General features: G+C 40.8%; 2 protein-coding genes across 2 annotated transcripts; both read left to right on the forward strand.

The window, feature by feature from the left end:
* Positions 1 to 1,201: 1,201 nt before the first annotated feature.
* PCF11 (PCF11 cleavage and polyadenylation factor subunit) lies at positions 1,202 to 30,956 on the forward strand. Its single transcript, XM_060771196.2, has 16 exons — positions 1,202 to 1,676; positions 7,959 to 8,084; positions 9,287 to 9,475; positions 9,807 to 10,016; positions 11,192 to 12,249; positions 12,407 to 12,596; positions 12,882 to 13,329; positions 13,502 to 15,168; positions 16,232 to 16,340; positions 19,183 to 19,302; positions 20,659 to 20,773; positions 22,186 to 22,369; positions 24,934 to 25,089; positions 27,356 to 27,448; positions 27,981 to 28,016; positions 29,923 to 30,956. The coding sequence occupies exons 1-16, from the start codon at positions 1,461 to 1,463 to the stop codon at positions 30,142 to 30,144; spliced, it is 5,139 nt and encodes a 1,712-aa protein (XP_060627179.2). The 5' UTR covers positions 1,202 to 1,460; the 3' UTR covers positions 30,145 to 30,956.
* Positions 30,957 to 34,614: 3,658 nt separating this feature from the next.
* On the forward strand, positions 34,615 to 53,916 carry ANKRD42 (ankyrin repeat domain 42). Its single transcript, XM_060766973.2, has 12 exons — positions 34,615 to 34,666; positions 36,674 to 36,837; positions 38,416 to 38,523; positions 38,722 to 38,841; positions 41,332 to 41,467; positions 41,686 to 41,886; positions 42,856 to 42,981; positions 43,855 to 43,960; positions 44,372 to 44,541; positions 47,069 to 47,195; positions 48,299 to 48,446; positions 53,673 to 53,916. Exons 1-12 carry the CDS (start codon positions 34,642 to 34,644, stop codon positions 53,805 to 53,807), a joined length of 1,566 nt encoding a protein of 521 aa, XP_060622956.2. The 5' UTR covers positions 34,615 to 34,641; the 3' UTR covers positions 53,808 to 53,916.
* Positions 53,917 to 55,505: the final 1,589 nt, after the last annotated feature.

The raw sequence follows: 55,505 nt of genomic DNA on the forward strand, positions 1-55,505 counted from the left end.
TATCGCAGTGTGAACTCAGGGCCCTTCCAATAGCCATATAATGCATATAATATTGGACTCCTGTCTGTTGGGGCTAGGTGTGAATGTTTCAACTGACCACCTTGATTAGTGTTTGATGGCCTGGCAGTGCCTGGGGCAATCTTTTCTTGAGAGGTGATTAGATGTCCTTGATTGTTTCCCCTCTATTGTTTTGCTGTTGTAATACTGGTAGCCAGATTTTGTTCATTTTCATGGTTTCCTCCTTTTCTTTTGAAATTGTCCACATGCTTGTGGATTTCAATGGCTTCTCTGTGTAATCTATGGGGAACTTTGAGGTAGGCTTCAACTAGCCTTCACCCTCTGCTTCATTTGGAAAAATGCTGCACTCGCAGAGCTCAGGCGGCTTAGGCAGAAAATCCATTATTATCTGAATACGCACTCAGATAACCCAGTTCAAAGCAGGTATTGTGGGATTTTCTGCCTCCATGTTTTGGGATATAGGGCTGTGTGGAAGGGCCCTGGGTTTTTTGAGGTATCTCCCATACAGCTGAATAAAACCCCACATTATCTGCTTTGAACTGGGTTATATGGCAGTCTATGAAGAACTTTGAGGTAGGCCTCAACTAGCCTTCACTCTCTGCTTCATTTGGAAAAATGCTGCACTTGCAGAGCTCAGGCGGCTTAGGCAGAAAATCCATTATTATCTGAATGCGCACTCAGATAACCCAGTCCAAAGCAGATATTGTGGGATTTTCTGCCTCCATGTTTTGGGATATAGGGCTGTGTGAAATGGCCCTGGGTGTTTTGAGGTGAATAAAATTCCACATTATGTGCTTTGAACTGGGTTATATGGCAGTGTGGAGTGGCTTCTTCCCTGTAGTGGAAATCTATGAAGAACTTTGAGGTAGGCCTCAACTAGCCTTCATTCCCATAGCAACAGGTGACCAAATAAACCGACCAATAGGAAACGAGGGATTAACAGAAGCTTGCCATCCAACGTCGGGAAGGAGAGAGGGCCTAAGCAAACGTCCAAGGGAAATAAAGAAAGGCGGGATTTAGCGAGGCGTAACGAATCCAAACGGGCCTGAGAGGGGTGTCAACCAATGAACGTGGCGGCGTGGTGTGGACGGACCAATGGGGACGCGGGGAAGCGAGGGCGGTCCAGCCAATGGCGTCGCGCGCAGCGAACAAAAGGCGCTCCGCCCCTCCCCCAGAACAATTTCATATGACGCAGCGGTTGGAGCCGGTGGGAGAGGAAGGCGGTCTTCGCCGCCGCCATTTTGTGAGGGAGTTTCGTGAGAAGACGGCGGTAGCAGCGACGGAGAGAGGCGGCGAGACGGAGCCCAGGATGAGCCTGGGGAAGAAGGCCGGCGGGGTCTGAGCGCTCGGGGTGGGAGGAGGAGGAGGAGGAAGGGGTTTTTCCCGGCCTGGCCTGTGCCTTCTTTCTCTCCTCGGCCTGTCAGCCTTGGGGGAGGAGGAGGATGTCTTCGAGCAGCAGCAGCAGCTCCTCCTCGTCGGCGTCGGAAGGGCCCAGCTCGGGCGGAGGCGGCGAGGACGCCTGCCGCGACTACCAGTCGTCGCTCGAGGACCTGACCTTCAACAGCAAGCCGCACATCAACATGCTGACCATCCTGGCCGAGGAGAACGTGCCCTTCGCCAAGGACATCGTCTCACTCATCGAGGCGCAAACCGCCAAGGTTTTTATACACTCTACGCCGAATATACGCTCTCTCTCTCTCTTTCTCTCTCTAACACCCCCCCTTCCTTCCTTCCCCCTCTTCCCTCAGTCTCCCAATCCACAGGGAAAGAAAGAAAGGGGAGCTTTCTGTGTATCTGTAGATAATAGGGCAGGCCAAGAGCCAACTTGGGCCTTCCCTTAATGTGTTTTGGCCCCCACAACTCCCACCATTCCTAACAACCCATAGGAATGGTGGGAGTTGGAGTCCAAAACACCTGGGAGGGGGAAGTTGGCCCAGGCCTAACATATTATCTACAGGATGGGCCAGAAGCCACGTTTCACGGAAAGAAAAAGGGATGATCTACAGGGATAGGCCAGAAGCCACAAGAGGAGTTTCACAATAGAGTCAATGTTCAGGGAAAGAAAGGCACCTGGAAGAGTGGGTCCAAGTTGGCCCAGGCCTACAGCAGTGGTTCTCAACCTGTGGGTCTCCAGATGTTTTTGGCCTTCAACTCCCAGTTGGAGTCCATAACACCTGGAACACCCAGTTTGAGTCCATAACACGTGGAAGGAAGGGTCCAAGTTGGCCGAGGCCTGACACTTTATCTACAGCAGTGGTTTTCATCCTTTTGGCCTTCAACTCTGAGAAATCCTAACATTTGTTAGGAATTGTGGGAGTTGGAGTCCAAAACACCTGGAGGGAGGGCCCAAGTTGGCCCAGGCCTAACATATTGTCGTTCTCAACATGGGGTCCTCTGATATTTTTGGCCTTCAACTCCCAGAAATCCTAACAGCTGATAAACTGGCTGGGATTTCTGGGAGCTGTAGGCCAAAAACATCTGGGGACCCCAGGTTGAGATCCCACTTGAATGAGCCAGAAGCCACATTTCAGGGAAAGGAAAAGGGATGATCTACAGGGGTAGGCCAGAGGCCAGAAGCCACAAGAGGAGTTTCACAATAGAGTCAATGTTCAGGGCAAGAAAGACACCTGGAAGGGAGGGTCCAAGTTGGCCCAGGCCTGACACCTTATCTACAGCATTTGTTAGGAATTGTGGGAGTTGGAGTCCAAAACACCTGGAGGGAGGGACCAGGTTGGCCCAGGCCTAACATATTATCTGCAGGGTGGGCCAAAAGTCACATTTCAGAGAAAGAAAAAGGGATGATCTACAGGGGTAGGCCAGAAGCCACAAGAGAAGTTTCACAATAGAGTCAATGTTCAGGGAAAGAAAGGCACCTGGAAGGGAGGGTCCAAGTTGCCCCAGGTCTACAGCAGTGGTTCTCAACCTGTGGGTCTCCAGATGTTTTTGGCCTTCAACTCCCAGTTGGAATCGATAACACCTGGAAGGAAGGGTCCAAGTTGGCCCAGGCCTGACACATTATCTACAGCAGTGGTTCTCAACCTGTTTTTGGTCTTCAACTCCCAGAAATCCTAACATTTGTTACGAATTGCCTCTAGAACATGGCCATATAGCCCGAAAAAACCCTACAGGGGTAGGCCAGAAGCTGCAGGAGAAGTTTCAAAATGGAGCCAACTTTCAGGGGGGAAAGAGGCTATATACACACACACACACACATAAATATATGGAGCCAAATTTCAGGGAGAGAAGAGGCAAGGTGATTGTATTGTTTGTGGGTAGTATTTAAAGGCCACAGCCATGTTAGTCTGGAGTATCAGCAATTGCAAGGGATCATAGAAGGGTATGAATTTAAAGCCCTTTAAGTGCCAGGGTTGTAGGTATCATGCAAGTTGTACAGAAGTGTGTAGGATTCAAAATGAGTGGAGCACCAGTTAGCTTGGCCTATCAGACATTCAGATCATGTAGAACAATGATCCCCAATATAAAAAATAGAAGCATCAGTTCACAAAGAGATCTTGTAGTGCTTTTGAGACTGAGAGCAAAACATGAGTGGCATAAAATAGTCTTGTCTGTTTCTGTAGTCTACAAAAGCTTATACCACCAAGTTCATAACTCTTATTCTCAAAAGTTCCACAAGTGTCCATTGCATACTGTTTTGTATGCATGCACGAAAGAGATCAAGGTCTTTTGGAGGAGGAGTTCACATTTATGGATTGGGACAACAACAGGCCGGTCAGGGAATAAGGGGGGAAATGTTGGAGAAAGTAAGTTGAAGAAGGAAGTGTGGAGGTCCAATATTTGTGGAAGCTGATAGAGTCCTATAAAGAAGAATGAGGGAAAGTAGGCCTGAGCAGTTGAGGGTGAGATATATGTTGGATGGAATGAGACAGGCCCAAAATACATGGAAGGTGATTCTTTGAGAAAGAGGAAATGTGTAGTTCAAAAACTTATTTGCTCATTCATACTTGCTGAATGTACAATTTTTTTGGCCATTGTAAGAAGTATGGACACCAAAATCCCTGGCTGACCCGTAAACATATGCCAGTATAGCAGGCTCTCCAGTATCAGGGCAGATTAAAAAGATTTATGGGTGGTTTCATCTATTGGATGTGAATGTAGAAGCATAGTTTGTGGCAATGGCTGCAGTGAGGGAAAAGGTAGAAAAAGGGGCCAATGATGTGTAGGGATGAGTGCCAGGGACACATTATGGCAATTTATAGGTAGGAGGGCAGTCCCTATAGTATCTTAAGGCCTGCCTTGGGATATCAACAAGAAATGGGTTGAGAAGGTGGCCTAGAAAATACTTAGTTATAGGTAGAAGTGGATTGAAAGATAATAGAATGCACTTTAACCTTGGAGGGGGGAGGGAAATAAAGGGTGGGGGAAGATGATTAGAGATGGAGGGATGTTTGTAATGCAGAATAAGGGGGTGGGAAACCATTCAAAGGCTAGATAAAAAAAGAGCTCAGACAGTATTTGTCTGTGGACAGGGCAGAGTTAGGACGCAGTGGAGGCTGGGGGTGGGGAGAATGGGTTTCATAGCAGTATAGTTATAGGATAAAGGGGAATGTGGAAGAATGTAACATATGTGAAGGGCAGGGCACTCCTCACTAGTAACTGGGAAGATACCCTGACAGTCTCTTCAAGCTTGTGTAAAAGAGGGAGAGACAACATGGCGGTCTGGCAGTGACTGTGCAGCAACAGCCATGCTGTGCCATGCTGTCAGGTATAGCTTGCTTTGGTCTTAGTTCTGTGGCTCTTCAAAATATCCAGTAATTAATATTTTAAATAAACATGTTTTCAATTTATATCAAAATAAAAAGATCGACAAGGTTTTATAGACAAGGATTACTTAATTCTTTCTGCCACCGTGGTCATTTAAATAGATGAGACCTAAAAAGATTGTTTTGTGTGAGTGAAGGAGGGAATTTGCCCCTATGTTGTTTTCTGGGGAAGGATGAGGCACGGGCGGATTGTTACATTCCTAGAACGCTTGAGTAATAAGAATTATGGTAGATGAGAAGGGAGTGTGCGTGCGTGCCTGTGTGTGCCTGATTCTCTTCATAGAGCAGCCCATTCATTAGAGCAGGGAAAGAAATGTTCCGCCCTGTCTGTAGGAATTGCTGCAGCCTTACAATCCCAACATGGCGCCAGAGAATACACACGATGCAAAAAGAGACTGCAAATCCAGTCCAGGCATTTTGTCAGAAAATCCAGGCATTGTGTTAGCGCAACCTAAACGGCATACAGTCAGCTATTGCATCTTTTTATCATTGAAATAGTGAAAGGCTAAAACATTTACTGTAGTGAAACATTCTTGACTCTCTTTCCCTCCCCCCCCCCCCTTCTCTGCTTCCTTCAGGGTGTTGGGCTTTTTTATTTTGCAAATTTAAGCTGGGATTTTAAAATATAATATCTAAACCAGGGATACAGAAAAGCCTACTTGTAGTGTAGATTGAGTTGCTACAATATATTATCCAGACACTTCCCACATTTATTTTTATATGTTTTCGGCCTCTCTGTTAGTGACTGGAAATACATTGCAGTACTGTTGTTTGGGTTGGGGTGGTTACCTAGTTATCCCCTTAAGTGTATTTAAAGACGTTTAAAATCTGTACCTCTAATTAGATGTGCTTAGTTGTCATTAATGACTAGGATGCAACAAGAGATCTGAGTTCTCTGAAAACCACTTTTGAAAGTGTGTCTGGAGACAAGTTTCTATTTAGTGTAAAATGGAGTGGTTTGAATACATTTTTAATAAATGATTTTGAAATGTGTGACTGGTATTCTAAACTGTAAATAAAATGTATGAAATATGTATTTGTCTTTTTATTTACCGGGTGTAGTGCAGAATCTGTTTGTAACGTGTTAAATTATTCTGTGTCCTGGGTTTGCAACGAACAATGTGTGAGGAAGTCTGAAAACTTTGGGAAAACTCAACAGAAAAACACAGGCCCTCACGTTTTCAACACTCATTCCTGTGACGTTTGGAGGAGTACTGCAGACATTCTGTTGAGCTCTGAAAATGGTTTTCCTGCAAATAAGCTTAAAATTAATTCACCTTCAGCTTACTAGGGGTTTGTGTTGCCTACTGCGCTTCCACAACATCGTGATAATCTAAACTTGGGTTTGACTTGACATTTAGGGGAACCCCTCATATGTTTCCTTTCAAACTATTGAAATAGTTTGGTAACTTAAATACTGTGGTCCTACATTCTCATTCATAGATGTGGTGTTCTTCTCATTTCAACTTGGGGCTTGCTACTTTATTCCTGAAAGGAGATCCTGTGATAGTCTACTTCTCTATATCATACCTCCACACAGTTCCATTAGTGTATTAGGGGTTTAAAATCTATGAAATAGCAGCTTTGCTGCCACAGATGGGTAAAATTGTATGCTTTGGGAGTAAGATCTTGGAAGAACACCTATATCTTGGTCTGCCCATTCTCCATCATAAAAAGGAATAGAACCATTGCACAAAATTGTCTAAAGCACCTTTAATTCTTCCCAAGTTCTTTTGTTATGAGTAAAATTGAATCCTTACAATTCCAGTCTGTTTAGGGTGTGCCTAATTAAATTATTTTAAAATACCACATTTTGGAAATTAATATCCTTCTCTACCTTCCATATATGTCACGCCTGTTTTTTGTTTCATATGAAGAACTATTTCCCTTTGCAATACTTTTTTGTACATGAAATTTGATAAAAGCCCAATCTGGTTGAAAACTGATATAATTGTCAGAAGCATATTTCAGATAGTGATAGGCTAATTAAATGGTTTGAAGGCCTTGTGCTCAAAAAAATTCCAGACCACATAGAGGGTGAAGCTAAATCAAAGATGGTTCAGGTTTATCGACACTGAACAAGAAGCAAAGGATTTGCCTTCTACCAATTACTTCACAACTTGAGGCAGCTCACTATGTCTGGGTATTTGAATTTTGATTACCAGCCCATTAGTTGCCATGTAACTTCATGTAAATCCTAGGGTTCTAGAATCATTTGGATAGTAAATGGGAATTGCATTGCTTCTGTGCCAAAGGAGGGTAATTAGTAACCAACATGTGCTAGAGCCATTTAATTGCCCATCCGAAGAAGTCCTTATACATTCTGATGCTTTGTGGAAGCTTCCTATCCTTTCCTGGTATGGATGAGTTACTAATGCCCATTTTGAACAGAACCAAGAAGGCTTCCATTTCCCTTGGAAGCTAAGTTTCAAGAACACCGTATGCACTGCATGAACTGGAGCACATCTTATGTGTGGAGAAAACTGTCCAGCTTGCTCCTTGGACATTGAGGAGTGTTCATACATGAAAGACTGTCCTCTGTGCCAGTCTTTGGTTTCAATTTATGAGCCTTTCTGTTCACCACCATAACTCCATTTTGGATTTATACCTTTTTTTTATACTTTCAGTTGTATGGTTGTGACAGAATCTAGAGTGGGAGTGACAACTGGCCAGCTTTGGTGACACTTTCATAGCATTTGTTTGGATTGCAGCAAAGTAACTTTATTCCAAATGTGGCTTACTAAGTGGGAGTGATGGTCACCATCTTTCCATCCACTGAGAATTTCCCCTTCATTTATAGGGCTTGCATATCTTTAAGTTGGCTCATGTCCCATCTTACAGAGATTGCAACAGAAGTTGGCATGTGTGCCCTAAATATCTATTCTACTTCCACACTATATAAATAAAGTGGCTATGTTGGATACTCCCAAGAGTAATTTTTTGTCTTGGATTTGTTTGGAGTCTCCCTTCACGATCTAATAGATAACAGAGAACCTGATATTTTTGTTGGTTTTGAGCTATTTAGCTTTCAAATCCTTGGAGCATCCTTTAAAATAATTGTTGCAAAATAGAGGTATGGTAATTTGGGAAATGGCAACTCAAAAAATAAATGAAAATGTTTTATAACTGAATGTCTTAGTTTTCTTCTTATTACTACAGGCTCCTTCTAGTGAGAAACTTCCTGTCATGTACCTTATGGATTCCATTGTCAAGAATGTTGGAAGAGAATACCTTGCTGCATTTACTAAAAACTTAGTTGCAACATTTGTTAATGTGTTTGAAAAGGTATATATATGTGCTTTCATAAATATTTTCAGATTTGCTGTTGCATAAATAAACACTTGGCACAAAGTCTTGGTTTTGTGGGTGTATAAATATATAAAGAGTACAGTGGAACTGTTTATATCTAACTTTTAAAAATTCATTCTCGCTGACTTTCAGATAACAATTTAGTTAAGCAAACATCAAGAGAGTAGACTCAATGTACATCCATATTTTGTTTAATCTTAAATAATTTGTCACTTGGTTCTTTACTTCATTATGCTTAGACTCACTGAAACCAATGGAACTCATTTTAGTTGCATTTAACTTAAGCTCCACTTCGCTGTGTTTGCTCTAGGGTTGACCAGTTCTCAATCCATTTCAGTAATTTGTGAGAACACATTTTGACGAAGCTTGGATTTAAAATCCAAACAATTTTAGCCTCCTGGATCTATAGATACATATTTTGAATTGCTGTGTAAAACTGAAGATGGTTAAATTAAAACATTTGAATAACGACAACTATGGAACGGCATAATTTCGCTAGCATACTTATCTCAAGCTTTCAGATGAGTAGCTAGGTTATTTATTTTTTTCAGGCATAAAAGGGGGGGGGGTACAGGAATGTAACAATACCTTTAAGATTAATCTTTATTTTTGCATGAGCTGTCATGCGTATAAAGACACTTTTTTGGGCGTACTCTACTACGCCTGAACATTCAAAAAATATAAATATTAGTCTTAAAAGCATTTCTACATACCTTTCCTTCTCCCGTCTCACTTTTTATTACACAAATTAGCCCTTGACTTGGCTATGATAAAGAAGTATTAATGCTATATTTTTAGATTGCAAAATATTTCAAGAGAAATGCCATGTATATAATTTAAAAATCTGGATTTTGAAAATGATCAGTCTTGTTTCTATAGTTGCATATGGGAACATGGCAGAATATAAGTGTTTGGAATAAATTAAATAGAGTATTTGAGACTAACCTGGATGGGAAGGTTATCGATATTGTGTTAAAATATATATTGTATGTTTGGATAATCTGTACAAGTACCAAGACTGAGCTTGATTTCTTTTGACATCAGCGGAACTTCAGTACACGTATATGAACATGGTGTAGCCCGAGAAATTAGTTTCTGTGATTTCTGTGTGTAAAAAGAAGCATGACGCATGTGTTTTATTAATGTAACAAGCCATAGAATTATTCTGTTGTTCTTAGGTGGATGAAAATACTAGGAAAAGTTTATTTAAATTGCGTTCCACGTGGGATGAAATTTTCCCTTTGAAGAAACTATATGCACTTGATGTCCGGGTGAATTCAGTAGACCCTGCTTGGCCAATTAAGCCACTACCCCCTAATGTGAATACTTCTAGCATCCATGTGAACCCTAAGTTTTTAAACAAATCGGTAAGTTTTTACAGCTACTGTGTGCTGATTTAGAGTGGAGTTACCTCATTTTATGTCAGACACTGAGACTTGATGCTCTTTAAAGTACAATTTAAAGTCCTTGGCAGTTATATAATTGTATATGAGGTTTAAAAAAAATCTTCGCTGTACTGTTAATTTGCTGAGGTAAAATACAATGATTTTTCTGTTTATCCATTGCATTAAATGTCAAATGACACTCATTGCAGTTTTTTAGATATGAAAACATTAAAAAAGTAATCACAAGATTGTAGCTTTGGATTAATAGTTGCTTCTACTTTAAGAATCGTGTTCTTTGCTATTTTCTTGGTAGCCCGAGGAACCTCCTGTACCTAGCTCTACAGTCACTTCTTCTCCAGTATCCAGTTCTGCTGTTTCCTCTACTCCAATTGTTCCAGAAGTACAAAAGAATTTGACTCAAGAACAATTAATAAGACAGCAGCTTCTGGCAAAACAAAAGCAGTTGTTAGAACTTCAACAGAAAAAATTAGAACTGGAACTAGAGCAGACTAAAGCACAACTGGTGAGTAGGATAGAAATAGTTGCTCTAGCCTGTCTGGAAGGGTTGTTTGCCTTTCTGACAGAATTTAATACAGTGTGTGTATTAGTCTCAGAAAAAAAACATTTTAGTAGGCTTGTTAGTAGATTAGCAAAGTCTCTCTAACCCTGTAAATTTCTCTCACTAGATTAATCAATGTGGGACCAACTGCACTTTTTGACACACATTGCACTCCTATCCTCAACATGTTAATGAGGAAGGATAGGTGTTCTTCTGCAATGCTTTGACTGGTTCTAAATTGCACTCAGGTTATTAGTAGTGGAACTGGCTTTTGAGGCTCTTTTGTTACATCTGGATTTTAAATTACATTTGATTTAATGATGAGTTCCGTGCTCATAGGTAGGATTTACCATTACTCAGGGCTTGAATTGAAACCACTGAACTGGAAGATTTCTTGCTGTGGCATTGAAAGTAGCTAATAAATTAAAGGTAGGCATGTGTGGTCACACAGTACGCAGATCTTCAGGAAAACTATCAAAACATCATACAGCTGATGTAACATTAAGCCATCTTAATAACCACAGATTAAATTTCTCAAAGCATTCTCTTCTTGAATCTTAATCATTTATATAATGTCAATCATTATTCAATTTAGATTTTTATTTTTGTGTGTGTCAGGAGTGATTTAAGAAACTGCAAGTCGCTTCTGGTGTGAGAGAATTGGCTATCTGCAAGGATGTTGCCCAGGGAATGCCCAGATGTTTGATGTTTTTACCATAATGGAAACGGTCTTTAAATCTGGAATTTCAGTTTTGGTCATTATTATAAATCAGACTGAATCGTCCAGCCTGTTCGAATGTTTTCAGTATACCATTTTTGGATGCAGACATTTTATTTATGCCTTTCATACATAGTTTGTCAAATAAGTAGATCTTTAGAAACACGGATACTAACAACTAGATAGTGTAAATGCTTTTGACGTTTTGATAAACATGGAAAAAAATGCAAAGAAATTCCAAATTGGAGGCTGATTTTAAAAAATGCCGTCTTACATACATTTTATAGTAACAACTCATTTTTGGTTACACATGCTTATGTTTGGAACTACAAAACAAATGAAATAAATATTACGTTGATTTTGAAATTTTGCAGTTGTTTGCATATGAAATATTAACCTTTTCTCCCTCTCCATATTTTAGGCTGTTTCTCTTAGTGGGTCCAGCCTGGGCCCAGCTTCCTTGAGACAACATGCTCCACAGCCGTCTCATATGCCAGTTAAAGCTCCACTTCCAGCTTGTCTTCCACCAGAGAAAAACCGCCTATCTCCACTCCATGATGTCAAAGCACCCAACAGAGATCCTCGTCTTAATAGAACAAGTCAACATGCTTCCCATTCTAAAGATCAAAGCCATAGGAAAGATTTTGTGACAAATCCAGTCAGCCAGACAGATCCAAAGACTTCCAAAACTTTACAGACTGAAAAACAAACTACATCGAAGCAAGAAAAGCAAAAACAGAGTGAGAAATTGCAGAAGAAAGAGTTTGTCCAATTGGATGCAAAATCAAAACCAAAGTCACCATCTCCCTTGCAAAGCAAGCTGCCTCATAGTAAAGATACCAGAAACCAAGAATGTGAGAGTAGCAGAGTATCTGAAATAAGCAAGAGAGATCCCAGATTAAAGAAACATCTCATGGAGAAGCCAGATGGTAAAGATGATGATACAAAAGAAAAGAGAAGAAGCGTTGAAAGAAAAGACAAAGAAGAACATAGATCAATTGGTAGTAGAAATAAAATAGTTAATGGGATTGTGCAAAAACAGGATCTCAGTACTGAAGAGTTGGAGAAACAAGGTGGAAAGCCAGGAAGGTCAAGTAATAGGAAAAGGTCCCGTTCTCCTAGATCCCGATCACCGTCTTCCCATTCTCCTAAACGAAGAGATAGAAGGTCTCCCAAAAGAAGGCTCAGGAGTCTCTCTCCTTCCATAACAAAGATGGGGAAGCCTCGGCAATCTGGACCAAAGTCTCATGCGGAAGACTTTGGGCCAGACATACGGGATGAAAGGACCTCCAATAAAAGGAGCCTTAAACTGGAACTGAGAGACTCAAGGAGGCCAAAGAGAATTCACGATGACCGGCCACAAGAAGGAACAAACCAGCATTCTTCAAAGGCAACATCTGAACCCAAAGAAAACGTGGAGAACTGGCAAAGTTCTAAGTCAAGCAAAAGATGGAAATCTGGTTGGGAAGAAAATAAAAAGTAAGTTGGTATATGACGTATAGTCATTCAGATAGATTTGGTAGAGATGTAGGATTATTGTCACAACAGAACAGAAGCATATTCTTAAAAATACAAAAAGAGTTTTAAAGTGATACTATAGGAAGACTAAAATTAACATTGTCTCTGTTGATTTCAGCCCCCAAATTAATGAAGAACATCAAAGTGGTAGTAAACCCCCACATCAGAGGCACAGGGAAACTTGGCCAACTAGTAAAGGAGTCACATCACCTCGCACACCAAAGCAGCAACATCGACTAAGTGTTGATGCCAATTTGCAGATTCCCAAAGAACTGACGTTGGCAAACAAGAGAGAGCTTTTGAAGAAGGTAATCACTTTGTCTTGAACCATAGGCCTGTATCCTACACTGTTCAATGTCTGTTCACACCATAATGGAGCCCAGAGTAAATGTGTAGGGAATATTTCCTTCCTGTAGTGCAACTTTGCATTTGGCAATTGTCTGGAATCAATTTTCTGGTGGCTTGTATGGTTGCAGAGAGAGAGGAGAACATAAATAATTTCCATAATGTGATGTAGTCTCACTGGATGTTATCCATAGTTCTCTCCCTGAACAGTTTTCCAAATTAACTCTTAAAATGTTGTTTTATCCCAGGCAAATGAACGTCTATCTTCTGGTGAAATAACACAAGATGACTTCCTGGTTCTGTGTCATAAGATTCATCAACTCTTCCAATATCAAGAAGGAAAGCACAGATGCAATGTGTGGGATAGCCCATCAGGGGAAAAGGGCGTTTCCAAAAAGAAGCCCTTGTTGTCTGAATCGGAATTAATATATCATGAACATAAAGCTAAACTGAAAAGGACACAAGTTCAACATGCTTTTCCAAGACTCAATATGGTAGATGCAGAAGACATTTTAGACTATCACTTAAAGGATACATTTCTTTCTGCAATTGACTGTGAACAAACAAAAAACAAAAGTGGTGGCCAGCTTGTAGAAAGATCAAGACGGCATTCTCCTGTTGGAAGTAGCAGGCCCTACTCGGAAAATTCACAGCATGAAGGCCGGAGAAGGCATGATGAGCCAAACTCTTTAAAAGGTAAAAGTTGTTTTGAGGTGAACATTGTTCTCTCAGTGAGCTCCAAATGTGTAGAAATTAAAGTTTTCAAACCAATCATTTTGAGGATTTACATTTAAGTAGTAGTATCAATTTATTTTCTGTAGCACAATAGGGTATGAAGTAAGCTTTAACCTTTCCCCCCTCTTTTTAGGTATTCGTGAGGAGCAAAGGCCTACATACAGTAGTGAACCTTACAAGAGAGTGAGATACGAAGATACAGAGAAACCGTTTACCGAGAGTACGGGATCACGATTTGGTCACGATTTGGTTACTGATGGAAAGCAAAGATTTAGTTCATTGTTGGAAGAGAGAGTTCACTTTGAAGACTCTCCTAGGCATCCTGGCACAAGGGCAGGTGGAGATGGACAACCAACTCATTTTGATGGGCTGGTGAATACAAATTCTAGAATGGAAGGACCACAAGCACAGACGAATGTAAGGTTTGAAACAACTCTAAACCAGCCAGGATCAAAGTTTGATGGACCTCCAGTGCAGTCTGGAGGGAAAGGTTCTCTAATGTTTGATGGGCCACCAGCGCCAATGGGAGGCAGTCCCTTGAACTTTGAAGGGCCTACAGGACAGATTGGGGCAGGAATGGGAATACAGTTTGAGGAACCCATAGGACAGTCAGGGGGATCACTTAGGTTTGATGGTCCTTCAGGCATAAGATTTGAGGGACAGCCCCCTGGAGGGATGAGGTTTGAGAGTCATAACCAGCCAGGGATGAGGTTTGAAGGCCCTCCTGGTCAATCATCTGGAATCAGGTTTGAGAGACCACATGACCAGCCTTCAGCTAGCATGAGGTTTGATGGCCAGCCATCGGGTGGAATGAGATTTGAAGGGCCACATGGCCAGCTGAGGTTTGAAGGACCTCATGAACATCCTCTGGGACCTCATGGACCTCCAGGTGGAGGGATGAGATTTGAAGGACCGCACGGTCAGCCAATAGGGCCTCATGGACAACCAGGGCCTGGATTACGGTTTGAAGGACCACATATGCAGCCAGTAGGTCCTCTTGGCCAACCAGGAGGCAATTTGCGGTTTGATGCACCACATGGGCAACCAGTAAGTGGTCTGAGATTTGAGGGGCCACATGGACAGCCAGTTGGGCCATTTGGGCAGTCAGGGGTTGGACCTAGATTTGAGGGTCCTCTTGGTCAGGCTGTGGGGCCACACGGACAGCCTGGGATGGGTCCAAGATTTGAAGGGCCTTCTATCCAATCCGGTGGAATGAGATTTGAAGGACCTATTAGTCAAACAGGCCCAAGATTTGATGGCTCTCAGTCAAGATTTGATGATCAACCATCGCAGCCATCACTTTTGCAAAGACTGGATGGATTGCATGGTCCAAGGTTTGAAATGGGCCCTGCTCAGCAAACGCCTTTTCGGTTTGATGGTCCACCAGGTCACCAGGTACAACCACGATTTGATACATCAATACCTCAGCGCTTTGAAGATCCTGCAGTACGGTTTGATATTGCTCTCGGTCATCAGGGTCAAAGAATTGAAAATATGGCTAGCCATCCAGCCTCAAGACCAGAAGCTTTGCCTTATGGACAAACTGGCCCTTTCAATGAACCATCAGGCCAGCCTCCCTTCAATGGGCCATCACAAGGAATGCCATTTCAGAGACCTGAGCAAATATTTGATAATGCTCAGGGACCAAATTTCAACGGGCCTCCTATTCCTGGAGCACAGGCCTTTCCTAATTCTCTTAACAGGGCACCTGGGCCATTTTATGACGACGGCAACCTTCAAGGACCTCAATATGGAAACTTCAATAATATGTCAGTGGGAAATGTTCAGCCACCCCAACAGGTAAGGAGGTTTGCAAAATTTGTATTTTGAATGAAGACTGGTGAGATGCATGTTCTTTCCCTCACTAGCAGTAACCTGTGTAAATTGAAAAATATGAAATGTATAAACATTTGTGGTAGTATGGGCATGGTTGAATCTAGAGGTTTGACACCATGAAGGTTAGGCTTTCTTTGTAGTCTACACTTGTTGCATTAAATCAATAATATGAAGGAAAGGTGATTGAGGCCTATAGACTTAGCTGGAAGAGGCCCAATTGTCATCCAGGCCAACCACTTTCCATACAGAAACACTGAAAGCAATGTATTGTCGAAGGCTTTCATAGCTGAAATCACTGGGTTGTTGTAGGTTTTTTTCAGGCTATATGGCTATGTAGCCCGAAAAAACCTACAGCAACACTATGAAAGCACTCCACAAAAGATGGCCATGCAGCTTCTGTTTGAAAACCTAGAGAAGGAGATTTCTACACATTCTGAGGCAGTGTATTCCACTGTGAAACTGTTATTACTATCAGGATGACTTTCCTAATATTTAGGTGGAGTTTGTTTTCCCAGTTTTGACTATAAAAGGGAATAAAGTTCCAGCATTGAAAATCTGAGGTAGTCTTGTTTGTTCGCCAAATAGATTTTTGTAGCAGGTATTGCGATTAGCATATTACTTATTTCTTTCCATTATTTACTTTGTTTCCATCTGAAATCAAGATAGAATTTTAAAAAGTCACTTTACTCAGTGGAGTAACAGCACCACTTTTAGTCATCATGGGAAAGAAAAATGATTGTCAAATAATAGTTTGGAGCACTTTGCAAAATCAAAACCAATACGTATTAATATTTAGCTAATACCAGTGTTGGTATTCTTCTGAGGCAATTAGTACATTTTGCCCCAGCAAATGTCTTAAGTTTTAATATGTTCGGGTTAATGCTATATAGCATTTTTCTGTAGGTGCATGATATTAGTTCTGGAAACTGTTTTCTGCTGTTTTTGAGACCTAATGCAAAATTGAAATAGATTTAAAACTTAAAAGTAATGGAACAGTCAAATTGAAAAAAGCACTTATCTTTGCCAGGTTCCTATTATGTCTATTGCTGCTTCTCAGCCTGTACCTTACGGACAACCTCAACCACTCTTACCAGTTCACGCACAGAATCCTGGAAGCTTTGTCCAAAATCAACCAGGTAAATATTTAAATCTCTGTCTCCTTTTAGCAAAATGCTAGTTTATCAAAGGCCTTCATACTGTCCATATTTTTAGTCTCTGTTATGAAGTTGTGATCAGCATGGCTAAGCACTACTCATTTTTTTGTTTTTGATATAGAACTTGTAGGTGAGGGCCAAACTGGTTTGTGTAACATGTTTACATATGGTTCAAATACCAAGGGGACATGAGAATTCGGAGCTCAACTTCCCAATCTTTACCATAGTCCAGAAAACAATGGCACAAACACTTGAGAGTTTTGCTTCAAACACTCCATCATCCCACACAATGAAACTTGGATACATTTGTGCCAAGACATGAGAACCAACTGCTGTAGGAGAAAAAACTCTGGAGGAAGAAAATATGAAATAAATTGTTTGAGAGACATATTGATAGTTTAGGACTTTTTGGACAAGATATGTATAAGTTGTGCGTTGTGGCAGAGCCACCTAGGACCGTGAGGGAGGGTCCTTTCAGGAGTGAGTGGTGAAACTGAAGGCTGTAGAATCTTACTTGCTTCAAGGCCAAAATAATTCAGGAGGCTGATAAAGGCATAGAGGAAAGCTTAATGAAAAATGGCCGAGGTGGAAAATAGGGGAACTAGGTGCTTATTGCACTTCATCAGCCCACTTAAGTCACTTCCAGACTCTGGTTTTCCAGGTGTTTTGGACTCAACACTCAGAAGTGTCTTCTGCTTTGGCCAGTGATCAGGGTTTCAAAATACCTGGAAGACCAAAGTTTGGGAAATACTGCTTAGAATAATCTGGGTATACAAGTACAAATTACATCTGAATGACTACAAATTCATACAAATAGTATAGTTAAAACTATATTCAGTCTCCAAGTTATGAACAAAATAGGTTCCGTAGATTTGTTCTTAAGTTGCATTTGTTTGTAAGTCACAACAGGTACATTTTTAGTGTAATTACAGACAGACAGACATACATATTAGTTTTGAATAACATAGGAAAGAGTTAACACCCCTGTGGTGTTTGTTTTGCTGTCTGTGTCTTTGTTTAGAAGATTTCACCTCCCTTTCTGTCCTTGTAATAATTGGATTTTGAAAAATTTGGCTTGTTGTGGAACAAAGATTTGGTGATACAGCTTCAGTGGAAACACCTCTTCCCCATTATAACTCTTTCAGGAGTGAATTTCCTTTCCCAGGGATAGATTTTTCTCACTTCCCGTTGTCTCACCCCCATTCTTATCTATGAGTTGTTTGTAAGTCTGATATTTGTAACTTGTGGACTGCCTGTATAGTGCTTGTACTAATCTAGTTATTCAGATGTGGATTTATTTCTAAGACTAATTTAGAAATATCGTGTTTCTTCAATTGTTAGATAGTACCATTGATTATAAGGTGCACACTAATTTCAGTATCACAATCAACAAAAAATACATATGTTACACCTGCAATTCCAAGATGCACCTTATTTTTAGAGTTCTTTATATGGGAAAAAAAATTAGGAAGAAGGAGCCCCCCGGTGGCACAGCAGGTTAAACTTCTCAGCTGCTGAACTTGCTGACTGAAAGATTGGCAGTTTGAATCTGGGGAGTGGGGTGAGCTCCTGCTGTTAGCCACAGCTTCTGTCAACCTAGCAGTTTGAAAACATGCAAAATGTGAATAGCTCAATAGGTACGACTTTGGTGGGAAGGTAACGGCACACCATGCAGTCATGCCGGCCACATCACCGTGGAGGCATCTACAGACAACGCTGGCTGTTCAGCTTAGAAATGGAGATGAGCACCATCCCCAAGAGTCGGACACGACTAGACTTAATATCAAGGGAAAACCTTTACCTTTTATATAGGAACAAAGTGTCTGAGAATTGAAGAAATCTAGCAAACCTTTTTAATTGATAGTCATCAAAACAGTCTTGTGACACTTGTAAGGCCAATCCATTTATCCTAACATAACATGAGCTAGAAGATGAAAATTAACTCTGAAATATGTATGTCTACTCCACAACAAACCTGTGTTTAAGGTGCCATAAGAGATTTCAACTTTGAACGAATACAGTTTCTCCTCAGTATTTGGAGTCAGAAACCCTTGCTGATGTACTAACAATGGACTCTGATCTACCTTCTGCCCACATCTTATTCAAACAGAAGATTGACCCCTTCCCTGGATTTTATTTGTTGTCCTACTATCTTCATATATGTTTCCAAAATATTAGCAGCAATACTAATTGAAATTGGGGTAAAATAATAGGGTGAACTAGATAGATGACGATAATTTAAAACCTTTCTGTCTTGGAAGATAATTTTGAATGCAGTCACATGGTCTTGTGCACACCTACTGGGATTTTTATTTACTTAGACCTGTATGTCACAGTACAGATTATTCTAGAGATTATCCTTGATATTTCAAAGGCAGTGCAGCAAAGACCGACTGTTAAAGAACTATATGTCCTAAGCCTAATTGGATTCACAGAACTAATTCTGCCTTTCTTTGGAGGCTGGTCTTCTTGTAACATTTGACAGATAATTTACAAAGCCAACTAAATTAGTCTCTTTTAACCCAAAGGAGGTAGTCTTGTGAGGCCTTAAAGGCTATTTGGATTTATTAAGGCACACATTTAGTTGATTTGACTTATAGATGCTGAAATACAGAGAAATAATTTAGATGGGATGGGCATGAAAGTGAATGATAACCAAAATGTGTTGAGGAGACAATAAACCACGAGGAAAGGGAATGTAATATGAGCTTGATTTCTTTACTATAAAATGTTTAAGCTTCAGCAAGTAGTATCTGCAATGAGGAAAGTAATACTGGATTTTCTAGGGAAGAGACATTAACACTTTACACTGCTCCATTTTTAGGAAATGTTCCACTATCTTATCCTGATAATCATCTTGGACAACTTGATGTAAACGATTTGTACTCAAAGCTACTATCCACAGGAATTCTCAAAGTTTTACAGCCGGATACAGCTTCACCACGTAAGAATAACACTGCCCAACATACATTTTGGTGCTTCAACTGTTATACCTGTTTCTGGCTATATTTGACCTGCTGATTCCAAAAATGGCACTGTTTTCCCCCAGTCAACCATATACCACTCTTTATCTGCTAGCCCATAGAAAATCATGATAAGCATATCTAAGAAACTAGAGCTAACGTGGTCTATCCAGTGCGGTTTTCTGAATCAGCACCCCAAATAAACTCAGAAAGAGGCCTAAAAACAAAGAGAGCAAGAATTTTTTTGTTGTGCTGTATAATGTTACAAAATGATTACATTATATTATTTAAATGTCAAACTTTGGCATGATTCTGGGCACCGCAGTTGAATGGAGATGTTGACAAGCTGGAATGTGTCCCAAGGAGGGTGACTAAATTGATCAAGGGTCTGGAGAACAAGCCCTATGAGGTGCGGCTTAAAGAGCCGGGCATGTTTAGCCTGCAGAAGAGAAGGCTGGGAGGAGACATGATGAGGGCCATGTATAAAGATGTGAGGAAAAGTCATAGGGAAGAGGGAGCAAGCTTGTTTTCTGCTGCCCTGGAGACTAGGACGCGGAACAATGGCTTCAAACTACAACATAGGAGATTCCACCTGAACATTAGGAAGAACTTTTTAACTATGAGAGCTGTTCAGCAATGGAACTCTCTGTCTTGGAGTGTGGTGGAGGCTCCCTCTTTGGAACCTTTTAAACAGAGAATGGATGGTCATCAGTTGGGGGTGCTTTGAATGCTTCTTGGCAGAATGGGGTTGGACTGGATGGCCCCCAAAGTGTCTTCCAACTTTATGATATGAAACAGTGGAGCCTATGTATTTTAATTTTAGCGTACTGAACCTCTTGAAGGAATTACAGGCAGCCATCGCTATCCGCAGATTCCATATCCACAGATTCAACTATTAATGACTATTGATTTTACCATTTTATATAAGGGATACCATTGTACTGTGCCATTGTATGTGTAATGAGACTTGAGCGCAAAAGGTCTGCTGTAATGTGGTTAAAAACATAATTACCATTCAAATTTAGTGGTAGACAACATTCCACTGGGTAGAATTTGATGGATTGCAAAATAAATCCACCTATAGCCAAGTATCTTGTTTTTAGAGGGTATGTATAGTGGTAATAGATTGTTATTTTTTGCTCTTTCAAGCCAAGTGATCAAATTGAAGGAATCAGAAAAAGTTATTATTCATTGAAATTATTTACATATGTCAATTACTAAACTAAGAACGTGATGTTGTGTTGTAAATAAATATACTTGCTTTGCATTCTGAGTGGCACAGTTTTTAGACCTGCCCTTTTGACCTCTGCTTGTCTATCTTGTTTCATCTTGCTTAGAAGTCAGTGAAATTTCTACTCAGCCAGTTCCAGAGGAGGAGGAAGAAGAACAAGACCAAAATGAGGATCAAGATGTCCCTGACCTGACTAATTTTGTGATAGAGGACCTAAAACAGTATGTATATCTATCAAATTAGGGTGTCTTGGGGGTATTTGTATCCATAATATGTATGGAGTTTATGTTTTAAAAAGTGTAATTTTTACACAATTATTAACAATAATAATTATTGGTGGCACAGTGGGTTAAACCGCTGAGCTGCTGAACTTGCTGACCGAAAGGTTGGCGGTTTGAATCCGGGGAGTGGGGTGAGTTCCCACTGTTAGGCCCAGCTTCTGCCAACCTAGCAGTTCAAAAGTATGCAAGTGTGAGTAGGTCGATAGGTACCGCTTCTGTGTGTAGGTAATGTCATTGTGGTCACATGACCTTGGAGCTGTCTACGGACAAGGTATCAGAGTCAACAGTGGGCCTTTTGAAAACACTGTGAACACTTACAACTGGCCAACTGCCACATGACTTGTTGGGATTGCTGACCTGCTGCCATTTGCCACAATTTGTGTATATATGTATGCAGCTCTCCTCTTTTTTCTTGGATCGCTCTCTAGTCCTCAGCAACCTAAGAATGAACTAATTCCCACTGTCGTGGGGAAAAAAAGACTTTCAATCATGGAGCAAGACAGCCAAGTCTTTGTATCCATGGATTCAACCACCCGTGGCTTTAAAATACATTTTAAGATTTCCAAAAGCAGATTTTGAGTTTGCTAATCTCGAGATGTCATGGAAGGTCACCTACCATTGGGTTTATTCCTGCATGTCGATCGGCCTATCAGGAGCTCGCCTTCTTTCTCAGTTACAAGCCTTAAGCCCCTTCCCTTCTACAGGTTTTTAATATTCTACCTTACTAACCAGAGGTGTTTTCTGTCAGACATATAGAGATTGGGGAATTCAGTAAATTAATTGAAATATAGTTTCTTAACTGAGATCAGATTGAAAGTAGAATATGGACATGGGGAGAAAAACAGCAGAGGCTAAAGTAAAAGTAAAGAGGAATCTGTTCTCCAATGCGAGAAAGTAAAGCAAAAAAAAAAAATCACTCAATTGAATGCCAGTCATCGTGTTTCTGGGGAGGGAAAAAGAAAAAAAAGTTTCCCAGAGTACTCCTGTCCACCAGTGAGAGTGAAGCAGATGATTTAAAAGCACAAAATCAATAAGGGATAGCACTTTACTATGCAATTGTATATAATGGGGCTTAAGTGAAAGGGGGATGATAGGAGGAACTTGCTGTATTCCCATTCCCTACAAATAACTCAAAAATAGTTTTAGAACCCATATTTTTTACAGCAAGTTCCTTTGGTTCATGAGCGATGAGTATTTGAACTAATTTTTAACAATATTGAAATTTGAATACAACTTTAGACTGTCCAGATGTGTGACATTGTTCTTTCAGTATTGCCTACCTTTTTCAGTGTGAAATAACTTACAAGGAATCATCTACTTAGCGATATCTGGCTCTGTTTTTTTTCCCCCAGGCGGTACGATAGTGTTATAAATCGCCTCTATACGGGCATTCAGTGTTATTCTTGTGGCATGAGGTTTACGACATCTCAGACAGACGTCTATGCAGATCACTTGGATTGGCATTATCGTCAGAACCGCACTGAAAAGGATGTTAGCAGGAAAGTTACTCACAGAAGATGGTACTACAGCCTAACAGTAAGTGTGATCTATCCATTACATTTACCACAGCATGACAAATCGTTACTTGTCACTTGCCATGTCTAATGAGCATTAGTGAAACAGAAAAACGTAACAAAACAAGCCATGATACATATCCATTTAAAGCAGCGTTGGGTCTTCAAAAATCAGCTTAAATGTGATTTAGCAGCCTCCTTTTGAAAGATGCTGAATTTTCTTGAATGTGTAAGCATTCACATTAGGCAATGATTTTGCAACAATGGCATCATAAGACTGGTGAACTGCTGCTTCTGCATTTTAATTGCATGTTTGTTTCATTTTTAAAAGCATCTACTTCCTGTTTTCAATACATCTTTGGCTTCCAGTCTGACTTCCTTCTGGGCTTGACCCACTTTGCTGCCTTTTAAATCCACTGCTGCAGCATGCCCTCTGCTGGTCAAATGTTAATCACAATGTCCACATCTGAGGGATGTCCTCTTAATTTATATTAGCACTTGTGCTTTAAAATTGCATTGGATAAATGGTTAAGCAAACAAGGAAACAAAGCTAAGGTCTTGTTTCCTTGTCTGATTTTTATTACGTGATTTTGCACTATTTAGTTTAGTTTATTATATTTTGTTATGTATTTTTGTGATATAATTTTTCTGTTATTTGGTGTCCAACTTTGCTGTATTATTTTGGGCCTGGGCCCAACCACCCAGAGTCCCCTTATGGGGGGATGGTGGTGGGGTATAAATAAAGTTGTTGTTGTTGTTGTTGTTGTTGTTATTATTATTATTTCTGGCTCTATTCATCACAATTTCCTTCTTCCATACCTGGACAAACAGTGTTTACAGGTAGACACAGACATGAGCAGTAGAGTTGGAGGTGACATTCATGACTTGGTGCTAGTGGTTTGAGGTGTTGGGTAATTGCAAAAAGGAAAAAAAAAACATTAAAAAGGTAAAGAGGCAGAAACAGCAGTTTTAGCAGATCAGAAGCTTCTTAAGCATAGCAACAGAGCAAATGATTTAAGCAATACAGGAAGGAGCAGAGTCAAGCTTTAAAAGTTATAAAAGACATTATTGAAAGAACTACATTTCTGTATAGGAAAGTTAGGGCCTAGCTCTCTGTCTTTCAGCAGACACAGAAGGGCTTTCTCTGCCAGCTAACTCATCTGCCTGTCCATTTCCTTGATAAGGACTACAAATTTATGCAGGAAGTGGTTGAGTTCCAGCATGAAGGACTTCCTGGTTGACTGTTATCCACTTGTAATCTATGTGGGCTGTAGCTGCTAATTGAGAAACACTTTCTATTGATATGTTTCTAAGGGAATGGTGTGCTACCTGGCAGTAAGTGCCAACCCTCTATTTAAGCCTCATCCAGGCAAGTAAGACGGAAATCCTACAGTTTCTGTTTTGATGAAGAACCTACAGAACTAAAGGTTCATGGATTTTATTGCTCAGAATATAATCAATGATGTCATCAAGTTCCATTAATTTGCTATGTGCAAGCCCCCCCCCCCCCCATTGCCACAAGAAATCCACCACATACCATATATATTGAATATAAGCTGAGTTTTTCAGTCCCTTTTTAAGGCCGAAAAAGCCCCCTTAGCCTATACTCGAGTCAAAGTAATTTGTTATTTTACTGGTTCCCCATCGTGGTCCCTGTGAATTGCACATATGGTAATTTCTGCGCCTGATCAGACAGCTTCGGAACCTTCTAGAGATCTTATTAAACATTTTGACGGTAGCCCCGCCTATTCTCCTCTTATGAGCATGTATGTATATATACACTATTATACTATTATATTATATATTGTTTTGCTCTATTTATTATTATTATTACATTTACATTGTTTTACTCTATTACTATGTTTATTACATTTATTATTTTACTCTATTATTGTTATTACATTTGTTATTTTACTCTAATATTACATTTATTATTTTACTCTATTATTATTAGAAGGATATGTATATATTGAGAAAGGTTAGAATAATGATTTAATCAGAGTTGGACAGCCATTTCTTAAATTACCATTTTATGTAAATACTCAAAAACATTTAACCTACTGATGCCTCAATTAATGTAGTTTTATTGGTATCTGTTTTTATTGCAAAATGTACCAATAACTGCTTCATTTTTCACTCTCAGTTTATACTAGAGTCAATACGTTTTCCCAGTTTTTTTGTTGTTGTAAAATTAGGTGCCTCTGTTTATATTTGGGTCGGCCTATACTCGCGTTTATATGGTATTTTGCAAGAAGGGTTGCATGTACTTTAAACAAATTTTCCACTTCCTGTGTCAGTATATCTGAGGAAATATCTCACTCTGGATGTTTCAGCTTTTACTGGATAATCCTTAGTTTTGCATAATGTTGATGGGCTAGAGATTTTAAAAGTGCACCCATCAGTGGTTGTTTCCTCAGCTGTTTGAGGATTCACAAGACTTCGCAATGGTCTGATTATATTCCTAAAAAACCGGATTGTTGAGTGTTTCCTGTGAGAAGTTGTCTTATTTTTTTAACTTAAAATGTTGAGAAGAAACGTTTGAAAGACTCCAAAGAAGTTTGAATGTACTTAATTCTTTTTCTTCAGGACTGGATAGAGTTTGAAGAAATTGCAGATTTAGAGGAGCGTGCAAAGAGTCAGTTCTTTGAAAAAGTACACGAGGAAGTTGTGTTAAAAACACAAGAAGCTGCTAAGGAAAAGGAATTTCAGAGTGTCCCCGCAGGCCCAGCTGGAGTAGATGAGGTAAAGACTGCTGTCCAATGTGGCTTCATCTTCATTTGAGAAATTTGTTTCATTTGCATTAAAACAATTCATTGTTTTTGTTTGAAATAAAGACTGCTTGCATGCCCAAAATTTGGCCTTTGTAAGTGATGGTAAGGAGATCGAAATACGAAGTCTGGTAGACTAAATAAGTTTTCAGTTTCCTGTCTTTTCTCAGTCTTTGTTGGAAAGGATAATGATGAATAATTAGGAAATATATGCAATGGCAATCAGAATGGCTATGGTGTATGTTTTTTGGATGATGTGATTTTAATATTTATACTAGGATGTTTTAATGCTTTCTCTTAATGTTTAAAGGTTGTTTATGTCTTATGTTTAATGGTTTTAATGATTTTAATTTATAGTTACATGTTAGTGTTTATTATGATTTTTCATTTTACATGTGTGTTGGCATTGAATTTTTGCCATTAGTATGTTGTAAACCACCTTGAGTCCCCTCTTGGAGCAAGTAATTCGGTATATAAATATAGTTTTGGTCGTGTCAGGAGTCGCTCCTGTTGTGAGAGAATTGGCCGTCTGCAAGGACGTTGCCCAGGGGACGCCCGGATGATTTGATGTTTTTATCATCCTTGTGGGAGGCTTCTCTCATGTCCCCGCATGAGGAGCTGGAACTGATAGAGGGAGCTCATCCGCCTCTCCCCAGATTCGAACCTGCGACCTGTCCGTCTTCAGTCCTGCCGGCACAGGGCTTTAACCCACTGCGCCACCGGGGGCTCCTATAAATATAGTAATCATAAACAAACAAATAAATAAATAAGGAAATGCCTAAGTCATTATGACAGGTTCTTCTTTGGAGGCTTCAGTAAGAATAAAATAACAACAGCCATTGCCGTGCAAAAGGCCACTATTAGTTAATGCCCTTAATGACTAAAATGTAGTATACTCATTAATGTGTGCAGTCATTCCTGCACATTGACTGAAGTTAATGGCAGAAGACTCCTGCAAAAGTGGAAAAATCACATTTTTAAAAAACCGGGGAGAACATTTTTCTAGGAATCTGTGTTTACCATAGAATTGCATTTTTAAAAAAATGTTTTAATTAAATATTTTAACATTTTAAAATATTTAAAATAACTTCTGTCCTCAATGAGATCTATGTCCTCAACCCTTCCATTACTTAGAGAGCATTATAAAAAAAAAAAACAGCAAAGTCATTTCTATTGCTTCTAAAAATTAAAGGTAAAGGTTTCCCCTGACATTAAATCTATTCGTGTCCAACTCTGGGGGGTGGTGTTCACCTCCATTTCTAAACTGAACAATCAGCGTTGTCCGTAGATGCCTCCCAAGTCATGTGGTTGGCGTGACTGCATGGAGCGCCATTACCTTTCCGCAGAAGTGGTATCTATTGATCTACTCATTCGCATGTTTTCGAACTGCTAGGTTGGCCGAAGTTGGGGCTAACAGCGGGAGCTCAACCCACTCCCCGAATTCGAACCCCCAACTCTTCGGTTAGCAAGTTCTGCAGCTCAGCAGTTTAACCTACTGTGCCACCAGGGAGCCTTATTGCTTCTACATTATTCTAATTTTATCTCTTACATATAATTATTGTAATGTATTCCTTAATTACTCAACCACAATGTTTCTTGGATGTTCGATGGTTTAAGTTTGCCATTGCTTTTACACACGAAGCTAATAAATTGTTTCCAAAAATCACATTGGATGACCTAGATTCCTAGAGGGAATATTGTACTGTTGACTCTCCATATCTGTGGATATTATACCCACAGATGCAACCATCCACAGCTTGGAAATATATATATATATATCTTCCCCCTCCCCCCCCCCCCCCCCCAAATCCAAAAAGCAAACTTTGATTTTATGTAAGACGCACCATTTTACCATGCCATTACATATAATGGGACTTGAGTATTAACAGATTTTGTTTTACATGGAGGGTCTTGAGCCAAACCTCAGGAGGTATCAAGGGCCCGCTATAATAAAATCCCATGAATAGTAAGATCTGCAGATATCAAGCTTGTAAATGTAGAGGCTTGACTAAATGTAAAGGCTTAAATCTTAAATCCATCATGATGTTCGCCATAGTGAAGGGATTAACAGATACAGAGCTTTTCTAATGCTGAAAACCTGCTCCAGAGTAATTTCTTTTGCTCCAGAACAAGTTTTTCTAGTGAGCTGTGGAAGGAAAGCAAAGTTGCCGTGCTTCCTCCAGGATAAATGCAGCGAATTATATTGACCAGCGTATTTAACTGCTTTTTGTTTTTTTCAGAGCTGTGAGATATGCCAGGAGCAATTTGAGCAATATTGGGATGAGGAAGAGGAAGAGTGGCATCTAAAAAATGCCATCCGTGTAGATGAAAAGGTAATGTCGAACACGTGTTTGCTTGTGTAGTGCAAAGGAAAAATGCAGTTATAGTTCAGGACAGCTTTTAAAAAATTATCTAAGCAGGTGCTAGTGATTTTAGTGTTGGGAGACCAGGGCTCAAATCCCCATTTAGCCATGAAAACCCACTTAGCCACTTTGGCCAAGTCACACTCTCTCAGCCCCAGGAAACCCTTTGAAAGGGTTGCCATAAGTCAAAAACGCCTTCACAACAACAGTTATGATCTATATAAGTGCTTTGTTCTGTTTGCACTGTTGCTGATATCCATCAGTCTGGTTCAGGCTGGCAAATATTTACACTGCCATGGATTCAAAACAGTACCTTCCAGAACACAGTGGAAATTTTTTAGCAAATGTGTGTTGGACTTAAGCAGGTCCAGAAGAAATCTATCACAGTCTGTACAAAAATTACCGTGAAAGTCGTTATTTCATAAAAACAGTAATTAACAATTAAAGTGTGTCGACTTGTAAAAAATTGTGAATGTCATAACTATTTTTGTTCTCTCTCCAGATCTACCATCCCTCATGCTATGAGGATTATCAAAAGGTCAGTATCTCTTGGCTTTACATAACATATCAGCTCAGATGATGATTGCATACTGCAGGCACAGTTAAATTCCAAATTAAAAGAATAATGTATATTTTACATAAGCTTTGTGGAACAAATTAAAACAGTGCTGTTAGGAAATTTTTCTTCCTATGGATTTTTATTCCTGAATGTAGACGTACTTGTTGCAAAAACATTACTCAGGTGATCTTTTTTCTAAGTGAGTGTTGATATAGATAAGAGATATAAAGGCATTCCCCAAGTTACAAACATCCAACTTACAAACAACTCATAGTTGACGGGGGTGAGACAACAGGAAGTGAGAATCCCTGTATCGCTATGCTGACTTTTGTATTTGATCACACGTCGGACATTTCCCAAGTGTCTAGGACTATGTGATGTATTGGGGAATAATGTATGCAGATCCAAGTAGGGTGACTTTTTGCAGCTGCCAGATGGTAATGTTGTCAGCACCAATTGTTTTTAAGTGCAGGCCAAGGTCTTTAAGCACTGCACCTAGTGTGCCAATCACCACTGGGACCACTTTGACTGGCTTGGGCCAGTCTTTGCAATTCTATCTTTAAATCCTTATTATTATTATTATTATTATTATTATTATTATTATTATTTTACTGACACAAAAGCACAGTATGTCACAGCAAACAAGATCTATATGCTGGATTTTGTATCAAAAAATCAGAAGTCGAACACTAGGACTGTGTGATGTATTTTAGAATGATGCGCGCAGATCCAAGTAAGGTGGCCTTTTGCAGTTGACAGATCGTGATTTTGTCAATGTTTATTGTTTCCAAATGCCGGCTGAGATATTTTGTTACGGTACCCAGTGCGCCAGTGAACACTGGGGCCACCTGTACTGGTTTATGCTAGAGCCTTTGCAGTTCGCTTTTGAGGTCTTGATAGCAGCTGAGTTTTTCCTCAATGTGGCTGTCACCCGGTATGGCAACATCAATATTATTATTATATTATCAATTATTATTATTATTATTATTATTGACACAAAAGCACAGTATGTCACAGCAAACGAGATCTATATGCTGGATTTCGTATCACAAAAATCACAAGTCGAACACTTCCCAAGTGTCTAGGACTGTGTGATGTATTTCCGAGTGATGCGTGCAGATGCAAGTAAGGTGGCCTTTTGCAGTTGACAGATCGTCATTTTGTCAATGTTTATTGTTTCCAAATGCCGGCTGAGATCTTTCGGCACGGCACCCAGTGTGCCGATGACCACTGGGACCACCTGTACTGGTTTATGCCAGAGCCTTTGCAGTTCGCTTTTGAGGTCTTGGTTTCAAATCCTCTATATTTGTAATAATAATAATAATAATAATAATAATAATAATAATAATAATAATAATCCTTTATTTATACCCCGCTACCATCTCCCAAAGGACTCGGTGCGGCTTACAATAGGCTGAGACCCAATACAACAATAAAAGACAACAACAATACAGCAGTAAATAAAAATCAAACAGTAAACATTAACAATAAACACGACGCAATTAAAATCAATGTCAGGGCCAGATGTAATGGCTATTTTTTTTAAAAAGCTGGGCATGACCAGGTAAAATGGATAGGTATTTTGGTGAATAGGTAGGGCATGCGGACAGACCTAGATCTCTAGTAAAGTACATTTAGGTCTAGAGAGTAAAGTAATGACAAGTAATAATTTGGGTCTAGAGAGTAAAGTAATGACAACTGTCTGGGATACATTGAAGAAGTAAAACCATTTTATAAACGAAAGCTTGGTTTCTCAGAGTTCAGTCAAATCAGAATGTTTTCCCTGCATTGTATGGATTATTGCAGACAGCAATCATCACAAGATCAATATTTTGTCTCAGTTTAAAAACACGACTGTATGTGTGATGTTAATTTTGACTTCCAGACTTCCTCCTTTGACTCGACTCCTTCACCTAGCAAGACGCCCGTTGAAAACCCACTAAATATTATGTTGAATATTGTCAAACAAGAAGTACAGGACTCCTGTAGCGGCCCCAAAGTCAAGGAAGAGCCAGAGGAGGAAAAGCCTGACGAATGCATGGAGGAGAGCAAACCTTTAATGTCTGCCGAAATTAAAACTGAACCTGAAAAGGTTGAGTCAGTTTAAACAAACTCTGGGGTTTTTTTTTATATTGCAGAGAAGAGCTACTGTGTCCTAGCTGACTCTAGAAGGCAAATAATTTTTATATGAATAAAGTGTTTATCTGGGGCAGGGCCCCAGCTGCTTATTTGGTTAATAAATACATTTTTGTATTTGAATTTCTTATTGCCTGCACAGTGTCAGGTGTCTATTGTGTGGAAGTTCTGTCAGTGGCGTACAAATTGAACAGGAATAGACTGTATATGTAAGAAAACTTGTACAATTTTTTTTTCATTTGTGGAATTGTAAATTATAAATAAAAGATATTTTTGCTATCTATGGAGTGTAATGTTTATGCACACCATTCAATAAAAAAAGTATTTCTGTTTCGGGAGTGTTTTAAATTGGAATGAATCCAGGCTTCTTCACTGGCCTTGTGTTTAAAATAAGATTTCGAGGAGAAATGGCAGGCTTAACATTTTTTTAAGTTTCAGGAGAATATTAGCGCTTAACATTTAAAACACCTAGACACTTAAAAAGAAGACTTAGGAGGGTTGCACACAAAATAACATGCTTGATTACAGATAAGTGCCAACAATTCAGCAGTTATAGGAGGATATCCAGATTTTCATGAGATTTTCTTCTTTCATTTAGTCAACACATTTAGTACAGCCAAATCAATTTTTCTTTCCATTTTATAGTGAGAAAAAAGTAATGTAAGATTGCTCAGTTGCAATATGGTTAACATTTTTGTTGATTTCTAATTTGGGTCTAGAGAGTAAAGACATTATGGAGAGATGTTAATATTTATTTCGTGTAATAAACTAGAGTGAAGCATATTCCAGTCTCATTTTCGTTATTTCATGGGATGTTTTGGGCGGGAGTGGGGATATCGAGGTTTTGCCTAATAGAGCTTGAATGTGTGTGTGGTTTTGTGTCCCAAGCTCCCTGGAAATGCTTCCATATCGACAAGTTTACCACCTGTTAGGATTTCTGGGAGTTGAAGGCCAAAGCATGAGTCAGAAACAGCTTGAAAGTAAAGACAGGAAACAATCAGGGCCAGCTAACACCTGCCAAAAAAGGATTCCCCCAGGCTTTGAAGCTGCATGGTTATTCAGTGCTAATGAAGCTGGCTAATTTCAACATTCACACTTGCCTCAAGCAGATAAGAGTTCTTTCTTGCACCCTGGATATTCCACAGATATATAAACCCCACTTGTCTAGTTTCCAACAGACCTCACCAGGGCCGTAGCCAGAAAAAAATTTCGGGGAGGGTTGAAAATTTTGGGTGGGGGTGGGGGGTTGAAAATTTTGGGTGGGGGGGGGGGGTTGAAAGTTTTTTGGGGGGGGTATGGTCACATTGAAGCAAAGAGCACATCAGGGGGCAGAGCAGCCTTCAATGGCCTGCAGCTCCGCCCTTGTCAACCACCTCCACCAAGTCTGGCCTCCTTAATGAGAGCATTCAACCCCCCCCCCCCCCAACTTGGTTGCTTCGCTACATCGGCTATTGCTGCAAGTAGTGCTTGCAGATCTGGAGGGACTCTTAATTTTTTGCGTCTCATAGACTTAGCATGGGTATTTGGTTAACCAGTTAAAATTCATGAGTAAACCAGGGGTTTTTTTTAATCCTGAAAAATTTCGGGGGGGGGGGAGTTTGAACCCCTAACCCCCCCCCCCCCCCGCCCCAGCTACAGGCCTGGACCTCACAACCTTTGAGGATGCCTGCTGTAGATGTGGATGAAACGTCAGGAGAGAATGCTTATGGAACTTAGCCATACAGTCCGGAAAACTCACAGCAGCTCAGTGATTCTGGCCATGAAAGCCTTCGACAACAGATTGAAAGCACATAATATATAATGTAACTCAGTCACATCCTGCACAAGTTTATAGTCCTCATCAAGGAAATAGATGGAGGTATCTTTTAGAGCAGTGGTTTATTTATTTGAACGTTTATATCCCATCCTTCTCAACCCCCGAAGGGGGACTCAGGGCTGGCAATCATTAGATGCCAACAAACAAAACAATTGCAGTACAAACAATTAACATTAAGTAAACCAACAAGATTATAAAAATACGTTGAAATATTGACCTTTAAGTATTAGAATACAACCGAGCCTAAGTCCCCAAATTCAAATCGTAATCCTGAATTCCAGTCCAAGGTCTATTGAGTGACAGTTCTCATAACCGCCTCGAGTCGCCTTCGGGCTGAGAGGGGCAGTACATAAATATGGTAAATAAATAAATAAAATAAATAAGTCATTGCAGTTGCTACTTGGTCAGCTGCCTGAATGCTTTGTCCTTTTTTCCAAAGGAGAAGAAAAAGGGAGTTGCCCTGAATTCACTAGGGAGTACATTCCATAGATGGGGGGCCACCACAGAGAAGGCCCTCTCTCGTCCCTGCCAATTGTGGTGAGATCAGAGTAGGGCCTCCCCTGGCGATTGTAAATTCCGAGGTGGATCATATAGATGGAGACACATTTGGAAAAGTAAACTGGACCGGAACTGTATAGGGATTTATACGTCAAGACCAGCACTTGAATTGTGCTCGGAAATGGACAGGCAGCCAGTGGTTTACCAGCTGTTAGGATTTCTGGGAGTTGAAAGCCAAAACATTTGGGGACCCACAGGTTGAGAACCACTGACTTAAGGTAAAAGACATGGATTTGCAGCAGGATTTAAATAAAACAACAACACTTGGAAGCAGCCACTAGAAGAAAGGAGTGAAATTGGATCTGGGTTCCTATTATTTAAGGCATACATGGGCTGTTAGGAATTGTAGGCATTGAATTCCAAAACACCTGGAGGGCCGAAGTTTGCCCTTGCCTGATTTAGGGGATGCTTAAACTATTCTCTATTCTCACAGAGCTCTCCTGTTTGTAAAACCTACACAACTTAATGTGGATATGAGGAACTCATCCTCTCCGGATGATATACAAATAATTCATTTGTGTGTTGTCAGGCTGTATGTGGGTTTTTTAAACACGCCTAGAAATGTGGCTGCTTTCCAGAAGATAACGAAACAACCTTAGCCTTATCTTGCTTTTTGTAGATGCACCCTCAGTCCATTTCTTTATCTAAAGCAGCTGCTTTCTATTTCTCATGAATTTGGTACATTATAATTGCATGTTATTACAGTTCAGGAGCACCTTGTTTCCGTCACTGAAAACCAATAGTCCGAATTCTTGTCTAAAGTGTTGATGATTCAAAGAGTTGGGCTTCTTAGTGAGGTGTTTTGTTGAGTTAAGGCTTGTTGAGTTAATGCAGTTTGACACCACCACCAACAACAACACTTTATATTCCACCCTATTTCTGCAAGGGGACTCAGGTCGGATCACAGTAGACATATACGGCAAACATTCAGTGTCGTTTTGGATAGACAGGACAGATACAGAACAGAAAAGAGGTATGTTGTTGTCGACGTCCAGCTTTTTGGCGCCTTGGAGGTTGTGCTCGAATCCAGCCACAGGAGGGTGTAGACGCTCCATCCCCTATGATGAAGAGCCATCAGGACTTCCTCTTGCTTTTTGATCACCGGGCATTTTCGGATCTCTTTCCTTTATGGTGTCGTAAACTACCTCTCCACTTGTTTTAGTGGTACCTAATTTCTCAACTTACAACTCAAGCTGTTTTCAAACTGCTTGGGTCAACAGTAAGCTGGGCTGACAGTCAGGAGCTCACGCCGACTCGGTGCTTCAAACTGGCAACCTTTCGGTTGATAGATCTTATCATTGCTGGCGATTTACAACAATAATAATAATGTATTGTCGAAGGCTTTCATGGCTGGAATCACTAAGTTCTTGTGGGTTTTTTGGGGCTATATGGCAATGTTCTAGAGGCATTTCTCCTGACGTTGCGCCTGCATCTATGGCAAGCATCCTCAGAGGTGAGGTCTGTTTGGTAACTGTTTGGTAACCAGTTACCAAACAGACCTCACCTCTGAGGATGCTTGCCATAGATGCAGGCGAAACGTCAGGAGAAATGCCTCTAGAACATGGCCATATAGCCCGGAAAAACCCACAAGAACTTAATAATAATAATAATAAGAAGAAGAAGAAGAAGAAGAAGAAGAAGAAGAATATTTCTCAAAGCAGCTTAGTAGTTAGTTTTAGTTTTGTCTTGCCTTTTGGTTTAGTTTTTCACTTCCTAATAAAAACCAGAAATTTCTAGACTTCTACACGAGTATATCAATAGTTTCCAGAATGTCGGCTGTAGTCTTATCTGAAAAATATAATTAAAAGTTCAAAGCAGGACTTGAGGGAGGAGGAATAAAAGAGAATTTATATGGAGAAGAGTGCAATATGGGTAGGTTTTCAAAACAGCAAAAAAGGGGCAGCAAGGTGAACAAAAATTCTCAATTTTCCTTTTTATTTTTTGCTGTTCTGCAAACCTGGCCCTTCTGTTTGCTATCACCCTCTTTGCCAACTGAGGCCTAGCTGAGCCTCACACTGGAGTACAGTGCACAGCGTTTCCACGACAACCCTCCCTGGCAACCGCCACAGCAACAACCGAGAGGCGAGGAGCACCATGCCGGCGTCTGTTGCTCCAGATGGTGAGACCAACCCCAGTCATTTTTTATTTCAGCTCCAATACGTAATAATTTACTGTGTATTAAGTTGTTTGCATTTTTGTTTGTTATTGTTGCTGTTGTTTTTATTTTAAGCAGAGATGCTGCACTTAGTCTTCTGCATGTTGTTGTTTTTGTTGTTGTTGATACTGTATTTTCTTTCACTGGACCAAACTGGGAATGACGTTATCATTTTGGAGCTGTAGTTGCTGGGATTTATAGTTCATCTACAATCCAAGAGCATCCTGAACTCCACCAACGATGGAATTGGGCCAAACTTGGCGCACAGAACAACAGAAAATACTTGAAGGGTTTGGTGGGCATTGACCTTGAGTTTTGGAGTTGTAGTTCACCTACATCCGAACTCCGCCAACGATGGAATTGCGTCAACTTGGCACACAGAGCTCCCATGTCAACAGAAAATACTGGAGGGGTTTGGTGGGCATTGACGTTGAGTTTTGGAGTTGTAGTTCACCTACATTCAGAGAGCACTGTGGACTCAAACAATGATGGATCTGGACCCAACTTGGCACTCAATATGGTCAAATGTGAACATTGGTGGAGTTTGAGGGAAATAGACTATTAGGAGTTGTGGTTTCTGGGATTTATAGTTCACCTACAATCAAGGAGCATTCTGAACCCCAGCAATGATGGAGAAGAAATCTAGGTACACAGAACTCCCATGACCAAGAGAAAATACTGGAAGGGTTTGGTGGGCATTGACCTTGAATTTTGGAGTTGTAGTTGACCTACATCCAGAGAGCACTGTGGACACAAACAATGATGGATCTTGGCAAACTTGGCACTCAATATGACCAAATGTGAACACTGGTGGAGTTTGAGGGAAATATACTATTAGGAGTTGTAGTTTCTGGGATTTATAGTTCACCTAAAATCAAGGAGCATTCTGAACTCCACTAATGATGGAGAAGCAATCTAGGCACACAGAACTCCCATGACCAAGAGAAAATACTGGAAGGGTTTGGTGGGCATTGACCTTGAGTTTTGGAGTTGTAGTTCACCTACATCCAGAGAGCACTGTGGACTCAAACAATGATGGATCTGGACCAAACTTGGCACTCAATATGGCCACATGTGGACACTGGTGGAGTTTGAGAGAGATATACTATTAGGAGTTGTAGTTTCTGGGATTTAGAGTTCACCTACAATCAAAGAGCATTCTGAACCCCACCAATGAAAGAATTGAGCCAAACTTTGCACACAGAACCCCCATGACGAACAGAAAAATGCTGTGTTTTCTGGTGGCCTTTGGTGACACCTCTGACACCCTCTCGCGACCCCACCCAGGGTCCTGACCCCCAGGTTGAGAAATGTTGCCTTAGCTCAATATTGGGGCCACACAATTATTTTCTGAATGTCACCTAGTGGCTGTTTTAGATATTTTCACAAATGTATTGTCGAAGGCTTTCATGGCTGGAATCACTGGGTTGTTGTGGGTATTTTCAGGCTATATACTCATGTTCTAGAGCAGTGGTTCCCAACCTGGGGTCCCCAGATGTTTTTTGCCTTCAACTCCCAGAAGTCCTAACAGCTGGTAAACTGGCTGGGATTTCTGGGAGTTGTAGGCCAAAAACATCTGGGGATCCTAGGTTGAGAACCACTGTATCTATGGCAAGCATCCTCAGAGGTTATTTACACAAATGTGTTGAACAGCATTTACAATGGACTCTAAAGAAGATGCTCCAGCTGTACTTCATAAAAATGGAAATCAGCCTGTTTAGCGAGCCTTGCAAATGCTGATTTGTCATCAGTAAATATTTAATTTAATACCTGTTTTGTATACCTATAGTATTCTAGAATAGGACACAATGTTTTGGATACCTCCTTTACAGTTCAGACTAAAAAGCAGAGCAGAATTACTGGTCGATTGAATACATCATTGCCCAAAGAGTTCTTTGCCCCAAGGCTGCCTTAGTTCCAATTACGTCCCTGTTTTCCAATGCTCTTAAACGCATTGCTGTTTCCAAGCAGTTCCAAAGAAGAAGCCGGTGCGCAAGAGCATACATGAAGCAGTCAAAACTGGGAATGTAAAACAGCTTGCCGAGATGGTGAAACGTGGAACCAGCCTTAATGAGGTGGACCCAATCCACAAGTTCACACCTTTACACTGGGCAGCCCATTCTGGAAGCCTGGAGGTAAGGGATGGCTGAAGATCGAACTTGAGAGGTGGGAAACGTATCCTATCCTATGTGTTGTCGACGGCTTTTATGGATGGAATCACTGGGTTGCTGTGAGTTTTCCGGGCTGTATGGCCATGTTCCAGAAGCATTCTCTTCTGACGTTTCACTCACATCAATGGCAGGCATCTTCAGAGGTTGAGAGGTTTCATAGAATCATATAATCATAGAGTTGGAAGACACCTCATAGGCCTGCAAAAAATGAGGAAGTACTTAATCAGTGTCACAAATGGATGATGAAGCGACAGCTCTCCTGGTGGCCAAAATACCCTCATCAAAAAGCCGGAATGTTAAATAGCCTCTGTGTGTCTGTCTATATATGTTGTGTGTCTATGGCATTGAATCGTTGCCATGCATATGTACATTGTAATCCGCCCTGAATCCCCTGTGGGGTCAGAACAGCGGAATATAAATACTGTAAATAAAATAAATAAATAAAATTTACATCAGTTCATTTAAAAATGCAAACCCAATGTGCATATGCAGCTCCATTGTTGCTTCAGAGTGAAATTCCTTTGTTGCATGTATATGGTGTTGGTGAGGGATTTCATTCTCCACTTCATTTGTGGAATATTGGAGAGCATGCAAGATATCTATAAATTATTTATTTATTTATTTATTTACTACAGTTTTATACCGCTCTTCTCAGCCCTCAGGGCGACTCAGAGCAGTTCACAACCACAACACAATACATAAAACATGATAAAAACAGTTAAGAAACATTTAAAAGTATAAACACTTATAAAAATCAATAAGCATCAACATCTCATATCGTCTCATAGTTAAAAGCAAGATCCAGTCTCGTCATACAATTGTTCCATATTTTTATATTAGTTACACTGCCTATTCAAATGCCTGCTCAAACAACCAGGTCTTCAATTTCCTCCAAAATGCTAGCAGGGAGGGGGGGCAATCTAATTTTTGTAGGGAGGGCATTCCACAGCCGAGGGACCACCACTGAGAAGGCCCTGTCTCTCGTCCCCACCAACCATACTTGTGATGCAGGCGGGACCGAGAGCAGGGCCTCCCCAGACAATCTTAACGTCCTAGCTGGTTCATAGGAAGAGATCCGTTTGAACAGGTAAGTTGGGCCAGAACCGTTTAGGGCTAAAGCCAGCACTTTGAATTGTGTCAAACTGGTAGCAAACTGGCAGCCAGTGGAGCTGGTGCAACAGAGGAGTTGTGTGCTCCCTGAGTGCCGCTCCTGTTAACAACCTTGTATGGAAGATTCGCTTCAGAATAAAATTACTTTTCGGACCGCTCCATGTTCCTCTAGTTCAGTTATGGGATTTGGGCAGTTCTCCTACCAGCTGTTAGGAATTGTGGGAATTAAAGTCCAAAACACCTGGAGGACCAAAGTTTGCCTATGCTTTCTATAGTGGCTAAAGCTGTTGGGACTCGCAGCCCAGCAAAATCTGGATGATTATGTAGTTCTTGTTCTTGCTTATTTGTAGTCCAAAAACATTATGCTACTTGAGTGGTTACACCTAGTGAATGCCAGTATACAACCCCAAACATGTTGTTCTTGTTTACTAGTGCCTTCACTGGCTGCTGTGGCATGGAGCTGACACAACCGCGGTGACAGTCAGGGGCTGGACTGCGGCTCACCTTGCTGCTATCAAAGGCCAGGATGCCTGCATGCAGGTAAACAAGCAGGCATCTGTGATGATGTACCAAGCTCTAAATGTTCTTCCTAGCTTGAGCAGATGGATGTGTGTGGGTGGAAATTCCTGGAAGCCTTATTGCACACTCAGTGCACAAAGTCAATTTCTTTCAGTGCTTCGATATATTACCAAGACCAAAGTTGGAAAGTAGGAATTTTGCTGTGTATTTGTTTCGCAGGCTCTTCACCTAAATGGGGCAAATCTAGGAATCCAGGACGATCGAGGGTGCACTCCAGCTCACCTTGCAGCAACCCATGGGCAGTCATACACTTTGCAAACCATACTAAGGAGTGGGGTGGTAAGAAAATCTTCTATTTTTTAAAAAAAATCTTCTTGAGAACTCTGATGATTTTATATGCATTTTTGTTTATCCATTATATTTTTAATACAAGCTTTTCACTAATGGGATTAAGCTATATTATACCTTCACCCTTTATCCATGGAGGAACTGTTCCTGGACTTACTGTGGACATTTAGTTATTTATTGTATCAGGAGCAAAAAGAATTTGTATCAGGAGTGACCAATCTCGATAAAATAGTGAAGAGTAGAGACACCACACTGGCAACGAAGATCTACATAGTTAAAGCAATGGTATTCCCTGTAGCAACCTACGAATGTGAGAACTGGACTATAAAGAAGGTTGAGTGAAGGAAGATAGATGCTTTTGAACTGTTGGCTTGACTCTGAAGGAGCTGGGGGTGGTGACGGCCAACAAGGAGCTCTGGCGTGGGCTGGTCCATGAGGTCACAAAGAGTCGGAAGCGACTGAACAAATAAATAACAACAACGACGACAATATTGGGGTTTACATAACAAGAACAACCACAAGACAGAATATAAGAACCATTCTTTTCCTGAAGTTGCAATAGCTTTGTCGAATAACTTAAGATGCTGGCTTGGATGTTAGTGGAGTATTGAATTTTCAATGGAGTCTAGTTTGAATGTTAATGGAGCTGTCTAAAGTACTGACTGAAAAATGGGTTCAGCACTATGAACAGCTCATTTAAATTTGGAACAAAACCAGCAAAACCCTGTTGGTAATCTCATTGCAGCTTGTTATATGCGACATATCATATGTTGTTGAAATCTTTCCAAAAAGGTCCTGGTTTTTGTCCTTTTTGGATAAAAGGGCTAAGAAATCAACTCATTATCCCTGTAAATATCCTCCTACTTGTTGTTGTTTATTCGGCTGGCGAGGACGAGAGATAGGGCCTTCTCGGTGGTGGCCCCTCGGCTGTGGAACGCCCTTCCCACGGACATTAGATCAGCTCCATCACTAATGGTATTCCGGAAAAAAATTGAAAACCTGGTTATTTGAACAGGCGTTTGAATAGACAGTGCAATGAGTGTAATGAACATAGGAATGGAACAATGGATGACGAATCTGGATCATGTTTTTAGTTATAAGACGCCAGTGGATGGTTATTGTTGTTAACTGTTTAATGTGTTTATGATGTTAATTGTTTTTATATATTTGATATATATTATATCAATGTTGTAGCATTGAATTTTGTCTGTTCTTGTTGTTAACTGCTGTGAGTTGCCTAAGGGCTGAGAACAGCGGTATATAAATAAAGTAAATAAATAAATAAATAAATATTCATTCAGCCGTTTCCAAGTCTTCATGACCTCATGGACCAGCCCACACCAGAACTCCCTGTGAGCCGTAGCCACCCCCAGCTCCTTTAAGGTCAAGCCAGTCACTTCAAGGATACCATCCATCCATCTTGCCCTTGGTTGGCCCCTCTTCCTTTTTCCTTCCATTTTCCCCAGCATCATTCTCTTCTCCAAGCTTTCCTGTCTTCTCATTATGTGGCTGCTTCTGGTGTGAGAGAATTGGCCATCTGCAAGGACATTGCCCAGGGCACGTCCGGATGTTTTGATGTTTTACCATCCTTGTGGGAGGCTTCTCTCATTTCCCCGCATGGGGAGCCAGAGCTGACAGAGGGAGCTCATCCACACTCTCCCTGGATTCAAACCTGCGACCTGTCGGACTTCAGTCCTGCTGGCACAAGTATTTAACCCATTGCACCACTGGGGTCTCCAGAAGCGACTTGCAGTTTCTCAAGTCACTCCTGACACGGAGAAACAAAATTATGTGGCCAAAGTACTTTATCTTTTACTCTAACATCCTGTGAGCAGTCGGGCTTTCTTTCCTGGAGTATGGACCTTCTTGTGGTCCAAGGCACTCTCAGAATTTTCCTCCAACACCACAGTTCAAAAGCGTCTACTTTCTTCCTACTTTGTGGCAATTAGCTCTCCACTTCTGCCATGACATATTCCCAAAGATAGGATGGTTGTTTAAATAAAGGCTGAAATAAAAGATAAAAAGTTTTGCATTCTTCTCTGAGTGGGGATTGCAACTTGATTTTCCTAATCCAGAGATGGGAATTCAACCCTCACATCCTCTTTCCCCTCAAATAGAATGAGAATAAAAACACAAGTGGTTAAAATATCCCAAAAGTGGAGATTAAACTTGTGTTAAACCACTAAAATTGAAGCGGCTTAAAATTTGACTTTAAAACAAAGAATAGAAAGCAGTACAACACCAAAAAAGTGATGGATTCAGCTTGGGGTTTCCATAGATTGGAAATGACTTGAAGGCAAAAAAATAACAACAAACAGCATTTTAAAAGCCATTTTGTTGTAAGAACAAATTGTGAAGCCCTCCTCGTGTTCTTAAAACACAACTCCCAACATTCCTAATCATTTGCTATGTTGAATGATGGGAGTTTTAGAAATGAGTCTGGGGGCAAAATAACTTTCTCTTTCTCATCCTAAAAACCAGGATGCAAATGTTTCTGACAAGAATGAATGGAAGCCTGTTCACAATGCGGCCTTCCATGGCAGACTGGGATGTCTGCAACTCCTTGTGAGATGGGGAGCCACTTTAGATGATGTGGATAGCAATGGAAATCTCCCAGGTAAGGCAAAGGAAATATCCTGGGGGTTGGGAACTTGGGATACAAATGATGATGGAGAGTCTGGTGTTTTAGACCTGCGTAAGTTTATATCCGCATACAGTTGTCCTTTCTTTTGTTATTGTGCAGTGTACCTATTCCAATTTTTGAGTTCTCTACACACTGGTATCTTGCAATTTGACTTTCACAACATTGAATTATTTTTCCCTTTGGTTTCACAGTTCATCTGGCAGCCATGGAGGGCCATTTGGACTGCTTTAAGTACATTGTGAGCAAGATGCCCACTTTGGTCCATGCACTAAAAGCCAGGAATGACCATGGAGAGACTCCTCGAGACCTAGCAGAGCGGTTCTACAAGAGCAGTATTGTTGAGTATATTGATGTTTTGCAGAAGGAGGAGGATCCTTTGAAGAGGGAGGAAAGTGAGTATTTTTCATGGGTGAATGCCAGTATAAGGCAAAGCAGTGTGTGATAACAACCCAAAACATTTATTTATTTATTTATTTGTTTGTTTGTTTGTTCATTTATTTATTTACTTACAGTATTTATATTCTGCCATTCTCACCCCGCAGGAGACTCAGGACGGATTACAAGCACATATACATGGCAAACATTCAATACCAATTAGACACACAACATATATAAACAGACACAGAGCCAATTTTAACATTCCAGCTTTCCAGCTTCATGAGGGTATGCTTGATTCCAGCGATGGGGGAGCTGCTGCTTCACCGTCCATTTGTGACACCCGAGTCCTTTGATGAAGTACTTCCTCATTCTTCTGCACGCTGCTGGAAGGTTTCATGGTGTTGTAAATTAGTTAAATTAGCCTCCCTGCTTTCAACAGCAAGCTAGACTAATGGCCGGAAGCTCACTCTGACCCGGGCTGGCTTCAAACTCATGACCACAGCCCGGTCCTTGCTGTTCTTATTTGTTACTATGTGTCATCAAGCCAGCTTGACTTACTGGTACCAAAAGAACTCCAAAAGATTCACACCAGAATACAAGATTGGCTACTTAGTTAAGGAAATGACCTTCTTTCCAGTCCTCTTTAAGAGCCAGTGAAGAAGATCTGTTTAGCAGTTCACAAGGAAATGTTTCCATCTTTTTCCATCAGTAAGCAACACTTAGTGAGGGTTTGTGACAGTTTGGTGGCACTTTAACTGCCATTGCTCAATGGTAGGGCATCATGGGAGTTGTAGTTTTACAAGGATTTTAGCCTCTTCTCTGCCAAAAAATGTAGTGCCTCACCGCACTACAAATCCCAGGATTCCAAAGCTACTATATTAATTTGAAGCGTTTCAATACTTTCTCTTCCAAATGTAATATAAGCTCATCTTGGAGGTGTCATTGTCATTCTTGCAGCTCCTTCTTTTTTCCTCTTTCTATAGATGTGACATTTCCAGGTCATGAGGCTGCCTTCAAAGGGGACGTGGACACATTAAGAATGTTGCTGGAAAATAGAGTCATCAACATTAATGAGAGGGATGACAAGGGATCTACTCTGTTGCACAAAGGTCAGTGGACATGTTGTTGTTAGGCTTCTGGATTGTTTGCTCTTGTTTTTTGTGCATTTCATTTTGCTTATTTATCTATCACAATGTTGCGTGCCAGCTGTAGGGCATCTTTTCACCCAAACACCACAAAGGGACGAGAGAATCCACTAAAAAAAGTTTATTAAGAGAAATATCAAAGAGAAGAAGAAGCACAATTAAAAAAAATGAAAAATCTAAAAGACCAATCCAGAAACTCCAAAGTTGCTGAGTATAGGTGACAATCAGGTTCATGAATCAAACCACAGGAATTCAAAAACTTGGAACTTTTCTTTGAGTCAATACAGTGAAACAAGGCAAACTCCATACACTTGATCAAAATTATATCCAGAACTTGAGAACAAAGCAGGGAATAAACCAGATCAAAAACCATGGATATATGAACAAGAATGAAAACCCAGAAACAAGCAAACATGAACAAGAACCCATAATCCCAAAATTTGAACACTTGAAGCAAGGCCATAGAAGTTGTTTCCACTTTAAAGGCAACATTGTTCTCACAAAGAGAAGTCCACTTGGAACCCACTAAAAAGTCTCAATTCCCTCCCATGACATCATTTCTCATACACCTGGTTCTTCGCTGCTAATCTCAAAGCTGCTGGGAAAAGCGAGTCTCTCTCTCTCTTTCACATTCTCTTGATGCAGATGCAGCCACTCTGACCTAGGGAAAAGTTAGGGACCTACTGTTCTACTCATTCATGCTAGAGGTAACCTTGGCCTTCATGCTGACAAAGAACTTTAAAATCATGTTATTATATTTCAAGGCATCACTAAGTACTAAGTGCTAAGATCTAAGAGGGAAACCACTTATTTTGTGGTTTCTTTTTCTGTTGCCAGCTGCTGGACAAGGCCATTTACATGTCCTGGAATGGCTGATCAATAGAGAAGCAGACTGTGATATTGCCAACGATGCTGGAGAAACGCCAAAAGACATTGCCAAGAGGTGATCATTAACAGTATTTGACTGGATTTCCCTGAGATGAACCCTCTGGTTTACGGTAAACCCCGCTGACCTTCGGCTCTGACAAAATATCAATTTGAATTTAAAACCACGCTCTATAGATTCTAGAGAAATAATTCCTCATTTATTAAAAGTATCTATAAAGCACTTTTCAACTCTATAGTAATATACCACAAAATTACAATACAAAAATAGAACAGACATTAAACCTTATTCCAAAGAAGATTTGGATGAGTTTTAAAAGCTAATAAATTAAGTTACATAGTTTTGACCTTTGGTTCGAAGCCGAGAAAGGATAGAGCTGGCATTAAACTGGAGAGTGGATATTACTTTTGGGATCATGAATGCTGCTTGCATTCTCTACTGACTAAATGGATTACTCCCATTGTGCAGGTTTGCTCAGTTGGCCGTTGTGGAATATTTAAAAAACAAGATGGGAAATGATTCTGATGAAGAAATTGACGTAAAGGACTCACGGTTCTTTGAAAGCCATGGCGTCGAAGGAAGCACAGACTGTAAAAGTGATTTGAATGTAAAGCAACAGACTAAAACACACAGTCGTGGTAAGTTGTTGGCCTCTTTTTGTTGTCAGGAAGAGTGTGGAGCAACTCTCAACATCTCTATCCATTGGTTATGCTGTCCAGACCTGATAGGAGTTGCAGGCCAAAAGTATCTGGATGACCACCTTTGTTATGATTTCACTTTAGGGAAAAAAAGGGCTAGTGGTCAATGAGTTTTAGGAGTTATTCTGTTGCATTTCTTAAGCAAATGGAAACATACCACATCTTGCTTTCAATAGCTTGAAAAGATGTGATCCACTATTGATGGAAATGCAATGCAACAATCTATTTATTCAATTTATTTGCTATACTAGCCGTCCCCTGCCACGCGTTGCTGTGGCCCAGTCTGGTGATGTGGAAAATAAAGTAATGAGAAAGTGTTGGTTTCTAAAATATGTAATGTCTTTATGCTTGTGGGTAAACAGTATTTTATAATGTTTTCTTGTCCTGGTGAAGGGAGTAGGAAGGGATGGCCTTAAGTATTTTCTATTGGTCATAGGGATTCTGTGTGGGAAGTTTGCCCCAATTCTATCAGTGAACTATAAATATCAGTAACTACAACTCCCAAATGTCAAGGTCTATTTTTCCCAAGCTCCATCTGTGTTTCTAGTTGGGCATATGGAATATTTGTGCCAAGTTTGGTCCAGATCCATCATTCTTTGTGTCCACAGTGCTCTCTGGATGTAGGTGAACTACAACTCCCAGTCTCAAGGTCAATGCCCACCAAACCCTTCAAGTGTTTTCTGTTGGTCATGGGAGTCCTGTGTGTCACCTTTGGTTCAATTCCATCATTGGTGGAGTTCAAAATGCTCTTTGATTGTAGGTGAACTATAAATCCCAAGAACTGCAACTCCCAAATGACAAAATCAAAAAATTTTGAGTGAAGGATATACATTGGGTTGTTAGGTGTATGCCATCCAAATTTGGTGTCAATTCGCCCACTGGTTTTTGAGTTCTGTTAATCTCACAAATGAACATTACATTTTTATTTATATAGATTCTTATACCGCCCTTCTCAGCCCACAATGTGGGAGACATGCCAACTTACGATAAGTCCCAGCCAAAGATGCTCTCTTGCCAACACACCACTCTTGCCAACAAGGCTGATAGTAAAAATTGATAAAAATTGTAACCCAGCAACTCTGGAGGGCCACACATTGCCCAGCAATTTTGTACCTATACAAGCCTCTAGGCATGTGCAAAAAACATCGGAAGTTTCAGAAGTCGTAAGACAATCGGAAGTTTTGTAAGTCAGAAGCCATATTCGAAGCATTTCTGTGTCCCACACCAAATATTTTAGAACCAAAATTTGCCCCATACTTTTTAATTTTAGTTTTGTTAATCTCGGCAAGGTCCCAAAGTCAGTTTCATATTCAATGCAGAGCAAGGAAGCAAAGCCAAAGGCTGTCCTAGCGCCTTGCCATTCCTCTATGAAATTAATGCAGTCTCGGAATTAGCAGTGGGCAAAAGAGGGAGTAATGTTTTCTGGGAACAGCACAGAACACTGGGAAATGTAGTTTGGGAAGGGAGGAGTCTTAGGCCAGAGAATTCAAAAGGCATAAGCTACCTTTCCCAGAAGGAGCCCCTGGTGCCGCAGTGGGTTAAACCACTGAGCTGCTAAACTTGTTGACCGAAAGTTTGCAGGTTCAAATCCAGGGAGCGGTGTGGGCTTCTGCTGTCAGCCCCAACTTCTGCCAGCCTAGCTGTTCAAAAACATGCAAATGTGAGTAGATCAACAGGTACCACTCCGGTGGGAAGGTAATGGCGCTCCATGCAGTAATGCTGGCCACATCACCTTGGAGGTGTCTACGAACAACGTCGGCTCTTCGGCTTAGAAATGGAGATGGGCACCAACCCGCAGAGTCGGACACGACTGGACTTAATGTCAGGGGAAAACTTTTACCTTTACCTAACCTACCTTTCTCAGAATGCATCAACATCAGGAAGCAGCATTCAGTTCTTTACTTTGAACTACTTTCAAGGTAAAGACCACACAATTAAAAAAGAAATAACACTTTCAAAGAAGGAACATATTTCCTCTCTACTCCTTTTGCTCCATGTTATATCCTCAACTTACTTCAGTTGCTAAAAACTGAATTAAAAATGCAAAAGTAGTTGGCCCTCAAATAACTCATCAAGGGAGAAAGGCAAACAGAGGAGAGAATCTTGCTTTCCCTAGTCGGCTTTGCCAGAAGCAAACGGCGCCAACCTGTCTTAGGTTATGTATTTTCCCCTCATTAATAGCTTTTGCTATCTTAATCCCACTCTGCTGCAGGCATGGGCAAACTTGGGTCCTCCAGGTGTTTTGGACTTCAACTCTTACAATTCCTAACAGCCGGTAGGCTGTTAGGAATTGTGGGAGTTGAAGTCCAAAACAGCTGGAGGGCCCAAGTTTGCTCATGCCTGCTGATGTTCCTTAGCCACACATGACTGTGAAACGTTGGTGGTTATCTCAGCTAATGACTGTGGTTTATTTGCCTTTGGTGGATCCTGGCAGACCAAAAGACTCAGAGAATGGTTTGTCTTCCAGAAAGAGCCTTCCAAAAGATTGAAGAGCTGAAGGGACTTCTGGAAATTGCGATCAACAACTATAAGCAACTTGGTGGAATAACTCCTGAAGAAAGGCAGACAAAAACTGAAGAGAAGCAGCTAATCAAGTAAAAGTTTATGAAATCCCAAAGATTTCCATACAAGGGGTGGTGAATGGGTGACCCATCAGAGATTGCCATGCTGACACTCAGCTATGCTAGGCAGTGTAGCCAATGCTGAAGAACCACGGGAAGTCTAGTCTGGGGAGCCACACATGTCCATCCATGCCATCAAGATTTGTGAAAGAAAGGAAACAAGAAAGGGGCCACTTGAGAGGGAGAGGGAAAAGTGGTCCATTGATCCCTCTCGCTTCCCCCTCCATCACCTTTGGTAATCATCTGGTTTAGTAGTAGCAGCCACAGTGAGCAAGATCCCTTCCTGAAACATTCCCAAAGCAACAATATATTCTGAATTCACTTCCTCCAACCATTTCTCAGCACAACAGAGCCCAGAGCCTACAAAGGTGCTCCCTTCTCTTCCAGACTATAGCTCCCACCATCCCCTACACCAGGCCCTTTAGGGGAGGGGGATGCTCCAAATGCACTGCTTCCAAGCTGTAAGCCTTCTTCTTCTTTGAGAGCATCCCAAACCATGCATATTTCCAAGTTCCTATTCCTGGATTGCAACTCTCAGCAATCCTCCAGATAGATAAAATAGATTAAATAGAGATAGATAAGTATGTAGATAGATCCATCAGGATGACTGCTGGAAGTTGCAATCCAAGAATAGGTAGAGAAGGAAGAAAGAAAAGAAAGGAAAAGGGAAAGAAAATGGAGGTGAAGGAAGGAAAAAGGTAGAGAAGGAAGGAAGGAGAGAAGGAAAGAAAAAAAAGGAAAGGAAGGAAAGTGGGAGGGAAGGAAGGAGAGAAAGAAACAAGGAGAGAAAAGAAGGAGGGAAGGTTGGCCACAGCAACACGTGGTGGGTGCAGCTAGTATAATATAAATATTCCATTTATTACATGATCAAGAACAACAGAAAAAATGTTATAGTTTCTAAAAACATAGATTACAGTAATTTGCATAACATAATTCCAGCTGAGAGTCAACATTTTCAAATTTATTTTGGAAAATTTACTTTGGCTTGTTTGTTGGCCTGTGGTATTAAACAGAGCAGGAGGGGCACAGAAACACAGGGAGCATTATCTTCTCAACCTTAGCTTGGTTTTGGGCAGGTTGTGCGCAGAGCTTGAGGCCCAGCTAGAATATGAACGGCTGCGGCGGGAGAAGTTGGAGGCCGAGGTGGACGAGTACCGGGAAGAGATAAAAGCACTCCAGGAGCAACTTGAGAAAACCCAGTTTGACACAGCCATCATCCCTGCAGTAAGTGTCCTATACCCTTTTCAGCACTCCTTTAGAAAACTGACACCAAGGACTTCATCCCACGGGTTCCATGCACTTTATGGAGGCCATCACATAATATTAAGGGCACTTCTGGCAGGACTCTGTGGAGCTATGTTTCTGCAGTGCATGGAAACAGAGTCTAGAAGCCTAGAAGCGTTACCTGACTCTGAATGATAGAAAGCAGGGAGAAAGACGGGCATTGACATAGAAAGGATACGAAATGGTTGGCCATCCCAGAAGATGATAAAAGATGAGATGGAATGGGGTACAACCATTCGCTTCACTTTCCTGCCGCAATGAGGTCCATAGTCAATATCCGTTTGGAAAATTACATTTAAAAAAGGCAAAAGTTAATTATCAGTGTTTCAAACGGTCTGTTCATGGTTTGAAAGGGTTATTTCCTGTTTAATTGTGCAGTACTTACTGTGACAGTAGTTGTCATACTCCCAAAACTTCGTGTTTGTGTCTGCCACAAACTAGGTTGAATTGGTTGAGACTCTATGAGATGTTCACTGAAAAACTGTAGCAAAATGTGCTGCAGGATCTTCCACAAAAACAAAGTTTTGCAATTTAATAAACCTTTCTCATGTTTTTATGACAGAACCAATTATAAAATCACATGTATAACCCAGGACAAAAAATGTGTACTATTTGGTTCCTGTACATGAAACAAATAGTACACAAGTAAATACATCAACAAAAATCTTATTGTTGTAGATTTTTTCGGGCTATATGGCCATGGTCTAGAGGCATTCTCTCCTGACATTTCATCTGCATCTAGACCTCACTACCTCTGAGGATGCTTACCATAGATGCAGGCGAAATGTCAGGAGAGAATGCCTCTAGACCATGGCCATATAGCCCGAAAAAACCTACAACAACCCAGTGATTCCGGCCATGAAAGCCTTCGACAATACAAAAATCTTATTGCTATTGTCGAAGGCTTTCATGGCCGGAATCACTCAGTTCTTGTGGGTTTTTTCGGGCTATATGGCCATGTTCTAGAGGCATTTCTCCTGACGTTTCGCCTGCATCTATGGTAAGCATCCTCAGAGGATGCTTGCCATAGATGCAGGCGAAACGTCAGGAGAAATGCCTCTAGAACATGGCCATATAGCCCGAAAAAACCCACAAGAACTGACTTATTGCTATTACTGGTGATAGGGATGAAAAGTGAAACACTACAATCTCTATATCTGTGGACTATTTATTTATTTATTTATTGTGTCAGAAGCAAATTGGGACTACACAACAAAGTTAAAAACTTGGCATCATACTAAATTTCCTTTGAGCAGAAGCTAGCTACTTGGGAGTGCCTTTGGTGTTGCTATAAGAAGGCCCTCCATTGTGCATGTGGCAGGCCTCAGGCCTCAGTAGGTGGTCTGTGGTTTGCTCTTCTCCATACTCGCATGTTGTGGACTCTGCTTTGTAGCCCCATTTCCTAAGATTGGCTCTGCATCTCGTGGTGCCAGAGCACACTTTGTTCAGTGCCTTCCAAGTCGCCCAGTCTTCTGTGTGCCCAGAAGGGAGTCTCTCATCCACTCCCATCTACTGGTTGATGTTCCGGGTTTTAGCCTGCCACTTTTGGACTCTCGCTTGCTGAGGTGTTCCTGCGAGTATCTCTGTAGATCTTAGGAAGCTGTTTCTTGATTTAAGTCATTGACTGATTTAAGTTGCTGGCTGATATCCAGAGGATGGGCTGGAGATGTCAATGCTTTGGTCCTTTCTTTACTGGTTGCTACTTCCCGGTGGATATCAGGTGGTGCAATACCAGCTAAACAGTATAATTTATCCAGTGGTATAGGGCGTGATAATGCAGTATGTTTCATTAAGAGCCAAGATAGATAGATAGGTTTTATTGGATGCCATGCTAAGATGTTTGGATAAAGGGACGGACATAAATATTTTAATGGTTATTTCTGGTTATTTAATATTTAATGTTTATTTGACTTAAGTGATATTTGTCTTGACTGTTCTAATGTAGCACAAATCCTATGTAAAATCATACTCCGTATTTTTGACATTAATATTGAAATCTGAAATATATACAGAAAAATGTATTGTCGAAGGCTTTCATGGCTGGAATCACTAGGTTCTTGTGGGTTTTTTCGGGCTATAGGGCCATGTTCTAGAGGCATTTCTCCTGACGTTTCGCCTGCATCTATGGCAAGCATCCTCAGAGGTAGTGAGGTCTGTTGGAATAGAAGTCAGCCATAGCAGAGCACCTGATGAACCAGCTGGACACAGCATATTATTTGAGAATACAGAAATGCTGGACCACACCAACAACCCCCATGTCAGACTACACAGAGAAGCCATTGAAATCCACAAGCATGTGGAAACTTTCAACAGAAAGGAAGAGACCATGAAAATGAATAAAATCTGGCTACCAGTTTTAAAAAACTCTAAAATTACAACAGCAAAACTGCAGAGAGGAAACAACCAGGCACATCTTAACACCTCTCAACAAAAGATTTTCCCAGGCTCAGCCAGGCCTTCAAATGCTAATGAAGGTGGTCAGTTGAAACATTCACACCTAGCTCCAGCAGGGAAAAGCTCTTTGCCCCACCCCAGCCATTCCACAGATATATAAACCCACTAGCTGTGCCCTGCCACGCATTGCTGTGGCCTATAGTAAAACTTATCAAAGTTGAGGTAGATATCTGGACTATTATGAAAGAGAGGTACCTACCTATTCCTTCCCCCTTTTCCTCCCCCTTTCTCTCCTTTCTTCCTTCTCTACCTCTTTCTTTCTTTCCTTCTTTCACTACTTGGTTTCATCCTTCTCTCTTTCCTTCATTCCCTCCCCCTTTCTTCTTTTGCCTTTCTTCCCTCCCTGTTTGCTTCCTTCTTTCTCTTTTTACTCCCTTTTATTTCACCACCATCATAACAATAACAATAATGCAATGCATTGCCTCTGGGACCTGACACCTCTCCCATTCCCCCTAAAAGGGTGTAATAGGAATCATAGCATAATAATAATAGAAATAACAACCTTTACCCGCCACGCGTTGCTGTGGCCAACCTTCCCTCTTTCTCTCCTTCTTTCCCTCCTTCCTTCCTTCCCTCCCATCTTTCCTTCTCCTCTTCCTTCTCTATCTCTTTCCTTCCTTCCCCCTTTTTCTTTCTCTTCTGGTCTCTTTTCTTCCTTCTCTCTTTCCTTCTTTCCTTCCCTCCCTCTTTCTCTACATCTTCCCCCTTCCTTCACTCCCTCTTTCCTTCCTTCATTCCCTTTTTTCTTTCCTTCTCTCCTTCTTTCCTTCCCCCTTTTTCTTTCTCTTCTGGTCTCTTTTCTTCCTTCTCTCTTTCCTTCTTTCCTTCCCTCCCTCTTTCTCTACATCTTCGCCCTTCCTTCACTCACTCTTTCCTTCCTTTATTCCCTTTTTTCTTTCCTTCTCTCCTTCCTTCCTTCCCCCTTTTTCTTTCCCTCCCTCTGTCTCTTATTTCTTCCTTCTCTATCTCTTTCCTTCCCTCCCCCTTTTTCTTTCTCTTCTGCTGTCTCTCTTTCCTTTCCTTCCATCTTTCCTTTTCTTTCCTTTTCTTCTTCCTTCTTTCTCTAACTTTCCTTCCTTCCCCCTTTTCTTTATCTCCCTTTCTCTTTCTTCCTTCCTTCCTGTCTTTCCTGGATTTTGACAGGGCGGGAAGGGGCGGGGTGGGGTTTGGAGGTGGCGTGAAGTAAAAGGAGGTAAGATTGAGGCAGGGGAGTGATGGAGCGTGGGGTTGTGTGTGTGTGTGCGGCGGCGGGGGGAGTGATGGAGCGTGGGGTTGTGTATGTGTGTGCGGCGGCGGGGGGAGTGATGGAGCGTGGGGTTGTGTGTGTGTGTGCGGTGGCGGGGGGAGTGATGGAGCGTGGGGTTGCGTGTGTGTGTGCGGCAGCGGGGGGAGTGGGGTTGCGCGTGTGTGTGTGGCGGTGGGGGGAGTGATGGGTGTGTGTGTGTGCGGGAAGCGGCGCTATGGGCTTGGAGTGGGCATGGCTTCCGCAGAGGGAACGTTGGCCGGAAGACTGTGTGCGCGCGCGCCAGGGAACTTGCGGCTGGGCACCAATGCGCATGCTCAGTTGTTTTGCCGTTTTGTGAGTGTGTTGTTGTGTTGTTTTTCATTTTGAGTAGATATGTTTGTACCTTATGGGTTGTGTTATGGGCATGGGAATTTTGGTTAAGTTTCGTTGGGTTTTTTTGAGTTTTGTTGTTTTGCCGTTTTGTGAGTGTGTTGTTGTGTTGTTTTTCATTTTGAGTAGATATGTTTGTACCTTGTGGGTTGTGTTATGGGCATGGGAATTTTGGTTAAGTTTCGTTGGGTTTTTTTAGTTTTGTTGTTTTGCCGTTTTGTGAGTGTGTTGTTGTGTTGTTTTTCATTTTGAGTAGATATGTTTGTACCTTGTGGGTTGTGTTATGGGCATGGGAATTTTGGTTAAGTTTCGTTGGGTTTTTTTGAGTTTTGTTGTTTTGCCGTTTTGTGAGTGTGTTGTGTTATTTTTCATTTTGAGTAGATATGTTTGTACCTTGTGGGTTGTGTTATGGGCATGGGAATTTTGGTTAAGTTTCATTGTTTTTTTTAGTTTTGTTGTTTTGCTGTTTTGTGAGTGTGTTGTTGTGTTGTTTTTCATTTTGAGTAGATATGTTTGTACCTTATGGGTTGTGTTATGGGCATGGGAATTTTGGTTAAGTTTCGTTGGTTTTTTTTGAGTTTTGTTGTTTTGCCGTTTTGTGAGTGTGTTGTTGTGTTGTTTTTCATTTTGAGTAGATATGTTTGTACCTTGTGGGTTGTGTTATGGGCATGGCAATTTTGGTACAGTTTCGTTGGGGGGTTGTGGAGTTTTGCTGTCCGGTTGAACCAACCTAACAGATTTATATATAGAGATTGTCCTAGTTCCAACACACCTCACTACCTCTGAGGATGCTTGCCATAGATGCAGCCGAAATGTCAGGAGAAATGCCTCTAGATGGTCATATAGCCGAAAAAACCCACAAGAACCTATATACAGAAAGTCTTTACTTTCTGTATATATTTTAATAACAGCTAAAGCTAGAGGAGCAAGTGACTATTCCTTCCCTTAGTACTGGGTCTAGCAATTAACCCAAAACACTGGGTCTAGCAAGTAACACAAAGACCATTGGCTTCTGAAGCTTTTGCCATATACTGCTTCTGTCCTTTCTCCTCCCAGTTAGTATGTTAGGTAACATTTTTGGCTTTTTTCTCCTCCAGGAGACTTCTAATTTTAATTCTGGAAAACTAGCCCCTATTTCTGTCAAAGTGACCTTGGATCCTGGGAAAGAGAAAAAGAAACTGAAGAAAAAGCCTCTTTTCAGTCCTGGCGGCGTGTTTGTGAGAAGATTCTAAAGAAAGAAGAGACAAGATCTTCTCAATATTTTGTTGCCTCAACAGTGAGAATTATCATGGGAAGTTACGCTGATATTTTAGAGAGTATTTGGGGGCTTATTTATATAAAATGGCAGGTGGGATTGGCTCAGCAAAGTTAGGGTTAGGGGAACTAGTTGCCCACCCTTGATATATTGTTTGATATTTCAGAAGGTTCTTAATCTTCCCCTGCCTTATGAATACTTATGAATACTCCAATATCTCCCATTTGCTGAACAACCACTATAGCTTGCTGTTGTTTTTTTAGGTTTTGTTCTTCTTTCTTGTAAGTTGGATTTATGTATTTGAATAAATATATATATATATTTAAAAATGTGAAAAACTGGAAATAAGCAGAATAAGTCCCATTTCTCCTCTTCACTTTCCATTCGATGACATGAAGCCAATGCATGTTCATTGCATCCACACAATTAATGTCACATCTATGTGCTGTCGGAGGCCTTCATGGCTAAAATCACTAGGTTGCTGTGAGTTTTCCGGGCTGTCTTGCAATGTTCCAAAAGCATTCTCTCCTGACATTTCACCCACATCTATTGCAGGCATCTTCAGAGGTTGTGAGGTCTGTTGGAAACAAGGCAACTGAGGTTTATATATCTGTGGAATGTCCCAGATGGGAGAAAGAACTCATATCTGTTGGAGGCATGTGAATGTTGCAATTGGCCACCTTTATTAGCACATAATAGCCTTGCAGCTTCAAAGCCTGGCTGCTTCCTGCCTGGGGGGATCCTTTCTTGGGTAGTGTTAGCTGGCCCTGATTGTTTACTGTCTGGAATTCCCCCTATTTTTTGAGTGTTGCTCTTTATTTACTGTCCTGATTTTAGAGTTTTTAAAATACTGGTAGCCAGATTTTGTTCATTTTCATGGTTTCCTCCTTTCTGTTGAAATTGCCTCAGAGAAGCCACTGAAATCCACAATCATGCTTGTGGATACTAAATATGTCTATGACCATAAAATCATTCAGATATCTACAGAAGTTAGAATGGCAATAATTCAAAATCTAAACTAGGAGATAATTCCAACCAGAGACTTCTGGGGGCAGCAGAACCTCAGCTTTGCAAATATTAAATGCATTCGTAGTTTGCAATATTTTAGGCAGAGTTTGTACTTTGGTGTAAAAACAAAAAGACAAATAAGTGGATAATAGGATAAATCAAACCTGGGTTCTCTCTAGAAGCCAAGATGATTGAACCAAGACTGTTATACTTTGGACACAGCATGAGAAGATACAGCTTCTCCCTTGCCAAGACTATAATCTTGGCAAGATAGAAGGCAGCAGCAGAAGAGGGAAGGTAAAATATTCATAAGGATTCATTCCTAGGTCAAAAATAGTTTCCTGACAGCCAAGAAATCCTGTTGAGAAGAATAAGAGATCAGAGAAAAAGTTTAGGTTTTTTCCTGATATTGAATGCCTTGAATTGTTGCACAATTATTGTATGGCGAGAACATACTGTATAGAGTCTTTTGCACAGGAAACTTTTCTAAGCAGAAATGGTTTCTAGTAGGGAAAAACATGTGTTTTTTTCCTGCAAAATAATCCCTCTGCAGGAATTATTCTGCAGGAAATAGTGGAGGATTATTGGTTTTCTCCAACAGCTCCATAGCTTTCTGTTCTGATACGTGAGGATAAAAGTGTTGTCGAAGGCTTTCATGGCCGGAATC

Source organism: Anolis sagrei, chromosome 3, assembly GCF_037176765.1.
Source record: "Anolis sagrei isolate rAnoSag1 chromosome 3, rAnoSag1.mat, whole genome shotgun sequence".
Lineage (NCBI taxonomy): Eukaryota > Metazoa > Chordata > Lepidosauria > Squamata > Dactyloidae > Anolis > Anolis sagrei.

What these genes read in the sequence shown, in the direction of transcription:
- PCF11 (XM_060771196.2), top strand. Translation starts at nt 1,461, where the DNA reads ATGTCTTCGAGCAGCAGCAGCAGCTCCTCCTCGTCGGCGTCGGAAGGG. An exon ending in TTGTTAATGTGTTTGAAAAG is followed by an intron (nt 8,085 to 9,286) that starts GTATATATATGT and finishes TGTTGTTCTTAG; the next exon opens with GTGGATGAAAATACTAGGAA. An exon ending in GATGGTACTACAGCCTAACA is followed by an intron (nt 22,370 to 24,933) that starts GTAAGTGTGATC and finishes CTTTTTCTTCAG; the next exon opens with GACTGGATAGAGTTTGAAGA.
- ANKRD42 (XM_060766973.2), top strand. Translation starts at nt 34,642, where the DNA reads ATGCCGGCGTCTGTTGCTCCAGATG. An exon ending in TAGCAATGGAAATCTCCCAG is followed by an intron (nt 41,468 to 41,685) that starts GTAAGGCAAAGG and finishes TTGGTTTCACAG; the next exon opens with TTCATCTGGCAGCCATGGAG. An exon ending in ATCTACTCTGTTGCACAAAG is followed by an intron (nt 42,982 to 43,854) that starts GTCAGTGGACAT and finishes TTCTGTTGCCAG; the next exon opens with CTGCTGGACAAGGCCATTTA.